Below are 60,948 nucleotides of genomic sequence, written 5' to 3'. Positions count from 1 at the left end.
TAATAGTTGCTTTTATTAAATTGGTTTAGACTTATGAATTACTTTCAAATACACACTAATTTATACAGTAGACATTTTACACACTGCGTTATTAAGCTTTGCATTTTCAAGTGCTTTCTACTATTTCTGGAAGTGTTGTCTGTTTAAAGGGCCCCAGCAGTGGACAGTGGAAATCTTTGGAGTAAAGTAGCGGGTTACACAGACCTTTTAGGCAATTCGATTGGTTGTGCATTCATTTCTTGGGGCTCCGTGATGTCCTTTTCTGTTTCATCCTACCTGCACTGAAATGACCAAGCCGATCATTTGTGGTGAGCCCATTAATGTGTGGTCACAGGTCAATCTTAACTCAATATGCAATGTTACCAAGATTTTTTTTTTTCCTGTTAACTCAAACTGTTGAAATATTTGACAGAACACTCCAAAAATTGTCAGAGAACAAACATATATAGTCTATTTTCTTGGAATTGTTTATTGGTAGTTATTCTGCTAAGCATGGAATCTAATTATAAAATAAAAATGCAATCATACTTTTAAACCATTGTCTTCTGGGCTCCTGTAATAGATCTGAAAACAAGTGTTGATTATTGGGCAGTGATGTGAACACATTTCCCAAATGGCTGGCTGCTTCTGGTTACCCTATTATTGCTAATTCCAGAACACCTAAGAACACACAAATGCTGGGTCAGAGCAAGGTCCATCGAGCCCAGTTGTCTGCACTCTGACCATGGTCAGTCTGGGTCACAAGTGCCTGTTAGATTCCCCCCCCCCCCAGTAATGACTCTCTATTTATATCCTACTCCCCAGGGATAAGCACTAACTTTCCCAAGTCTCCCTCGCTAATAACTGTTTATGGACTTTTGCTTGGAACATGTACAATCCTTTCTTGAACCTGACTTGACTATGTCCTCTGGCAACAGATTCCATAGCATGGTTCTAAGGCAAGCTTCTTTGCAAATTCTCTCATCTAACTTGCCAGTGCTTAAGGCTCTTCCGTTTTCCCTCATTGGGGTCTTTCTACTTTTTTGAATGCTGCACTTTTGGCTGTAATTTCTTCTTTTTAACCTTCAGTCTTTTTTTAATGCACGGAATACATGTTGCCTGGGCCTGTAGAATGATCATGTTAGTGTCCATGCCTCCTGCAAGTTTTTAACCTTGTGAATTACGCCTGTCAGGTTTTTTTTCCTAACAAATGTCCTTATTTTATGTCTCCCTTTTTATTAAATGCTACTGCAGTTTTCCTTAGTATTTGCCCCTCAATGATTTTGTCAAATGTTATTACATTATGATCAGTTGCCAAGCAGATCCACCACCTTTATCTCTTACACCAGGCCCTGTGTTTGAGAGTGGAGGTTCAGAAGCAGACCTGTCAGAATACATAAGGGTTTTGATAATGTATTCAGAAAGGAAATGGTGGATTTTGATGATTATACAGAACCATATTTTAGCAATGTTTTTGAATGTGAGCCAAGGAGGGCGGAATCAGGCAGTCCCAAGGTTCTAGGCCAAGCAGCTAGGGTGGATGATGGTGTTATTCAGAGAGAGGAAAATGTGGAAAGGGGACAGTTTGTGAGATCATCTGGATCACAGCAGCAGAGCGGTTGACATTTGCTCAGTCAACAAATGGAATGGAATTTGTTGACAGAAAAAGTGGTCAACGCTACTCGTGCAGGTGAGTTTTAAAAAGGTTTGGACAAGCTTCTGAAATACAGGTCCATAAATAATTATAAGCTAGTTCTTGGGTGTCTCCATGTCAGACTTCTGGGAGGGAGCAAAATGGAATGAACTTTTTTTTTCCTATTAGGATCTTTTAGGTTCTTCTAAGTGGTCTACGCTGGCTACTATCAGAAATAGAATGGTAAGCTCAATGGGTTATTAGTGGGTCTAGTGTTAGCCACCTACTTCATATGCATTTGACTCCCAATTCAATTGTGATGGAAAGAAAATGAAATTAAAGAAAACTTGGAAAAGTGCATAGGTGGCCATATTTAGATTGGATCCTCAAACTATTCCAAAATGATATTCAACTTTTAAGAAAACAGGACTTGAAAGCCTGTTTGGATTAACGTAACCTAATGTTCCTGTAGATAATTAAGTAGTCTGACAGCTTGTTGTGCATGCAACTTCTGTGTTAGGGTTGAATGAGGCTTTGGAAACATTGCTCTCTTTTTATCATATTAGCACATGGTAAGGATTTTTGTTTTGTAGACAATGGTATGTTTTCTTTAAGAGTGTGTAGCAGGAGCATAGGAAAAGCAATTAAACATTTGTCGTCTTTCTAGAACTGTGCACAATTCAAAAACAGTTTCTGGTCCTGTGGCCTACGCCCTGAGGATGCATGGATTTGCTCAAGCAGTCTGGCTCCAAGTTGATTCTTGTATCAGAATAGGAGGGAAGGGCTGGGTATTGAATAGTAACCAAACTATTTATTTATTTAGAGATTCTTATATACTGCGGTACATATAGATATACATCACCTCGGTTTACAGTAAACAAATTAGCAACAGGCTTTACATACAACAGGTTATACCGGAAGTAAACGAATAACAGCCACAGGCTTTACATAAATAACATAAATAGCAGACTAGTGTGGATTTCCTCTGCTGCTGAGAACTGGTACTACAGCTCTTTCTAGAAGATACTGGGCACAATCTGCTTTTGCTCCATGTTTTGCAATAACCTTCCTAACATTTTTTAAATTCTTTCTTTTGGTCTGTGGCTGCTTTGTATCCCTTGTACAGGGAATAGTCAAGTTTCTATGGTTTGCTACTGGGTTGTGGGTTGGTTTTTGGGTTTTTTTTTTTTGGGGGGGGGGGGGGGGGGGGAGGAAGATGGCAACTATCAACCCCCATCCATGAAACATACTGCACCTGGATTATTTTATTGGATAAGTAATGAGACATTTTGACAGTTCCACGGTGCCCAACAGCAGCCATCGGAGGACACTGGCGTTCTACTGTGGTATCTTGAAAGAGAGAGCTATTCACTGTAACATGACAGAATATCTCATTGCTACAGGTAAACCATAAACACCTTGACAGCACAGCAAGGAGAGTAAAATAAGATCTGTGTGCATATGTTTACATGTTTTAAATATAAAATGACAAAGAACAAAATCAGCAAAAGTGTATCTGATGATGATTAATATTATGAATCTAATCTGCCCAGTAATTTTTTTTAAGGTAATACCTGCTGCTGGTCAGTGTAGGCTATGCCCAAGCCTTCTGGGAAGGGTAGTAGCAACTGCTGCTCCTTGCAGGCTACCCCACTATGTAACAGAAAAGTATCCCCTTTCTTCCTTTCCATTCCTATGTCTTTATACCATGCTCTTCTGAATTCCAGTACTGTACTTAATTTTCACCACCTTTTCTTGGTCTTTTATACATCCACCATCCTTTCCCCTTAAAATTTCCTGACAGTGCTACCCCTTGGCTGGTCATAGCATGACTAGTGTTGCAATTTCCTTTTCATTGGAAAAGACTTGAAGGTCTGTATCATCTGTTCTCTCTGCCATTGTAGGCATATTAAGCTCTCTTAAGACTCATCTTAAATGGCTTTCCATACAAACCCCCACCCCCTTTTAGTTGCTTTTTTTCCTAAACAGTTTGCCCGGGGAGGCCTCAGGAGGGTCTGCACAGGGGCATTATCACCTTTTTCCTGTTATGCCTATTGATGTATCCAACAGCCTTCTGCCCTTAGCAACCCCATTTGGCACAAAGGGAATATCAGCCCCAGTTCTCTCTTCCAGTTTGTGCATATCGGTCTTTCATTACCTACCACCAAACTCTTTTGGATAGCTGGCCTGCACTTGTTGGCATTGAATCCCAACTACCCAACCTTCAATCACTTTTGAATTTTTCTATTTTACCTCATTCTCTTTACTCCTTTAGGGGTAGAACTTAGCCTCATCTGCAAAAAGACAAATTTAACCTTCCAATCGTTCCATTTACCACCACCCCCTGACGGCTGTCAGTCAATTTATAATCCAGTCCTCCAACTTGGGGCCCACTCCCGGGTTTCTCCTTTAGGGTGGGACCCTAACAAAAGCATTGCTGAAATTCACTCTTCCTTGATCAAGTCTCTAGTCACCCAATTAAAAAAAAAAAAGCCAATCGCCGTGTTCAGGAGCTTTGCTAGCACCCCTCCTTAAGCTTCTCTCCCGCGGGCTCGCAGAACTACTGGAACCTCTTTAAAACAGATGATCTCCCAGGACCTACCCTTGACGGGCAAAGACCAACAAAGGGGGGGAAACACCGCACGAGAGCCGATTCGATCAGAGGAAAGCTCCTGCTTGGCGGCCTCACTGAGGCCCCGGTGCACGTGAGCATCTTACCAGACTCACACTTGCACCTCTTGCCCACCGCCCTCGCGGACCCTCCGGTTCTAAACTGAGAGGCGAGAAGAGCACAGCCCCTACAGCTATGGCTTTCAATCCGCTACAGCCGGGGGCGGGGAGGAAACCCCCCCGCGCCCCAGCATCGACCCAGTTCATCTATACGCTCGGCCACGGTTCCTCCCAGGAAAGGAGCTCTGCCGCCAGCGAGGGCCACCGTTACTGCCTCCCTCCGCCACCATCCCGCGCTAGAAAATGGCGTCCATTCCGGCGCCCCGGAATCCGCATCGCTCTAAAACCCTGCAGGGTTGGGCGGAGCGCGAGGCACGCTGATCGACAGCCTGGTCCGACCCGTGGCCCTCCCCCCTTCCTCCCTCCAAACGAGCAGGCCGCCCTCTCCCTCCCGCCGACGGCCAGACGGACCAATCTCCTTCTCCCGGCGGAACGTCAGCCCCGCCCTCTTTTTTTTCCCCCCACCCTTTCAAAACGACGCCGCACGTTTCAGTCTCTCGGACAGGGGTTGGGGGGGGGGCCCTCGACCAATGGCAAGCCGCCTAGGCCGCCGTCGGTCAGGAGAGCTCAGCCAACCGGCAGGGGCGAGCGCGGAAGGCGCCCCGCCCCCCGGCCGAGGCCGGCGCTGTGTTATGCCGCTATGCCTGGTGCGGGGCTCCCTCGTCCCCGGCCGTTTCCTGCCCTGATGCATGGTGGTCGGACGGAGGAATTGTTGGAAAATTTCGGAGGTTAGTATATAAATGTGTTTTACCCAGTATGCCTTATTTCCAACAGCCATCTCCAGAAGGGGAAAGCGCCTGTGGAGAGCGGCGCTCTCCCGTCAGCGGCCTGCTTCCCTTCCTCAGGCGGCGCTGCTGCTGCTGCTGCCGCCGCTCGCCTGCCTCCTTGCTCGGCTGCCGCTTTGTATATATATTTTTTTTTTTTTTAGAGTCGTCGCCTTCTTCGGGCCGCGCCCGCCGCCGGCGCGGCTCTCTCGCGGCCTCCCTCCGGCGCCCTCCCCTCCCCCCACCCCGCTGCGCGCTCGGGCCTGCAGGCGCTTCCGCTGGAGCGCTGGCTCTCGGAGTCCCCCGGCTGCTTCGTCCCTCGCCCTCCCTTCTTGCGCTCGGTGGCGACTGGTCTCCGCCTCCGGGCGCACCGAGGTCTCCGGCGGCCCGGAGCGGACATGGCCTGTTGGTGCTCTTGGGCTGCCTTTTTTTCCTTTCCATGCTAATAAATAAAACCTTTTGCAAAGCTTTAGCGCTGTGTCGTCTCTTTCTCATTTGGTGTTAATGGGAGGGGGAGGGGGGGGGGATGCTTATAACTCCTGAGCCCTGCCCATTCTCGGTCTGTGCTCGGGTTCTCCCGGGAGATTTCTTGAATATGGAAAGATGTTTCTTTTGTGGGTGTAAGATAATTAGCTTCAGTGATTTTGGAAAACCCTGTTCTAATTGCAAGGAATCGCATCTAGTCTTCTATTCCTGAAGCTAATTCCCTTACCTGGATTGTAATGAGAATGTGTTTATGTAGTGCTTTATATTCTAATACATTGATACATATAATTAGTGTGTCTGGCTACATGTATGTGACCATCCCTGGGGGTGTATTCTACCTAAAGTTTTCATGCCTAATGTAGGGGAAAGGGAAAAGTAGTGATGGCTTCACGTCTGTAGAATTCCTGCACTCTTTAGAAAAAAAAATAGCTGGATGTGTTTTGGCTCAGTGTGTCTCTTTTTTTTTTTTTTTTTTTCTTTTTTTTGTTAATCGTTAATATATGCAGGAAGACTTTGTCCATGAAGATTTACTCATATGCATAATTTTCCCAGAACTTACAGATTGGTGAACTGAGAGATATGAGAGAACTCGGCCACATTCACAGTTAATAGGTGGAGGAATAAGATTTGTCCTTGTTTGCCCTTGTTAGTATTTGTGATTTATTGTGCTGTCACCCACATTTAACAAACAAGCTTAATTGTGTAAAATAAAATTAATGTATAACATTTGTTTTATTCCGCTTGGGGGTGATCAGTATTTATTATAACAATGAGGATAGACAAATTAGTGGGGGGGGAGACTTGTTTTCCAACTCAGTTTCTCTTGTCTTTCTTTAGTATAAGCACTGAAATTCCCAGGCAAAATAAAAACATGAAAACAAGGGCCCAAGTCATACAAATGCATAACTTGCAACACTTGCTTTTATTCAGTGAGCTGCTTGTATAGTTAATGTAATTTAATCATATTTGAATATCTTTTAATAGCATAGTTTTGCACCCCATTTAAACTGTCATGTTGCTTGTACAGTATGCATTACAGGCAACTGATTTTTTTTATTTAATAGCATTTTTTTAAACTTCTTTGCTCAAACTGATGGGCATGACATTCTCTGATAAGTTATCCAAAAAAGAACCCAGGTGTGCAATAAGTTAGTCGTAAGCTTTGCATAATGAGAAGAAAATGAGTGAATATAGTATTCATACCCAGTTACATTTTTTTAACGTTTGCCTATCCAAATAGTCTTAATAGCAAGCAAAACAAGAGCCTAGGACTTGGGAATTTCTGTTCCATAAAGAATTAATATAGAAGTGAGAAATGTAATCTGAGTGCATTTTGTTTGCACATGTCTGTTATTAGCGGGCCTAGATGTTTGACTGGTAAATGAAAGATATGCATTTCTGTTCAAGGACTTTGTAACCTGATACCCAACTTGCCTGCAGCTAATATTTTGTGGTGGCAGTAAGCCCCGTGGATCACAGATTGGGTTTTCTGCTTGGATCATCAACATGCTTGCTGTCACTGAGATGTTTGACCTTGTTTAGGATTACCAGGCCTGCTTTTTAATTCATAAGCATAGTTATAAAAAGAAACCTCACCATCATTAGAAGAAACATTTTTTGTAGCAGACAGATTTTCAGGCTCCCTTCTAGAGGCCATCTCTATCCTTTCTTTGTGAGAATACACAAGTACTAAGAAATTCATGTGTTTGTGCAGATTTGATTACTTGCCTCTAACATCAAATGAATGACTGAAGCTAGCTTTGAAGCAGACAAGGATTATTGGATTAACTTAATCCATAAAATAGATTTACTCATCAAACACACATTATTTTTGTGATTTCAAGTAAAAGATATGAAATATACATCAGATGCCTCCTGAAAGCGATGAGTTTAACTTTTTTTTTTTTTTTTTTTTTAAACTGTTAGATCATTTAGTAGTTGCAGAAATTCTGGAAGCTGATTCCAGTCCTGTGAGTGAGAGAAGATGTGATCCCTTTATCGAGATGTGCCAGTATTGTTGATAGAACCTCTAATAAGTCTTTATTGATTGATCTTAAGCTCTTGAAGGTTTGTAAATACAAGGCATTGAATTAAGCCAGATAGGAACCATTGCATAAAGTAACTTATGTATGAATAACAATACCTTTATTTTACTTACCAAATTATCGAAAGCCAATGATGTTCAGCCAGTAGAGGTGAGCGATGCTTGCAAAGAGAGATTCCAGTTAACAAGCTGAGCTGCACTGTTCTGAACAATTTATAATGGTCTCGGTCTTAAAGCTGGGATTCCCAAGCATAGGGAATTACAATTGTATATTGAAGGGAATAGCAATACCTGGATACTTCTGGTGTGCCTCACTGCCTTTGTTTGAAGTCCTATATCAGAACCTCTTTTTATATATCAGTTCTCTGATTTGTTTAAATGTGTTGTATACCACACCAATCAGGGTTTCTCTGAGTAAGTGGTTAATAAGCCTGAATAAATAAATATAAAGATCCGTATTCCTTACCTGGGTGATCAGTCCAGTTCTTAACAGAACTGCTTTATTATTGGTACAGTTGAGGAATCTTGGTCCCTGGGCATTTTATCCCAATACCCAACATGAGTGTGTTCCTTTATTCTGCATAACAATGAATACTGAAACCAACATAGCTTTCAGAACCCAAAAAGGAAGACTTTATCCTTTTTCTCACTAAAGTTCTATTTTTATGGCAGCATATACACTGGAGTTAGCCGGTCTCTTGTGGATTCTTAGGCCTGATTCTTAGATGTTGGTAGTGGTTGATATCCCGTTCTTTCCTCCTCCTTAGCTTTCTCGCCTCTGGATCCATGGTTTTGTTCAATTTTGACATCATTCATACTTTATTAGGATTATATTCTAATTATTGATTGGATAGTATGATACACCAATAGGAGGTATAAAGTTTACTTGTAGTTATATTTTGTTACAAACATGTTTTTTTCTAGACTAGATTTGGTTAAGCTAGATACTTTGCAGTGGTGGTAATACTTTCATATATGATTTTTGAAGTTATTTTTGACTTACCAAGACCTCATTTCTGCCCTAAAGGTGCATAAGATAAATTACAGTTGCACCATTCTGATAAGCATATGTGCTAATTCAAGTTCATTTGCCTCCAACCATTATGCTTTCATTTTTGTGTTCAAGGATTCAGGTCTTTCGTACGTTTTCTGGGTCTTTGTTTCCTGCTGAACTTCTTGCATTAGTGTTCTCATTGCAGAGGATTTTTAGGGATTTAAGGAGGGCATCAGCATGCACATTGTGATGCTGGATTAGTTTATTATGTGTCTGAATGGGTTTACATTACTCATAGGACATCAGAAATGCACTGTATACAGCCTCCTCCAACATGAAGGTTCAAGAAGAGTTGATTTCAGAACATGGATAGTGCATGAGAAGAGTAAATGGAGAAATGTGACAGAAGATGATCATATGGTCTATCAAGTCTACTCAGCCACACCAATTGCTAAATTTATATTTATTCATTTTCAAAATTAGTTCACAAGCCAAATTTACTTAAAGAAATGGTCAAGTATTGTGCAATAAACAAATGTAAAAACAAATAAGTCCCAACTGAAGTCCCCATTCTATTCAACTGCTTAATTCTGGTCCCCGTATCTCAAAAAAGATATAGTTGCGATGGAGAAGGTACAGAGAAGAGAAACCAAAATGATAGGGGAGCTGTTCCATCCCCTTTATGAAGTGTGCACAGCTAAATTTAGGCTCTTAGAGGGGTCATTGAAATCCAAAACAGTCATGTTCCATGTGCAGGACCCCCAAAGCAGGCCATGCACCGGAGACTCGATGTGTCAAGGGTACAGGGAAGAAGGTTTTATGGTTACTAGGTACTGGGGATCGGGAGAGCCTATTCTGACAGGACGGGCTCCACCTTAACCAGAGCAAAAGCAGGCTGAGGGGGGATGTGATAGAGGTCTTTAAGATCATGAGAGGTCTTGAACGAGTAGATGTGAATCGGTTATTTACACTTTCGAATAATAGAAGGACTAGGGGGCATTCCATGAAGTTAGCAAGTAGCACATTTAAGACTAATCGGAGAAAATTCTTTTTCACTCAATACACAATAAAGCTCTGAAATTTGTTGCCAGAGGAGGTGGTTAGTGCAGTTAGTGTAGTAGGGTTCAAAAAAGGTTTGGATAAGTTCTTGGAGGAAAAGTCTATTAACAGCTATTAATCAAGTTTACTAAGGGAATAGCCACTACTATTAATTGCATCAGTAGCATGGGATCTTAGTGTTTGGGTAATTGCCAGGTTCTTGTGGCCTGGTTTGGCCTCTTTGGAAACAGGATGCTGGGCTTGATGGACCCTTGGTCTGACCCAGCATGGCAATTTCTTATGTTCTACAGTCCCTACTACTTTCGCAGAGGTCTCCTGTGCTTGTCTCATGCTTTCTTGATTTCAGGTACTGTTCTTATCTCCACCAGAAGCTGTTCCATGTATCCACTACCCTTTCTGTAAAGAAATATTTTCTTTGATTACTCCTGAGTTTACACCCTTCCACTAACATTTCCATTGAAAAAGGCCCTCCTCCCGTGCATTAAATACTTTGGATATATATAAGAACATAACAAATTTCCATGCTGGGTCAGACCAAGGGCCCATCAAGCCCGCATCCTGTTTCCAACAGAGGCCAAACCAGGCCACAAGAACCTGGCAATTACCCAAACACTAAGAAGATCCCTTGCTACTGATGCAATTAATTCTCCAACATTCCAATGCCCCTCTCCTCTGATGCAATTAATAGCAGTGGCTATTCCCTAACTAAAGTTGATTAATAGCTATTAATGGACTTCTCCTCCAAGAAGTTATCCAAACCTTTTTTTGAACCCAGCTGCACTAACCACATCCTCTGGCAACAAATTCCAGAGTTTTATTGTGTGTTGAGTGAAAAAGAATTTTCTCTGATTAGTCTTAAATGTGCTATTTGCTAACTTCATGGAATGCTCCCTATTCCTTCTATTATTTGAAAGTGTAAATAACTGAGTCACATCTACTCGTTCAAGGCCTCTCATGATCTTAAAGACCTCTATCATATCCTCCCTCAGCTGTCTCTTCTCCAAGCTGAACGGCCCCAACATCTTCAGCCTTTCCTCATAGGGGAGCTGTTCCATCCCCTTTATCATTTTGGTTGCCCTTCTCTGTATCCCACATTTTCTCTAGGATGTACATGCTTAGATGTTTGTCTGCCATGATAGGCTTGAGAACAAAGACCTCTGATCATTTTAGCCACCATCTGTTTACATTTCAAATGAGGTCTCGCCAGGGACTTATGTGGGGTAATATCACCTCCCTTTTTTCTGCTTATCATTCTTCCTATTCACGCAAGCATCTTTCTGGCTTTTGTAGCCACCTATCCACCTGCTTGGCCAACTTAAGACCATCAGATACTAAGACCATCAGATACAATCACATGTCGTCGTCCCCCCGAGATATTATTGTTGAATACTTAGAAGAATTTCACCTTCTGTACTGTACTGCTTTGAATTTTTGTGGCCCAAATACATAACTTTGCATGTTTTAGCATTAAATCTTAGCTGCTGGACTCTAGATCATTCCTCAAATTCTGCTAGATCCTGCCTCCTGTTTTCAACACTTTCCTGGGTGTCGATCGTGTTGCAGATTTCCTGGTCGTCCTTTCACAATATTGTTTAAGAAAAGAGCCAGTTCAAGGACTGATCCCTGTGGCACCCCATTAGTAATGCCCCTCTCCTCTGAGAGAAATCCATTTACCACTACCCTTTGTTGCCCCCCCCCCCCCCTTCACTTTCTAACCTGATCAGTCACTTTAGGACCTATATCAAGGGCACTCAGTTTAGTTACGATTTGCCTATTTAGAACTCTCAAATCAGAAGTCATGTTATTTTCCTGAAACTTATCTCCAACTGGAGTTGTACTACATACCGAGGGAGCCTCCAGTAATCCTCTCTGTGAGGTTCTTTGAGCTGTCGAGGGGTTATGAACACGTAACATGGATAAATTACATGGTAAATTCTCTGTACTAGTCATTTTTAAAACCAAATAAGCCAACTTGTAACGGACTGCCATGTTAACTGGTAGCCAGTGCAAGTCTCATGAGGTTGGAGACGTATGCGCTCTCTTCTTGAAACCTGTTATCATCCGAGCAGTGGAGTTTTGGAGCAATTGAAATGCGCGCAGAACGTATGCTGGCAGGCTGATGTATAAAGCATTGCAATAATCCAGGCTGGGGAGAATCACTGCTTAGATTACAGCTAGGAGATCTTCCTTTGCAAGCATCTTTTTTTAAAGGCCTTAGTAATTGTAACTTATAATATCCTGATTTAATCATAATAAGTTTTAGGCCTTTTGCTGTGTCGTGTAGTGTTAATCAGATGTGGCAGAGCTAAGGGAGATGACACTTGTCACCTGGTAAAGACATTGATGGGCTATTTGTTTGGGGTTAAGTTGAGAAATTCTGAAGACAAATTTGCACAAGAAATGCCAGCAAGAAGAATAAGCAGATAAATACATAAGAAAGGGGTTAAAGCACAGTGGCACATGGAAACCTTTATTTATAATCTTTCTTAACAGCACTATCAACCTTTCTAGGTGGCTCACAATAAATGTCCATAATTAAGAGTGATCTTTTGAAAAGTTTGTTTTTTGGTGCTATTTCTATTTATTTATTTTATTTATTAAAATTTCTATACCGGTATTTGGTGGGGACCGTCATATTGGTTTACATAATTACATAAAAAAGCATTTATACCAAAAAATCAAGGTTACAAAAAATATAACGACAATGCTAAAAAGTTAAAACTGCATTACAATTTTTTTATAATAATGGCCTAACAATCAGGCCGATACAGTAAAATGCGGCCGCGGTTACCCTGCTTCTAACCCGCTTTCTACTCACAATTTGGCCGCGTTAGCCCAACCCGCGATTCACTATCCCTTTTAACCCATCCTTACCGCTTTTTTAAATCAACGGGTAACCCTTTCTGCCCGCGGCATGTATATGAGATGTAAACGATCGGATTAGCTATTCCCCCCCATTCAGTAACGCGCGCCCCGACTATCGCCTTTTTAACCTCAGTTTAGCCGCGCGTTTAACCTGCTAATTGACCGCCTACCCCTACCCCTGTGTTAGAGGCAGGGGTAGGGGTAGACGGCAAACTTTCCCCCAAAAGAAAACCTAAAATCCCCTCCTCCCCGAAGCGACTGGACATGTAAAATATGTAAAACCTAAAATCCCTTCCTCCCGAAGCGACTCGACATGTAAAATATGTGAATAAGTGTAACCAACTTACTTTTTGTTTCTTTTTCAGCCCTTTCAGCCTTCTCTGCTGTCCTCCAGAGGGGGCAGCCGGCGGCAAAAGCAGCTTCCAGCGGTCCCCGCCGGCGAAGACGAACGCACGCCCGTAGTGCACGGGCGCTCAAGCCAGTGAAAGCACATGGACGGGCGTGCGTGACGTACGCCGTGACGTCATGCACGCCCGTTCATGTGCTTTCGCTGGCTTGAGCGCCCGTCAGTTTGGGCGCTCTAGCCAGCGAAGCGTACGCCGTGACGTCATGCGCTTCGCTGGCTAGAGCGCCCAAATTGACGGGCACTCAAGCCAATGAAAGCACATGAACGCCCGTGCACTACGGGCGTGCGTTCGTCCGTCTTCGCCGGCGGGGGCCGCTGGAAGCCGCTTTAGCCGCCGGCTGCCCCCTCCGGAGGACGGCAGAGAAGGCTGAAAGGGCTGAAAAAGAAACAAAAAGTATTTATTTATTTATTTTTGGTTTTTATATACCGGTCTTCTTGCATTAGATGCAAATCAAATCGGTTTACATTGAACAATTAAAACTTGCTTGAAAAAGCATTACATGTAACAAAGAACATCAAAAACATGAAAACCTGTTGGAACAATAATAAAACACAGAGTTTGAATTGTTCATCTTTACGAGATGCCTTACAGGAAAACAAAAAATGGATTAAAAAATTAAAATTAAATAACATATGGAAGTAACGAGAGAAAATAGAGCATGGGAGCACTGAGTGAAAATTATGAGAGAGGAAGAGGAGAGGGAGCACTGAGTGAAAATTATGAGAGAGGAGAGGGAGGGGGAAAAAAAGAACAGAGGGACCAGAAAGGTGGTTAAAAAAGGAAGGATTAGAGGGAGGAAATTATAAAAAGAAACAAACAAATCGAATTTGCCATGGTAAATCTACAGTAAGAAATCAGGGAAATGCTAGATTAAATAGATAAGTTTTTAGATTTTTCTTGAAGGATTGATGGCAGGGATCCTGTCTAAGGTCTGGAGGAAGTGAATTCCAATGAGGGGGAGCTGCCGTGGAAAAAGCTCTGTTACTTAGTGGTTTTTTGGCTTGAGGGACAAAAAGGGAGCCTTGATAAGCTTTTCTTATTGGTCTTTTTGATTTGTTGGTGCGAAACTGAATAGTAAGATCAATTGGGGCTAAATTGTTTAAGGATTAAGTAAGTTGGTTACACTTATTCACATATTTTACATGTCGAGTCGCTTCGGGAGGAGGGGATTTTAGGTTTTTAGGTTTTCTTTGGTTAAAGTTGGGATCCACTTCCTGATGCCTGTCATTTCACCCAAGATACTGTATAGGCGCTGTATAAAGCGCCTATACAGTAAAATGGATTTTGCTTCATGGACGCGTGTTGGACGCGGCTTGAATTTGCATGTGATTTTAATACAGTATCGAGCGGTAGGTGAGCCGGACTGTGCGTACGGCAAACGCAGGTGCGCCCGGCACTAATGTAGCTCTTCCTACCGCTCCTTACTGTATCGGCCTGAATGAGACTTGTAGACAGCAGCATTCAATACTGTGACTAACTCAACTTCATTTCACCTGAGCATTTAGGTTTGGTTTTTTTTTGAGTTAATTGATATTTTAACCTCTCCGTACTACCCTCAGATTTCTTTTTGGCCATCTGCATGTGTGGATGAAAGAACTGGGACAATTAATTTTGAAAAGATTTGCTAAGCCCTTTTCCTTTTCACAGGAGAGCATATCTGGGTGTTTCTGAGTCTTGGCCCCCTCATCTTGGAACCATCATAACAATATTTTGGGATTTTAAATCAAACATTTAAGGTAATCACTTTTTTTTTTTAATTATTGAATTGCACTGACCTGTTTGCAATTTCAGGATTGTAAAATGATACCAGTAGGTGAATTTTAAAAACCCGATGCGCCAAAACTGGGAGATACACAAATCTGTTGGGCTGACACCACGCTAAGCAAATTTTAAAAGCCTCCTGAGTAGGTGCGTATCTCCCTGTACACCCCAAATCTGTAACGGGGTAGATGCATCATGAGGAATGGAAAAAGGGGACTTGAAAAAATGGTCAAGAGTTTGGAAGCTGTGCTTTATAACTTAGTAAAATAGTAAATGACAGCAGATAAAGACCAAAGGTTCATCCAGTCTGCCCAGCAACCTGCCATTGGTTTAACCTCTGCTCTGTGCAGGTTACTCCATGCAGAAGTGTTACACTTAAAGTTAACATAGGTTACTCCATTTTTTTCATTTCCATTCTCTATCCATGCCCTTTTTAAATTGTATTACTGTTTTCATCTTCACCACTTCTTCCAGGAGGGCATTCCATGCATCCACTACCCTCTCTGTGAAGAAATGTTTCCTGATGTTGGTTCTGATTACCCCCCTCCTAGTTCTGCAGTTTCCTTTCCAGCAGAAAAGGCTTGTTTGTGCATCATTCATACCTTTCAGATATTTGAAGGCCTGTGTCTTATCTCCAGAACTAAAAAGTGTAAAATCACATATCTGTTGCACAAAATTCCATTAGCCGCTTACATATTAGGACAAAATTAGCAGCTGTTAAACCAGAAACCAAAGAGTAATCGTTTCAGATATCTTGACGATTGCCAGTTAATGTCCTAAAGCAACAGAGAAATCTGTATGCATGATTGCATAAACAGAGGTCTAGCAGCAGGAAAAAGGAGGTAATAATGCCCTTGTATAGGTTACTAGAGGGGCTCCATGCTGAGTGCGTGTCTGGAGGCTATGCCTTTGGAAGAACATTGAACTGCTTCCATGCTCTCCAAGAGAGGCTATTGAAATAGTACAGAACCTGCAGCATATTCCCTAGAGAGGTTTACTTGCTGGAGGAGCGCAGGAAAGGAGAGGCTATGATAGAAGCGTTCATGTCTTTTAGCAGGCTTCAATAAAATACCGGAAAATGGAATTATTGCATAAAAAGAAATTCAACGATAAGGGTCCTGATATGAAGGAGGAGGTTCAGAGAAAACTTGAGGAAATGCCTCTTTACCGAGAGTGTAGTGGATGACTGGATGCTGGCAGGTCTGCTCTTAGTATCTCTCACTTCCTCGTATTTTTGTAAATCTTAGCTCATATTTCTGCGTGTCCTTACTAAATGATGAAGTGCTTCCTTTGCAGGTGCACAATGTTATTAGCCCAGATAAATCGAGACTCCCAGGGAATGGCAGAGTTTCCCGGAGGAGGCGGTGAAGCTCAGCACGTCACTCTCTGTCTCACGGAGACTGTGGCTGTGGCAGGTGAGATTTCATTTTGTCCTACCTTTTTAAATCCAGTGTATTGATACTGTTTACTAGCTTTGTGAAAGCATTAAACATCTCAGATATTCTGTGGCTGGATGTGCCACAGGTAGAATTTAACAAGCTTGCACTTTTTAGATCTCATTGTTGTGCTTGATGAATCATAATGACACTAATTCTGAAGTGAAATTACTGTTTGTTTAAACTCCCGAGTTATTCTTACCACATAAAGCATGATCAGATTTCACTGGATTGAATCCACTGTTTTATTGTATAGTTCTTTGCAGTCTCATAATGTGCGAAACACTTAAACTCATTCATAACGTCCATGTAATTTCTGAGTTTCATTAATACCATATTTGTTTTCCTAGGCAATTGTAAGGATATGCTATCATACTTTGATTTGTAAGCTGAAATCTGAATCGGTTTGCCTGATCGGTCTAGGTGCCTTAGGTTTATATGGATGTTAGTGACTGCTTAAGATCTTGATACTGGTTGATAAATTATGCAATGCCTTTTTTTTTTCTTTAGATGGTGACAATTTAGAAACCATGGAAGGCGTAAGTCTGCAAGCAGTCACGCTTACAGATGGCACTACAGCTTACATACAGCACAGCTCCAAAGGTTTGTAGGTCACTGAAAATAAGGACCATAAGCAGAAAGTTGTTTAACACTGGCAGACTCCTCATGATATAGGGCATTGTAGGCCTGATGCTATATTGAATGTTGGCAGAACATCTCGTGGATTGAAGGCACATTTTAGAAAATCCTTTTTATGTTAGTAGCAGAGGAAAAGCTCTCTGGTGGCCCTTCTTACTTGGCAGCACCGCAGGTATCATGAGAAAGCTGACACACTGCCAGTCTGAGCTTGGCTCTAGCTGTTATTGGCAGGCCTTTGTCATCATATGCTAACATAGTAATGATGACAGATAAAGACCAAATGGTCCATCCAGTCTGCCCAGCTATTTGTTTATGGTAGTAGCTGCCATGCCGTGCAAGTTATCCCCATGCATTCTGTTAAGGGTGGTAACTGCCACTCCCTGCAGGTTGTCCCCATCCGTCCTGTTAAGGATAGTAACCGCTGCTGTGTGCAGGTTCCCCACATGTACTCTGTCAAGGGAGGTAAATGCCATTCCATGCAGGTTACCCCCAAGCCTTTTGTTAGGGTGGTAACTGCCGTCCCATGCTTGTTAGGGGTAATAGCCGCTGCTCTATGTAGTTTCTCTCATGTATTCTGATAAGGGGTAACTGCTGCTCCATGCAGGTTGCTCCCAAGTATTCTGTTAAGGGTGATAATTGCCACTCCATGCTTTCTGTTAAGGATATTAACTGCCTCTCCATGCACATTGACCCCATGTATTCTCTTAAGGATATTAATAGCTGCTCCATACAGGTTACTCCCATGTATTCTGTTAAGGGAGGTAACTGTCGTTCTATGCAAGATACCCCCATGCTTTTTGTTAGAGGTCATAACTGTCGCTCAGTGCAGGTTACTCCCATGTATTCCTTTAAGGGTAGTTGTACCGCTCCATGCAGGTTACCCCAGTGCCTTTTGTTAGGGGTAGTAACTGCTGCTCCATGCAGGTTATCCCCCATGCCTTCTGTTAAGGGTAGTAAAGTAGAGTTGCTTATCTGTAACAGATGTTCTCTAGGACAGTAGGATGTTAGTCCTCACATGTGGGTGATATCATCAGATGGAGCCCGGCACGGAAATCGTTTGTCAAAGTTTCTAAAAAATTTGACTGGCACACTGAGCATGCCCAGCATGCCAATATTCACGCGTCCACACGGGGTCCCTCTTCAGTCTCGTAACATAGAATTCACAAGCCAAAGAATTAGAAAAAAAAACCAACTGTGGGGTAGCAAGCATGTTTCCTGAGGACTAACATCCTACTGTCCTAGGAGAACACCTGTTACAGGTAAGCAACTCTGCTTTCTCCTAGGACAAGCAGGATAGTAGTCCTCACATATGGGTGGATACCAAGCTACAGGCTGCTCCCAGATACCACAATGACCAATAGCCTCGAATTGGTGCCAATGGGCACAAGGAACTACGGCGCTGTTATTAACAGAGGGAGGCAGCCTGAACCCTAACACTGGGCCCTAGGTAGGGAGAGTTGGGTTTAAGGCTGGAAGAGATTGCAAAGGAGAGATTGGCTGAAGCTACTGTCGTGCCAACCATCCTTGTCCAAGTAGTAGTGGGCAGCAAACATGTGTAAGGAACTCCACGCCCGCAAGTGCGCTACCAACGCCGCCATAGCTCTCACAGAATGAGCCTTGAGATGGCCTCCAAGCTGAAGACCCGCTTGTGCATAGCAGAAGCAGATACAGTCCGTCAGCCAGTTAGAGTTTGCTTGCCCACCGCAATTCCCAATCTATTCTTGTCAAAAGATATGAAGAGTTGTATGGACTGCCTGTGGCCTGCTGTGCAATTTAAATAGAAAGCTAAGGCCCTCTTGCAATCCAAACTGTGCAGAGCGTATTCACCCTGGTGTGAATGAGGCCTCTGAAAGAAGGTGGGCAGAATGATTGACTGATTGAGATGAAAATCAATCACCACCTTAGACAGGAACTTAGGTTGGTTCTGCGTATGCATCCTATCATGAAAAGATTTCATGTGAGGTGGATACCCAACCAAAGCCTGAAGCTCACCAACCATGCATGCCGAAGTGACCGCCACCAGGAAGAGAATCTTCCAGGTGAGGAACTTCAGATCGCAAGAGCGCAGAGGCTTGAGCCACACCAATACTACGTTGTGGTCCCAGGACACAAAGGGAGGCTGGAGGGGAGGCTTCAGCTGAAGCAGACCCTGCACAGAGATGTATATACTAGCAACACCCTGATGGTAAGCGTTGATGGCACTCAGGTGTACCTTGACTGAATTGGTTTTCATCCTAGCCTCCAAGAGGTGGCATAGATAGTCTAGCAACTTTGAGTGGGACTGGCGAATGGCTCCAAGCCATGACCCTTGCACCAGATGGAGAACCTCTTCCAATTCAGCCTGTATGACTTCTTGGCGGAAGGCTTCCTGGAAGCAACCAGCAATCAGAGAGGGACCACTGGACTAGCCTCTCAACATCCAGGCCGTCAAAGCTAATGCCTTGAGTTTCGGATGGTGCAGCTTGCCCTGATCCTGGGTAATCAGATCAGGGGGAGGTCCCCAGACTGATCGGGTCTCTGATCGACAGGTCCCTCAGGAGTGGGAGCCAGACCTGTCTTGGCCAATAAGGAGCCACCAGGATCATGGTCCCCTTGTCCTGCTGAGGCTTCAAGAGAGTCTTCATTACAAGCGAAAGCGGAGGATACGCATACAGAAGGTCCTTGCCGCAAAGGCATCAAAAGCTGGTAGTCCATCTGCCCTGAACAGGGAGCAGAAGTGGCTCACTTTGCTGTTGCAATGGGAGGCAAAGAGGTCCATGTCCGGGGTCCTCACATGCAGAATATCTGGTCCGCTACTGTTGAATCCAGTGCCCACTCGTGCGGTCAGAACACTCAACTCGGGCAGTCCGCAACTACATTCTCTGTCCCTGCTAGATACACTGCTCATAGGAGTATGCCTTGCGACAGAGCCCAGGCCCATATCTGCACCACCTCTTGACAGAGGAGGAATGAACCAGTCCGTCCGTCCCCCCCCAATTTGTTTATATACCACATTGCCACCTGATGGTCTGTCTGGATCAGAATCGCTTTGTGGGATGAGCAATCCCGAAATGCCCAAAGAGGGTAGCAGATCACCCGAAGCTCCAGGAAGTTGAACTGGCATTGAGATTCTTGACTGGCTATCCAGATGTGCCCCTCAACCCAGGGGGGATGCATCGGTGGTCAGTACAACCTGGTGCAGGGGAACTTGAAATGGGACCCCTTGCTCCAGATTGGACATGTCCTCCCACCAAGACAGAGAGACCTGGAGAGGCTGAGTAATGCAGATACGCGCATTGAGGTCTTGGGTCACCTGCGTCCACAGAGACCGCAACGTCCATTGCGCTCTGTGCATGCACAGATAGGCCAGGGGGGTAACAAGGATAGATGCTTCCATGTGACCCAAAAGACATGGCAGAAGGCGAACCAAAACCTGCCGGCGTCGGCAGACCAAACTTGTAAGGGACGGTAGGGTGAGTGCTCTATCATGGGGCAGAAATGCCCTGGCTTGAACTGTGTCCAATCTGGCCCCAATGAATCCTAGGCACAGCGTTAAGATGAGATGGGACTTGGGGTAATTTGATAATAAACCCCAGAGACTGTAGCACTGCAATGGTCAGATTGAGAGCGCGTAGTGCACCCTGCTGAGTGGCACTCTTGACTAGCCAGTCGTAGAGGTAGGGGAACAAGTGCACTCCCACAACTGCCAGGCACTTGGTGAAAACATGAGAGGCTGAATGACAACACTCTGTACTGGTGCTGGAGTAGATGGGTCAGACTTTTTGTGCCCAAAAAGCTTTGCCATCTTACCCAGTCGGGCGCAACAGCCTTTGGGGGTCATTTGATCGCAGAGAGCATTCCCCTGGATGTCATGCAATGCCCCCAGGCTAAGGATATAAACCTCCTGCAGATCAGTGTTGGACATGGTCCGCAGGCACTGGGGACATCATGGAAAACCGAACGACGCCATAAACAGCCAGTGATTGGTCGTTGGCCGGCGGCCACTGAGAAGCGACACACCAGTTATTGACCGCAAAAAGGGGAAAAATTCAACCTACCGTGCCATAGGAAGGACACCGAGAGGGACCCAGCGCAGAAACTGCCGAAAACCGCTGGAGAGACTTTGGAGAAAACAAATGAAAGAGAGCAGAGCTCCACTACCGCGAGGCAAACACTTCACAGATAAAGACGGATAGTGATATGCTGGGCATGCTCGTCAAAGTTGTGTGCTAGTCAAAGTTTCCATGCCGGGCTCCATCTGATGTCACGCACATGTGAGGACTACCATTTATTTTATTTGTATTTATTTATTTATAAAATTTTATATACCGTCGTTTAGAGAAGTTCCATCACAACAGTTTAGTGTCATAAAAAATAAGCATAAAACAATACCATAAACGCCAATCAAACTTAAAAGGAACAATTCTTAACTATGAGATACACTTCACATCATAAAAGACATAAAAGCATATTTGTAAAAATAATTAAATATAACAAGGCATCAAATGTGAAAAATAAATAGTTAAAAAAAACTGAGAAAAAGGCAGGACACTAAAACCTAATACTAAACATAAAGTTGTAACTGGATACACCATCTACTTCTGCTGGTTGAATTCCTCATAGGCTTTACAAAAAAGCCAAGCTTTTACGTCTTTTTTAAAGATTTTATCAGTCTGCTGCAGTCTGATATTTTCAGGAAGTTCATTCCATATCTTTGTCCTACGAGAGAGATTGCCTATTTCTGACCTGCATTAATTGAGCCGATTTAACTGAAGGAATGGATAGGAGAGCTCTGTTACTTGTTTGGGGGGGGGGGGGGGGCTATGTAATCTGATAGCGGCATTAAGCCATTCAGTGCCTTCACCATCCTGCTTGTCCTAGGAGAACTGCCGCTCCATGCAGGTTACCCCCCATGTTTCTGTTAAGGGCAGTAACTGCCGCTCCATGCAGGTTACCCCCCATGTTTCTGTTAAGGGCAGTAACTGCCGCTCCATGCAGGTTACCCCCCCATGTTTCTGTTAAGGGCAGTAACTGCCGCTCCATGCAGGTTACCCCCCCATGTTTCTGTTAAGGGCAGTAACTGCCGCTCCATGCAGGTTACCCCCCATGTTTCTGTTAAGGGCAGTAACTGCCGCTCCATGCAGGTTACCCCCCCATGTTTCTGTTAAGGGCAGTAACTGCCGCTCCATGCAGGTTACCCCCCCATGTTTCTGTTAAGGGCAGTAACTGCCGCTCCATGCAGGTTACCCCCCATGTTTCTGTTAAGGGCAGTAACTGCCGCTCCATGCAGGTTACCCCCCATGTTTCTGTTAAGGGCAGTAACTGCCGCTCCATTCAGGTTACCCCCCATGTTTCTGTTAAGGGCAGTAACTGCCGCTCCATGCAGGTTACCCCCCATGTTTCTGTTAAGGGCAGTAACTGCTGCTCCGGGCAGGTTTATGCAGAAATGTTGCGCCAGCCCCTTTCTTTTTTAACTTCGCTCTGGCACCCTGCCGTTTGAATGGAAATATGTGTGTTTTTCTGCATTGGCTACATTACTGGACATATTGAGCAGTTCAGTTATGATTTTTGTCCTCAATAGCATCCCTTGGTTCAAACGTTTAAAACTGTGCTTGCTTGTTTGTACTTGCTGATGGATTCCAGATGGCAAATTAATGGAAGGTCAGGTCATTCAGTTAGAAGATGGTTCCGCTGCCTATGTCCAACACGTCTCCATGCCCAAAAGTGGTAAGTGACTTTTCTGTCATTCGGAATTCACTTTCTTATGTCAAAGGTTCAGCTGATGTGAAATGTTTTGTCTTAAAAAGAAACAAACTCTCTGTTTTATTATTGTGTTGTCTGCTCCTCTGTAAGCAATGCTGCTCTTGGAAACCGTTTCAGCTGTCTGTGTTGAATGTTGTGTTTAATTTCCCTTTCAGCAGCCGACAGTCTGCATCTGGAGGATGGGCAAGCAGTTCAGCTGGAGGACGGGACCACAGCTTTTATTCACCATACTTCAAAAGGTGACCCATTATTTGAAATGCAACACTTTGTATTTATTAACAGAAAAAAAAGACAAGAAACTAGCACTCAGAACTAGCTACAGAAATCCACATGAAGCAAGGGGCCCAGATGCACCAGCATGCAATGCAGATTAAGCCACAAAAAAAAAAGGGCCAGCATGCCAGGATAGAAAGGGGTCAGGACTGAAACATTGCATTGCATCATAAAGTAAATATTACCCCTTTTCTGACGTAGGGTGTTGGCTTATTTGTTTCGGTGCATGCATAATATCCTCGCCATTCCCTATTTTCTATCTTCAGTTTGATGGCAGGTTTGTCGGAACTTCTGCTGGACGCATAGTAATGTATTTGAAAATAATATTTTAAGTCTATCAAAGTCAGCCTGGTTCAGGAGTTGCAAGCCCATGTTAGGGCCATTATGTCACAATGACTTTTGAGAATTTGCTGTTTAAGGGTGCGCGCACACACATTTTTAGCATATATACTATATTTATTTTTATTTTATTTAAATCTTTTCTATACCGTCGTTAAGATAGATACCGTCACAACGGTTTACAGTAAGACACACAAAATAATGTTGCTAAAATATATCAATTTACATAGGTGCCATAATGGTTTGGTAACAGTTTTGTAAACACTGCGCTTATTGCGTGGTGCACAAAAAATTTGCCTCGATAGTGTGTGTGTGTGTGTGTGTGTGTGTGTGTGTGTGTGTGTGTGTGTGTATGTGTATATATATATGTATATGTATGTGTATATATATATGTATATGTATGTATATATATATATATATATATATATATGCTATTCAAATGCATGCTAACCCAACAGGTACAGAGTCTGCACTATATCCCCCTGACAGTTAAATAATTTCTAGATAGTACACAAATTAGCACATAAGCACTAAACTGTGCATGCACCGGAAAGGCCTTTGTAAGGGTCATTTGGAACGATGTGTCACAGCATGTTATTCGCCATTAGTGGATATTTACAGAGACACCCAATTGTTTTTTGGGAATGGGTCCATATGCGACCTATGTATGAGAAACTTCTGAGACACAGTGCTCCAACAAATTGAGAAAATCTCTTTGGAGCGTAATAGCTCTAAGGCTTGTTTGACGATTAATTTTGATATATTGTTGTGATACTTGGGAAATGTGTGCATGTGCAGTATGAGTGAATGAGGGTGTGGTTTAGGTTTTAAACCTGGCACAAGGAGTATCTTGTGGTTTATAACATATTGTGTGTAGTGTTCTTTTTGCGATTTGGTACACATGCCTGATTTTAGACATTTAGTTACAGAAGAAATAAAAAGTTCCTGTTCGTACCCCAGATCAGTCCAGACAAGTGGGTTTATGCCTCCCCCACCAGCAGATGGAGGCAGAGAACTAAAAACTCTGAGGCACTGCTACATAACTGAGGGTGCCACCTGCAGTCCCTCAGTATTTCTCTGTCTCCAGCAGATGGTAGAGGTGCAGATCTGCAGATGAGATAAAAGAAAGAAAGAAGGGACAGAAGAAGAGAAGTTAGACGCTTCCTGAAGTGTTAGGTTCCTTCGTGGGCCATCCCTCAGGTTGAGCCGGGTGAGCGGGGGGGTTGGCAATCCCTGATCAGCTTTAGCCTGCAGCAGATCCAGGGGTCCTGGCTTCCTCTTATCCCCTGAAGGCTCCTTCCTAGAGGTGTTGTCAGTAGCAGGGAAGTTTTCCTTTTTTTGCTTGAATTTCCTCCTTTGCTGTGGCTGCTGTTTCTTTAAAGAAAAAAAACCCAGAAGTGTTACAATTTTCTTTCAGCAGCAACTGCTCGGGCTGTTTCTCGTTTGAACATCGGGGCAAGCCCGGGCTGGGGAAGGGAGCAGGTTCCTCCTCTGCTTGCGGCTTCAGGCTGCTTGGGGAGCCGGAGGCTGCATTGGGCAGTGTTCCCCTCCTCTCCCATGTGCCATGATCACGCGACCTCTGTCCCTCTGTAGCAGGCCTGGCTTTCCCAGCTTGTCAGGCCGATGGCCTGGCTTGGGGACAGCTGAATGCAGCAGCGCTGTGCCACGAGTCGTTTCTGGAGGGGAGGGGCTCTCCGGGTGGGAACGAGGCTGGTAGGAGAACCACAGGTCCCCAAGGCCCTGTCAGGATCAATACTGGGAGTCTAAGCAGCCTGTCAGGGAGGAGAGGGGCTACAGCTCGGAAGGTGGCAGGAGCCCAGGGTCTCCCCTCCCCCATCTCCAGCGATCCTTTCGGAGAGAGGGGGGGGGCTGGGGCTGGGGAGGAGATGCAAGTTCTGGGCCGGACAGGGGAATTTGTCTTGATTATACAGGAAAAGCACTGGCTATAAAAGGGCATTTCTGTCAGCTGTCTCAAGCTGGTGCAAAGGGACTGAGGGGCTCCTTGGCCAAGGGAAGAGGGGACCTGATTCGCTGGTTGAGCCTGGACCCATCCTGAGGGGCCTGGCGGCTGAGATGATTCAGACTTGGATGATCCGGAAGATGGTGATGGGGTTGGTCCGTGTGAATCAGGATGACCCAGCAGGTCTTACGGTGGATGTCGATTAGGACGGGGATAAGGACATGGCTGATTTGGAAGAGCTCCCAACAACAGAGGGCGATGACCCTCGGGTGGTTCATTTGTTCCGAAAGAGGCTTCAACTCCTCCTTATTTCCCATGTTCAGAAGGAACTGGGTATTAAGGTGGTCCAGGAGGCGTCTGACAATGAAGGGGTGGATCTGGTGTGGGTTGGACTCTGGGGCCCACCGAAATCCTTTCTTCTCCCTAAAAGGATCAAGAAGTTGGTGAAGCAGGAATGGGACTTCTCGGAGGCGAGCCCCAAGGTGACTAAAGCCATAGCAAAACTGTATCCCCTCACTGAAGAGATCCTGCAGCTGCTGGTATTGCTGAAGGTGCAGGCTTCGGTCTCTGCGGTCACTAACAAGTCGACTATTCTGGTTGTGGGTTTGGCAGCGTTAAAGAACGCGCAGGACTGTAAGCTAGAGACTCATCGGAAGAGCGATCTGTGGAAGTCTGATGCAGAGGGCCTGGTTATACTGCGTCCAGAGGTCTCAGCAGACGCTGGGGTTAATGGTCAGTCAACTCAGGTGGAGGCCGGGATTGCATATGAGGCTGACACGCTTTATGACTTCAGCTGGACTTCGGCCAGGAACATGGCCACAGCAGTTTCAGTGCGACGTCTGCTGTGGTTGCAGAATTGGTCAGCTGATATGCGGTCCAAGTCTCAGCTCTGTAGCCTTCCCTTTAAAGGAAGGAAAATTGTTGTTCGGAGAGGACTTGAAACAATTGATGAAGGCTTTGGGGGAGTCTGAAGAGAATAAGCTGCCGGAGGATAAGATGACAGTCAGGAAGTCTTTTCCGCTTAGTTCTAGGTTTCCAGAGGTGCGGCGGTTTTCATCCTAATTAGGGTTCTGCATTGTCTCTTCGCAGCAGAACCGGGGGTCCGGTAGGCGCCCATAGGCTTCCCTGAGAGGACTTCGATCAGGGGCCAGCGGCGGTTAGGTTTCACAATGAAGCCAGGCTGGTCCACTCCCTCGAGATGGCAGTGGAAGGCTGTCTATTCTAGTTTTAAGAAGAGTGCACCAGGATTACCTCAGACCAATGGGTCCTAGAGGTAATAAGGGATGGCTATGCTTTAGAATTTTTTCGCCCCTTCATGGAAACTTTCGTGATGTCTCATTGCAGTGTCCGAGGCAAGCAAGCGGCGATTCAGGACACGATGTGTCGCCTTCAGTTGCTGGCATGATAGTACCGGTGGCAGCCAGGGAGCGCAGTCGCGGGAGGTACTCGATTTTACTGTGTTGTGCCAAAAAAAAAGGAAGGAGCTTTTTGTCCCATCCTTGATCTGCAAAAGGTGACATGTGATTCTGTGAGTTCCCCGTTTTTCCATATGGAAATGTTGTGGATGGTGATGGCGGCAGTTTGTCGAGTGGAATTTTACGGCCTCGATGGACTTGACGGAAGCCTATCTGCCATACTCATGTGGGAAGAACATCAAAGTTTCTTCGTCTCATGGTTCTGGGGGAACTTTTTTTTTTTCCAGTTTCGGGCCCTCCCATTCAGTTTGGCGACTGCACCTCGCACTTTCACAAAGGTGATGTGGTGGTGGCGGCAGCAGCTCCCCACAGGGAAGGGATCCTAATTCATGCTTATCCGAGGGAAGTCGGAGAAGTGCCGGTAATCTGTGCGCATGGTTGCGGTCCTTGAGCTGGGTGGTGAATTTGGCAAAGAGCTGCCTGAGCCCTACCCAGATGCTGGACTACTTGGGGACAAAGTTCGATTCTCAGCTCGGCAGAGCGTTCTCACCTCGGAGAGGATTCGGAAGTTACAATCCCTGGTGGTGTGGATTTTGCAGTGCCCAGGATTTGGGATTATCTTTAGGTCCTGGGTTCAATGGCATCTATGTTGAATTTGGTGCCATGGGCTGTTGCCCACATGCGCCCTCTGCAGGGGGTGTTTGTCACGCTGGAATCCCTTGTCAGAGGAACACTATTAATTAGATTTACTGTCTTGGGTATATTTCTTTATATATGAATTTAGCACGCTCTTCTCCATGTGTTCACAAAGACCTAAAATTTACCAGCTGCCTGTGTGCACGCTATTCCAAGGGCTCAGTTATCAACAAGCCCTGTGGATAAAGCAGGATGGTGGCATGCAAGAGATGACATGGTAAACATTTTACCCTTGTCATCACATGGAAAAGGAAAACAAAAAAGTCACCACCCTCCACTTGAGTTCTTCTTACTGAGGCTTGCATTTGTTGACATAATGAAAATGTCTTTTCAAACAAAAGGTTGACCCATGGCGAGTGGTTTGAAAATCCTGCATGCTTTACTGTTGTAAAGTGCATTTACGCGTGGAAATGCTTTTGAAAAATCTGTTGGGAGGACAGGCACAGAACGGCTAAAGCTCAACGCCTTGCTTTGCAGCCCAGTGTGGCTCCAACTCATTTTCCAGCGGAGAGCCCTTTCTGCACAAAGATACAGGAAGATGGGGGCTTGGTTCTGCCTCGATGGCGTCTGACATGCTCTTGTCTTTGTATTTCTCTCTTCATGCACAGATACTTCATCCCTCTGCTCTTTTGGTGCTTGTGTCTGATCAGTGAAAAAGCTATTAATGCTTGAGCACGGGTCTGGTTTTTTCCCCTCCTTTCCTTTGTTTTGCTGCAGGCGTCTTTCCTTGTTCTTTGACTTTTTTTTTTTTTTCCACGTGTCCCCGCCCCCCCCTCTATGAGTAATATTTCATGCCTGATTGAAAGGAACTCGGGCCTTCAGGCTGACTTTTTCCGTGCGGTTTGGTTGCTTGGGGAAGATGTTGGGGGATGCATTGTATTTCTCATTCTGGGTCTTCTCTGTCATTGTGAAATTGCATCTTTAGTGTGGGGGAGAAGTCCCATTTTATACCTAACTCCTTTTCCTCTGTCGTTTACCGGATAGTGCCTATGCATTGAAACTTGCGTGTGTTTAAATAACAGTTTAATGTACATGCTAAAAGCCAGCGTAATAGCCTGTGCACTAAATTTGTTTATGCACACCAACCCCGAAAAGTGCAGTATGCAAACATTTCATATTGAAATCGCCTGTGCTGGCCTCCCTTTTTATTTTGGACCTGTTTAGCAGAGCTGGTTTCTACTCCCTCCTTCAAGAATTGCCTCGCCCTGAGAAAGCTGTACCCCCTCTATCAAGACCTTGAGCCCCCTTCAGCTAGCAGCTGATCAACCCTTGAAAGATGGGTTATTTCCCCCATCCCTTCCTCTGGGAATGCTGTCTTCCCATCCCAAATATTTGCAGGTAGAAGGGACACAGGAGTGCTGCCAGCACTGCTGCAGACTTTCTGAATGCTACCACTAGGTGGCACTTCCCACTAGTGCAGCCCATATCACAGACTATTTAACATGCAACAAAAAAGAAACCGGGTGCCATGCACTGAAGCCCTAGCATGCCTGCCCCGTAGGTCCCCAGTAACGTGCTTGATGAAATGCTGCCCAGCAGGGTCATTCAGAAGTTTGCAGCCGTGCCGGCAGGAGGGCTTACATGTCCCTCCAACCATTTTAGATTGGGGCTGTGGTAGGTCAGCATTTGTGCAGGGGTGGGGGTGGTTTTGATACAAGGTGAATTAGGGGCCTTGGATGTATAGTAGGGGATGGGCTTTCTTGTTAGGAGTTGGGGAGGATGAAACTCCCCCCAGTACCTAACTCAGAGTGAAAGGGCTGGTAAGCAGCATGCACTGTAAAACTGTAACACCTGATCTATGGTAGGTATAGAAATGGCCTGGTGTGCTGTCCTCTACACACTGTTTCCATGCATCCTCTAAAACCTAATTAGAGTTCGACATTCCTTCATTCGAACATCACTGGGGACCCTGTATCATAGCATGCTGGGTTTGTGCGCTCAGTAACCTTAGCAGTAACACAGTCAGGGTTTCCCAAACCTGTTCCAGTGACTCCACAGCCAGTCTGGTTTCCAGGATATTCTCCGTGAATATGCAAGAGATGGCATATACTGGATAACATGTGTGGCAGTATCACTGAGGATATCCTGAAAACCCGACTGACTTTGAGGTCACTAGAACGTTTTGGGAAATCCTGTATGAAGCTTTACTGTTCAAGTTCCTCTTAGTTTCTACAAAGAGGACGGAATTTGCAGTTTATGTAAATCTCTGGTTTTATTCCTCCTAAGTGAGCCTCTTACTACATGTGTGTGGTCACCTGCTCAAGAACGTCACAGCACAAGAACATGCTTCTGGACCTTCTCGGTTCCCTATATACAGTAATGATGGTTTCCATACAGAAAGCTGGCACCAGTGCACTGAGTAATTTCTTGTACTGAAAGTGTCTTAGCCAGAGTGGACCTTAGGAAAGATCGTGCCCTGTATGAGATCCCAAAATGTCAAAAAGCCTCTGCCATGTGCCCTGTTGGCCCCCAATCATGTTTGTGCCACGAACCTAGGACCCTCACCTCCCATCAGCATTGAGTCCTGAGCTGTTTTTATTGGACTAGTCAGAAGACACTCACTTTATATGTAACTTAATCCCATGGAAAAGAAAGGGGATTGTAATAATTCTTCTGAGTGAGGGGCAGTCCTGTGCAGATTATGGACTCCCCAGCCTTACATCCCCCACTGTGGCTGTGAAAGGGCCGATGTCTTTGCTGTCTTCCTGCCCGAGCAAACTTGTTCAGGGACAGGATGATGAAAGTCTAATGCTGCTTCTTGATTTTCGATGGGTGGCTGCTAAACCCCTGTTTCCAAACCTAACTTGGTCATAGTATTGCCCAGTGGTACGAGAACAGTCTTGTGGTACCCTTACGCGAACCTCCAGGAAGCGTACAGTGGTAACAAGTTACTTTCCAGATGGCAACAGAGAATGTCCTGTAATTCTCCCAGTTATTCCTGCATGGAAGTGTTTTGGGCATGTTGATTGATGTCGGTCTTCTGTTTGTAGCAATGCAGTGCTTTATATTTCCTTCGTAACCTGACTGTAAATGTGGTCTCTCAGACAGCTATGATCAGAACGCATTGCAGGCAGTGCAGCTGGAGGATGGCACCACTGCCTACATTCACCATACAGTTCAAGTCCCACAGGCAGATACCATCTTGGCTATTCAAGCTGATGGCACAGTGGCAGGACTTCACACGGGAGATGCGACAATCGACCCAGACACCATCAGTGCATTGGAGCAATATGCAGCCAAGGTAGAGGTGGCCCTTTCCTGCTTAATGCATGTTGTCGTCATGTAATTACAAGGTGCACATGCTCTTCTCCAAGTACGCAGAACTTGCCAGCTGTTCACGTCCCCTCTTACAAAGCCTGTGAGAGAATTGCCAAAGCAAAGGACCCCTCTGTTAGTGAATACCTGGGGCAGAATATGATGTTCTAAAATGTGGTTTGAATTGATGATTGCGCTTCCTGTTTTGGAACTGTAGAGAGGGAAAAACAAACCAAATAAAAACAAAAGGGAACAAACCATGAATATGCCTGGATTTGGAGTGCTTTGCATTTTTTCCCCCAACTGTAAATAACCTTACGCATTTCAGATTGAGGTAATTATGAAAAGTTTAGATGCCAGGTCTAAGATTCTCCTTCTGACATTTAATTCCCTTTGGTCCTATGGCAGGTAAAAAAAAAAAGAGAAAATTGTTCTAAAGAGGCAGGTGGTTTCCGTTTTATAGTTAAACTACATTTTTATACTGAGGAGCTCAGCTTTGTCTTGAACTCGAGCACAATATAGAAGGTCCAGTTTGCAAATTAAGAGGCTGCCGTACTAAGCCGCATTGCAGATTGTGGAGCTAGGCTATTAATGACCCATTTGCATGATGCAAATTGTCTTTGCATGCATTTTCTTGCATTTAAAGTTTGCCCAAAATTGTACATTTTACTGCAGAAAACCTTAACTACGCCTCCCAGAGGTGGAGTTCAGTTTCCTGTGAAATGCAATTTTGCATCTTTTAATGCATGAAAATTAACTCTTGGCGTGTGTGTAAATTCTTGGCTGATTACCACCTTGTGCAGGAAACAAAATTGTAAAAATGTCATTGTCAGTTCACCTGAGCAGGAGTTGGACTCTTACGAGTTTTGTAAAATAAAACTGCTTTTATGTGCTTCCTAACACTTACGGTTTGTTTGCAGCAATAAAGAGCTGAAAGTATTCAGTCAGCTAGCCAGCCATTCATTTGTTCCTCTCTTAAATGAACACATGGTTTATGCTGCAGGTTGGAACAGGCAAGCTGTGGAGGGCTTTGTGCAATTCCTAAAGCCAAAACATGCTGAGAAATGTGAATCATTAGCACGACAATTGACTGTATTTGCCTGTGCTGCCAAAATGAACCCAAAATACACTTGAGATTATAACCTGTAGTAAAATACAATATGGACTGTATGCTCATTTTACAAATAACAGTGTGTACTATACAAGTTATGGTTTTCTTCCAAATGATATGATACGGCTTGTATGAGAGCCAAAATGTTAACTCAAAACCTAGCATATGAGGGCAGATGTTCATCCAGTCTGCCTAGACTACCAACTGTTGCTTGCTATAGAACCCAGTAGATCTTAGGCCTTTCTTCACTGCTTTGTGGTTAGGAAAGAATAAACACAGATTCCTTGTAATAAAACTCTGCTGCTGTTATTGCCGCTCTCATTTCCATTCATCCCCCACCCTCTCTGTGAAGTACTATTTTCGGATGTTATCCCCCATGGTGCATCATATCCTGACCTCTTGTTCTAGAATTCCTGTCCACTGGAAAAGGTTGGCATCTTGTGTGCTAAACTTTGGTAGTATCAGAATATCTCCTTTATATCTTCTCTCTCCACCTTTCCTCTCTTCTAGGCCATACTTGCTAGGTCTTTGTCTCCTCATACGGCTTTTGATGCAGACCTTGCACCATTTTGGTAGCATTTCTCTGGATTACCTCCACTCTTTATACCTTTTTAGAGTTATGGCCTCTAGAATTGGACTCGTGTTGAATTTTATATTCTTAATGATAGTTTCCTCTGCCCGTGACATTCAGTATTTGTGGACACAGTGATGCCCTTATTGGTGACTAAAATATGTAATTCTTTTGTCAGGTGTCCATTGATGGGAATGAAGGTGTTGGTGGTGCAGGAATGATGGGCGAAAGTGAACATGAGAAAAAAATGCAGGTATGTACATGTAGGCTATGTCTGGTTTTCCTCTAGTGTAGCCTGGACCGTGTGTCGAATAAGGTTAAGGTGATCACATCCAACCAATCACTTGGCTTAATTTTTTTTAGTCAGAATAAGATTCAGGAATAAGTGGGGATTGTAGTTTCTTGCATTTCCTGCTGCTGGTTCATAAATTGCTTCGCAGGCTCTAGGATCTTTTTCCCTTCCCCCGTTTTATAAGCTTGAAGTACAGCTGTAAGAGGATCAGTTGCAGACTGTGTGGACTGATACAGAGTCAAAGAACTAAAAAATGCAAGCACTCAATCCAAAACCACGAGAGACACAACAGAAAAGGACGGATAAAATGTGACCTTTTTCCCCAGGTCAGAAGAGAATACTGGGCAAACCTGGCCACATTAAAAATGGGGGCACTTTGTTTTATTCATTTTGTCATGTTTCACTGAGCCAAGGCCACTTTTTATGCTTCAGAGGCATTCCTGAATCTTCTGTGAATGCTTTCAGTAAATACCTCGTATGAGATGAGCATAGAAAAAGAGTTTTGATCTGAAAATAGGTTTTAGGTTGGACATAGCCTTTTCAGGCCAAAGTAGCATGGGATAACACTTGAAAGCTACTGTACTTCTTGTAAAATCATGCAAACAAGGTAAAATGCAAAGATGAGGATAGAAGGTACTTGGGACTTTGTGCTCAGTATTAGAGTATGAGCTGCTTCAGCAACACACCAGAGATGATGGCGAGGGCAACACGTGGGAATAGGGTTTGGATATACCCACACATTCATCACTTCTAGCATGCCATTGTCCGTTTTCCAGAAGTAACAACTGCTTGCATTTGAGGGAGCCTAAATGGGAATTGGGGAAGGCTTGCAAGGGCAATCTGTTGGCCCTGGGATGGATTATTTTAGAAATGTTCCAAAGTGTTTAAGCCCAATCTTTTTTTTAAAAGAATGGCACGTCTTCATATCCAAGAGCAGCCTCACGATAAGCAAAGCTCTCAATCAGACTCGGAGCAAATACATGGACAGTAATAAATGGCACTGGTATAAGGACAGTGAATGATGTTTTGGTGGCAAAGTGATTTAAAAATAATGGCTAGAGAAAAGTGCATCCTGTCATCGGAGTATAATCCGAAAATTAACTGGAGAGGGGGTAGGAGTTTGTGTCAGAAATATTTGTAAATTGAGGATGTATCAGCATCAGTATGTGGATAATGTTTGCAGCGAGATATCGGAGTAACTTCTCTGCATCAGTGTTCATTACTGTATGTACAAATTGATGTTCAACCTTTCCAATAAAACTTTTGACCCATATTTACATTGCAAGCTTGCAAAAAACTGAATTTTTCTATATTTATTCTTGCCTCTGTATGAAGCATTGGGGTGTGTGTATGGTCGTAGATATATACTGTATACAATCTGCATGTTCTTGAACCGAAAAAGAAACAGATGTTTGCTGCAGAACCCAGAGCACTCCCCCATAAATCATATGGTTGTTTTCATTTATATAACAAAATCTAATTTGTAACTATTTTATTTGTGTGGACTTGGTTTCACCCCAAACTTTCTTTATTTTGCCACTATAGATATATTGGGAATTCTTAGCATAAATGTTATCAAATCTATTGAGCAGCAGAGCTTTTACCTGGAAAAACTGTTGGGTGTGATGAGTTCTTTGAGCCCCTTCTAGGAAGGCATCGCCTGTGTGTTACCTCTGACCCCTTACAAACACGCACATCAGAATTGTTTCAGAAAATGCTAGTGGCTGCAGCGGTGACAAGTTATAGATCTTCTTTTAGGCTTTGAGATTTTATAATGGATTCTGCCTCAGTTTAACTTCATTTTCACTCTCTTTCTCTTCCTAATATTTTAATAGCATAATTATTTTCTTTTCTCCTTTCGACCTCATTCTCTCCCACGACTTTCAAGTTAACTCTCTTTTTACAGCCTCTGTTTGTTTTTACTAGGTGATAGTCTGACTATTAAGTATAATACGAAGTATCTGATGAATGAGATTGTTGAAATTGGACTTTGCTACAGTTGGGTTTGATCTGCATTTGAAGAAAACTGTACATCTCTGCTAAAGCACCGTGTTTGCATTACCATAGATTGTTCTCCAAGGACATGGGCCAAGAGTAACTGCTAAAGCCCAGCAAACTGGAGAGAAAGCCTTTCGCTGCGATTATGATGGCTGTGGAAAGTTGTATACAACCGCTCATCATCTGAAGGTAAGGGAAGGCAGAAATAAGAAAAACCGTGCATGCTTCAGGGTTTTCCACCTCTCCTAGGGAAAGCACAGTGGGAGGCAATCATGTGAAATTGAGTTCCCTGTACGTACCCGGATCAGTCCAGACAATGGGTTATGTTCCCCTTCCAGCAGATGGAGACAGAGAAAACGTCGAAGGGTGCTCCCATATAAGCTAGTGCACCCTCTGTCATCCTTCAGTATTCTTCTGACTCCAGCAGATGAGAGTGGCTGAACTCTAGTTCCCCACTAAGACTTCTGAAAAGCTAAATTTAGTGCTCTTTTCTCTATTTCTTAGCTTCCTTCCTATCTTAAGATGGATCAAGGTTAACAGAGGATAGTAAAAAAAAAAAAAAAGACAGGGAAAGCTCAGACTCTTGTCTAGGGCCCAGCAATCTAACTTGCAGGAAGAGCTGTTTTTCAGTCTCCATTGCTGTATTTGCTTTGTGGGGGTAAGATTTTGTACCTTTCTTACTTGCAGGTTAGATTTGGGATGTCTGGGTACTTTACCTTAGATAAAATTCTCCGCTTCTGAAAGTGCTGACCTTGCCATCCACTGAGAGTTTGTGAGCTGCATAACTGGCGTTTGGCTGTAGATCACTACTCAGCCACTTACAGCTTTGGTCCTCTCAGCATTAGTGGATTGGGCATCCCAAGGGAACCATTTTATGGGCCCTTAGAGTTTCCCAGATATCATAAACTGTATATTAAAAACTAATTGCAAAGACTGGTTTTAATCCTATTCCCTAAACCTAGTTCCCATTTAAAATACTACAGAAGCAGATGCAGAAAGCTATTGCCTAGCAAATGTACATTGTATGGGGGAACATTTACATTGACTTTACCACCACTAGTAATGTAATTGGGAGGAAGACAGTATCACAAGATCAGTCACGTTATCTTTTTGGGGATAATTTTAAGATTGGCTGCATAAGGGCAAAGTCTGCAGGTACCTTTTCCCCATAGATTTTGCGCTGATTTTCAAAACAAAAGCATGTACATACTTTCAGTTAAAGTTATCCCAGGAAAACTATCCACATACATTTATACCTGCTAATTTTTTACAGGTAAATTTTCCAAGAAAATGTAAGTGGATAATTTTAGAACAGCCCATGTAGGGCTGTTCTGCATGTAGAAAGTAGCTGTACTTCGGCCCGCATAAGTCCACTTTGAAATTAGCAGCTGTAAGCGGTTTCCTGCACAGCAAAGGAGGGCACAGTGACCCCTGCTTGGGAGCAGATGTACGGGCACATGTTTATATTTGCATGCATGCTTTTGAAAACTGATTTGGGTTTACCCCCGTCACAATTAATGGCGCGCAGCTTCTGCAGAATGCTGGTGCTGGCGTTCTATTAGTAAGCATGCTAAACGCCAGCATGGGCAGGCTTGCACTGGCTCCCTACATCAAGAATAAAATACAAAACTGCGACTACAGTATGTGATTTACTTGATTGGAATTCATTATTAGGGACTGATGTGCTTTTGGAGGTGCCAAGTGTTCGTCAAGTGCATCTACTTGAGATCAGACAATATACTTTTTCAGTTGCTGCATCAGACTTGTGGAACAATCTGCCATATATATTGAGGTCCATTTCCTGTTTAGAATCTTGTAAGACCCCAGCTAAAAACCTTCATCTTTGAGGAAGCTCATTTTAAACGATACATCTGAACAGTTTTTACAGGCCATATCAGCTTCGGCGTGATTTGATGATCTGTTGATGGAACGTGTTTTGATGTTATTAATTTAAGATATATGTCTTGTTGATAGGTTTGCCAATTTTTTGAGGTAAGCCACCTAGGGCATCTTGGGAAAGGTTTCTGGGGACAGTCACACATGCAGTGCAGAAGGATGCAAGGGTTCCCAATGAGATTCTCGAGATTCTCTCCTCAATTCCTTCAGTAGGGGGATGCTTGTCCCAATATTTTGGGGTATGGGTCATCTCCACTGATCTGTTTTGGTGATAAAACGGCTATAAGTTAGAGTTTACGCACCACTTAAGATGTCTTGAAAAATGCTTGTTCATCAAAATGATAAACTGTCATTGGTTGAAAAGATCGTGTAGCTAGAAGTATCCAATCAAAAAACTAGCAGTGAACATGTTATACCCTGCTCAAAACTGAACACAGTATTCATTGATGAAATTGATGCATGGCACCTTTTGTCATAGGTACATGAAAGATCACATACCGGAGATCGGCCGTACCAGTGTGAACATCCTGGTTGTGGTAAAGCATTTGCCACAGGTGAGAATATTGTGTTCCCAAGTGCTTTGAATAAGCTTCCTGTCGTTCTTTGTGTGTGTGTGTGTGTGTCTCTCTCTCCTGTGACCTAGCATGGTCTTTTGGAGATCTCTGAGGAAAGATGCAAACTTTTCTGTGATTAACATGCCACATGCTATGGGGGTTAGGACAATGCTAGCATGGGTAGAAGACAGAGCTGGGGGACCCGCTGAGCCCACGCCCATCACCTCCAGTCACTGCTTTGCTACCTAGGCTGGCTGCAGTGGAACATTGGCTTGTGACGTGTGTTGTACAGAGCTGTGGTTAAAGCCAAATATAAGGAGTCGGACAGTGCTGTGTGGTGGGGATCCTAAGCTAGGCCCTCTTTCGTTACATGTTTGCCTTTTGGAGAGAGTCATTTGACCTCTGTTTGGGGTCCTGGTGATGGTGTGATGGCGACAGAGGTTGATGAAAAGATTTGATGGTTCCTGTGGGAGAGCGTCACCATCGGGAATATTCTGGGGGTCCTGAATTCCAGGGTTTGGAGTATCACTCAGCCTTTGTGTATGTTATAACTAATGGGAGGATTGTTTTATGTATATTGTGTGCTTTACCATTTGCCCCTTTAAATAGGAATGTTTGTTTGTGACCCATATAATCTAGCGTGAAATGTTTTGCTGGGAGTTGACCAGCAGGAGCCATGAGGGCTCTGGGGTGCCTCTCTTTACAGAGGGGGCACCGCAGGGGCTTTTCTCCCTCAAGGGAGAAGAGTGCCCCCCACCCTGGGGGAAATTCCCAGGAGATCAGGATGTGGTCCTGAGTTTTAAGGAGGAGAATTTGGAACCCCACAGTCAGTGTTACAGTCCCAGTGCAGTTAAAGCTTCGGAGGCTGGGGATCCCTTGCTGGGGAGCATTCTGGGGACATCACAGGAGGGGATAGTAGGTTGCCGCATGCTGGTGAGAAGAGTTATACTGCAGCTAGTAGGTCAGTGATGAATGTGACTGTGTTTGATGGCAGCTCAAAGGGGAATGTGAATACTATATTCTGGCTCGCCTGAACATCTTCCCTGCCGCATGAGAGACAATGCCATGGGCCAAATATCTCCCAACAGGAATCCCCGTTTCTGGTTTTCTCTGTTGTCAGAGAGCAGTTCTGGTATTTTTTCTGTGAAATACGGATTTGGAGGAAGAAAGTTTTTTGTTGTTGGTGCTGATGCTGCTACAACCCTGCTGTGAAAACCTGTGAACCTAGATTCAGTTGGTGCCTTTTAAGATTTTTGACTGCTAAGGATCCCTAGCATGCACAATAAGTTACGTTGTTTAAAGATACATTTTTATTTATTATTTTATTTAAGGAGTTTTATAAACCGTCATTCGGAAACGTTAAAATAACGCCATCATAACTGTTTACATCTGGAGCGAGACCCTCTTTCAACCAAGGTGGAGAAGGGGGATGCTTAATTTACTGGAGTTAGGGGCAAGGAAGAAAGGGGGTTCAGCAAGGGGAAAGACATTTGAAGAAAGCTTTTTTTTTTCTTTCCAGCTGGACAAAATTCATTTTGTGCCTCTGAGCCAGTTCCTGGTGCTCTGCTCCCAAACCAGCATCGGACCCTCTGTCATTTTACTGTGCTCCATCAGGATTCTGTAATGGGCAGATTTGCACTTCTGATATGCATTTGTTTTGTGTCTTGCTTAAGGCTATGGATTAAAAAGCCATGTCAGAACCCATACTGGAGAAAAGCCATACCGCTGCTCAGAGGAGAACTGTACCAAGTCCTTCAAGACGTCGGGGGACCTGCAGAAACACATCCGAACTCACACAGGTACGCAAGGCAGCTTTCCTGCCACCTTGTTAAAATCCATTTCAAAGAGAGCAGGCCTGCGGGAGAGTTTTTTTTTTTAATATCCAAGCTGGTTTACAAACAGCACAGCGGTTACGTAAGAGAACCGCTTGTTGAAAAAAAAAAACCCCAATATGTACTCAAGTTAAAGGCAGCTCTGAGTTGTATTCCCTTCTTTGTTTGCAAGGTTACTTTGCAGTAGTGATTAAACAGGACCTGCAGGTAACCATGACAACGAAGCACTACATTAACACATGCTTAACGAACTCCCAGCCTTGGCAGGCAACCCGGTAGGAACTGATTTTGGGAGATATCAAAAGTCTTAGTTCCCAGGCATTGTGGGAAGGAGAGGTCCAGAACATGATACACAGTGCCTCGGGGCGCCTTGTCCTGTCTCTTACTTACCTCCCTTGTTGCAGCTGTGGGCCACAGGCACAGATGAACAGAACAAACCAAGGACTGAGCTCGAAGGGAAACTAGCCAGAGCTCTCACGCTGTCATTCAGATGGACTGCAGAAGGCAGACTTGTTCACCTGATTGCTTTTCTTTAAGTAACGGCTAAGAACTGACCCCAGAAGCTTCTCAGGGGCAAATTACCTGACCCATTTGTGGCTTCCTTGATCCGTCTTCCTCCTCCCTTCTTGGTACAGGCTGCTGGAATGAAACCCATTTTCTGTCCTTTCCATTCACAAAGGTCTGTGTGTGTGCGTGGAGAAATTCCACGGGGTACGTTTGCACGAGACAGAGCCGACTATTCCCCCTGGCTCGCCTGAACATCTTCCCTGCCGCATGCGAGGCAATGCCATGGGCCAAATGTCTCCCGACAGGAATCCTTTCTGCTTGCACTCCGTTTCTGGGTTTCTCTGTTGTCAGGAGGACACGGTCCACTTTTCAAAAGTGTTTGCCTCCTGCAGAGAACAAGTAACGGACCCAAGTTTTCTGGACCCAGATTCTTTCACTGCGCAGGACAGTCAGTCTCTACAGAAAGACAGACATGAGTAGTCACCTTCTCAGGGTTTGAGCCTCCAGTTGTCACTGCCAAGGGAGGAAAGGGCAAAATATTCCTCCTCAAACAAAATATGGTGTTGCCTCGACTACAGTAGTGACAAAGAGAAACTGAGCTGACAGCAACTATTCATGTTTCTTTAGTTAATCCCAGCTTTAACCAGTTGTAGTGAGGAGATTTTTATCTGGGAAAGGGTCATCTGCAAAAATTGTTTTAAAGCAAACAAGCGAGTCTTTTACATGACACTATTAACCTCCTCATATATGCAATATTTAAATATGAACAGATGATTTCAGCAGGCCAAGCTCCAAAAATGTATAGATCTTTCCCCAGGTTCGTTCTTCAAAAAACTTTATGCCATGACAGTAATGCATACAAGTGATTGAATTTTATCACTCTAGGTCCTGGTGTTTGCAGTGGCTGTGAGGTAGATATTCATAGCCTATACGGCCAGATAACATTTATCCAGCAAAGTTATAAGGATATTCAGCAGCACGATAATGCCACTGAATATCCGTGTATAGGTCTATTGAGCAGGTCTAACTTAGATGGAAAACTTATCCGGCTAAGTAGTGCTGCCCCGAGCCACTCACTGCCCGCCCCACGTTAGCTAGATAGCCGAATAACAGGGTCATAACAACCACATTGCAACGATAACATTTAAATGAGGGAAAGGGGAGGGGTTTGTGTAGGGTTAGGAAATAAATTTTTCCGGTACCGCTGCAGGCGATTAATGTTTAACGCAACAGCGCCAAAAATAACTACACCTTTTACGGTGGCGCTATGGGGGCAAATAGTGTGTGCCGCACTGCAACTGCGGTGGGCGAAAACATGTACTATCATCCCCCCGCCCCTTTTCTAGCTGTGGCTCATCAATCCACTACATTTATAGCAGAATGATAAATCCTACAGTAAGGGACTTATCTGGCTTTGTAGCGGCCCCTGAACATAACCAGATATTCAGCGGCCGCTAGATAGCCAAATAAGCCCTGTTTTCTGGCTATATGGAGTTTGAATATCGGGCCCAATATGTCTCAACCATTGAAATGAATCTGTTTGTCTCTTGTTTCTTTTTCTCAGGTGAGAGACCCTTTAAATGTCCTGTTGAGGGCTGTGGCAGGTCATTCACAACATCTAATATTCGAAAAGTTCACATCAGGACCCACACCGGGGAAAGACCATACTACTGTACAGAGCCCGGCTGCGGAAGGGCATTTGCTAGTGCAACAAATTATAAGAACCATGTGCGGATACACACAGGTACTCCACCAGTAGTTCACAGGTTTGCTTTTAACAGGCTGTAGAACACATTTGTTCTGCAAAAAAAAATACTTTTGATATTTTCCCTAAATGTTTTCTTAGAAGAGCTTGGTCTATTTGTACAAGAAGTGCTCGGACAGGACAGCAGGAGCCTGGCGCTATGTCTATAAATTGTGCAGGGGACCAATCATAACCCAGCAATTCAGATTCCACTTCAGATGCTAACGAAGCTGCAAGTTCCTGAAACTGAATTGCAGGATTGGGGAGGGGTCAAAGTCCTTTCTTCTTCCCAGATTTTTGGAGCTCTTGCTGTGATTGTGAACGTAGTACGTTGGACTCCATGTGCTGGCAAATCTCAGAGTTATGAACCAGGTCTGCAATAGCAATTCATAGTTTTTCAGCCCATTCCTACTGTACGCTCGGGGCCAGACACACTAAGTTTTGGTTTGTTTTGGGGGTTTTTTGTCCCCCCTCCATAGAGACAGAATGGGAGAAAAGGTTTAGTGACTCATCCCATTAACCTCATGGGAGGGCAATATTCAGCCACTGAGTGGCTTGGCTAGTTCGCAGGATTATAGCCGGATAAGTCTCTAAATATGCCAGTTTTTCCATTTAGAAGGAGACCTTTTCGGCTTCTGAATATTGGCCTCATGATGTTTGGCTTTGAAGTAAGCATTAATCATTTCAGAAGATTTTTAGGGCTGGAAAACCAGACTTGATCCTGGGGGGAGGGGTGTATGGGGCACAAGGTAAATCTGCTCAAGCAGAGATTCTTCTCCCCCATCCCCACCAGAGGTTGGGGAGGGGTCAGTTATCCATCCCTAATCCCCCACCCTTCAAAGAAGTTCAAGAGCAGGAGAGAGGATTCCTCACTCCCCCACAGGAGGTTAAGCAGCAGGCAGAAACAAAGTGGTGGCCAGTGCCTTAGATGCTGCCCCTTTCAGGGACTGGATGTTTTGGTAGCTCCCATGGCTACACTCAGCCCATGTCTATTTTTTTCCCCCCATTTGTTTTTTGGGGGTGATGCCCCTTTAAGAAACAGCAGCCACAAGAGAGCAAGGCTCTACCAACGCCCAGGTTTATTTTTATCTGGCAGCTGGATGGGACCAAGAGCAGGAAAAGCAGCAGCAGTGGAGAGGTCGGGGGGGGGGGGGGGGGAGGGCCATTGGCAGCTGCAAACCCGGACATGTTGGCAGGGTTGGGGTGTGCCATAGAGATCAGCTGTACAGGAGGAGGAGAGACAGCATCAGGCCATAGAGTTTGTCATGAAAGCATTGTGAACAGCTCCTGCTGCATTCAGCCCCACCCACCAGCTTCCCCGACGTGATGTCAGGGGCAAGACTATTGTGCAGGTGTGGGACCCAGGACGATTTCCCTGATTGCACTATCCCCCCCAAAGGATGGCCTACTTAGTTCAGGCCAAGGGCCTAGCAGAGCCAAATCCACGCAATGAGGTGAGGCTGACCCACTCCCTGGTCCCAGTCATCAGGGATTGGTTGACTTTTTTTTTTTTTGTTTTGTTTTTTTTTAACAAGGAGTGGATCAAGATCACAATCGGACCAGCGAGTTCTAAGTGTGATAGGACAAGGCTACGCTTTAGAATTTGCTCAGCCCCTAAGAAACCTATTCATGGTATCTCCCTGCATTTTGCCAATGAAGAAACTGATTGTTCAGGAGACCTTCCAGAGACTGAGAATGCTGGGGGCCGTCCTCCAGGGAATGGGACATTATTCCATTTATTTTGTGGTGTGAAAAAAGGAAGGATCCTTGCATCCAATTCTGGACTTGAGAGCCACTTTCACCTTCAAAGTTCCACATTTCCAGATGGAGACTCTCGGGGCTGTCATAGCGGCAGTGAGCAGCAGGGAGTTCTTGGCTTCCCTGGATTTGAATCTGCACATTGGTATCCGCCGGGATCATCAGCGATACCTCAGATTCATGATTCTCTGAGAACATTTTCAGTTTTACACTCTTCTGTTCGTCTAGCCACTGCTCCGAGGACTTTCACCAAAGTGATGGTGGTAGCGGCAGCCCTCAGAAAGGAGGGGGTGCTAGTTCATCCATATCGGGACGACTGGCTCATCCAAGCAAAGTCGGAGGAACTTTTCAGACAGGCGGTAAAAGTGGTCTTGCACCGCTTGAGAACCTTAGGCTAGGTTGTGAATCTGGCCAAGAGCCACCTTTTTCCTTCACATGTTCTGGAGTTCTTGGGCACGCACTTCGATACCGTGTGGGCAAGGCCTTTCTCACGGAGGAGCGGATCGCCAAGCTGCAGGTGCAAGTTTGGAACCTGTTGGACACCCAAGTGCCCAGGGTCTGGGATTACTTGCAGGTCCTCTGTTCCATTGCCACAACCTTGGTGCTCGTCCTGTGGGTGTTTGCTCATATAAGACCTCTACAGAAAGCGTTACTATCCCAGTGGGATCCGATGTTTCATCTTCTACTGCTGCTTACAGAGTTTGCCAGGCCCGGTCTTTGGTGGTGGCTTGGCCGGGACCATTTGGGGCATGGGATGGACCTAACGGTACTTCAGTGGATGGTAGTGACTACCGATGCCAGTCTCACTGGTTGGGGGGCTGTCTGTTAGTCCAAGTCTGTAAAGGGCCAGTGGTCGGTGGAGGAAGCAACTTGGTTCATCAAACGCCTATTGACAAAGGGTGGTGTGGTTGGCTCTGGAGAAGTTTCTTCCCCCTTCTGCACAACCGGGCAGTCAAAGTCCTGTCAGACAATGTGAGAATGGTGGCCTACATCAACTATCAGGGAGGAACCAAGAGTCGGCTGGTTGCTCTTGAAATGGAGATGCTGATGTCCTGGGTGGAGCAGCAATTGGCCTTAATTGTCAGACCTCACTATGTGCGATGCTGCTATGTGCAAGTGGATTTTCTCAGCCAGCAACTATTGGATCCCACAGAATGGGAGCTAATGGAGGATGGGACATGCCTTATATGGATCTGATGGCAACTCTGAGGAATGCCAAGGCACTGCGTTTCTTCAGTAGCAGAAGAGAGCACAGAGCGAAGGGGGTTGATGCCCTGGTGCTTCCTTGGCAACACGACCTTCTGATCTACTTCTGGTGGGCAAGGTTGAAGGAGAATAGAGGTCCACCCAGGAAAGGTGATTCACGTGGCTCCAGAGTGCCACAAAGACCTTGCTTTGTGGATCTGGTCACTCTAGCAGTGGACAGCCCCCTGAGGCGGGGCCATCTGCTAAATCTTGTACAGCAGGGCTCTGTATTTTCAGATCAAGCGGATTGCTTTTGTCTAGTAGCTTGGCTTTTGAAAGGAGGCAATAGAGGAAGAAAGGCTATCTGGAGGATGTTCTTATTTCTACTCTGCTGCGAGCTCACAAGATTGCTACTTCCTTGGCATATGTCCGGGTTTGGAGGGTCTTTGAGTCTTGGTGTATGGAGCAGGGAGTTTTTTCTCAGAGAGCCTCAGTGGTGTAGATTCTGGCCTTTTTGCAGAGAGGCTTGATGAAAGCTTTATCCTTTAATTCCCTGAGAGTGCAGGTGTCAGCCTTGAGCTGCTTGTGGGGCAAGATTCATGGAGCAACTCTGGCTGCGCATCAGGATGTGGTGCATTTCCTTTGCAGGGCGAAGCATTTGCACCCCCCCCCCCTGTTCATAAGTTGTGTCCTTCATGGAGCTTTAACTTGATCCTCAGAGGCATGTGTGAGGTGCCATTTCAGCCTCTTAAGAGGGCCACCCTAAAAGATCTATCTTTGAAGGTGGTTTTCTTGGTAGTGGTTTTTTTAGCCAAAAGGGTGTCTGAGCTTCAAGCCCTGTCATGCAGGGAAGCTTTTCTGCAGATTTCGGATTTTCACTCAGGACAGTTCTGTTTTTTTTTCTGCTGAAGGTAGTTTCAGCGTTCCACTTAAGTCAGTCAGAGGAGCTTCCAGCCTTTACAGATCTGGAGATGGATACTTCTCATGCAAGAGAATTGAAATGCCGGGCTTTGTTGTGGTATCTAGAGGTCACTAACAGTTTCCGATTGTTGGATCACCTTTTTGTGCTATAGAGTGGTGCAGAAAAGGATCAGAAAGCATCAAAGGCCACGATAGCGCGTTGGTTGAAGGAGGCTATTGGGTCCGCTTATATCTGTCGCGATCATCCTGTCGCGGAGGGGTTAAGGGCTCATTCTACCCGTTCACAGGCGACCTCCTGGGCAGAGTGTCAACTGATTTTGCCACAAGGGATTTGCATTGCAGCTACTTGGAAGTCTTTATGTACCTTTTGCCAGACACTACCGATTGGACGTCCAGGCCCCAGACATCGACAATTTTGGTAGAAGTGTACTTCAAGTGGGACTCTCGCAGTCCCATCCAGGTTAGGGAAGCTTTGGTACATCCCAGGCGTCTGGACTTAAGAACATAAGAAAATGCCATACTGGGTCAGACCAAGGGTCCATCAAGCCCAGCATCCTGTTTCCAACAGTGGCCAATCCAGGCCATAAGAACCTGGCAAGTACCCAAAAACTAAGTCTATTCCATGTAACCATTGCTAATGGCAGTGGCTATTCTCTAAGTGAACTTAATAGCAGGTAATGGACTTCTCCTCCAAGAACTTATCCAATCCTTTTTTAAACACAGCTATACTAACTGCACGAACCACATTCTCTGGCAACAAATTCCAGAGTTTAATTGTGCGTTGAGTAAAAAAGAACTTTCTCCGATTAGTTTTAAATGTGCCCCATGCTAACTTCATGGAGTGACCCCTAGTCTTTCTACTATCCGAAAGAGTAAATAACCGATTCACATCTACCCGTTCTAGACCTCTCATAATTTTAAACACCTCTGTCATATCCCCCCTCAGTCGTCTCTTCTCCAAGCTGAAAAGTCCTAACCTCTTTAGTCTTTCCTCATAGGGGAGTTGTTCCATTCCCCTTATCATTTTGGTAGCCCTTCTCTGTACCTTCTCCATCGCAATTATATCTTTTTTGAGATGCGGCGACCAGAATTGTACACAGTATTCAAGGTGCGGTCTCACCATGGAGCGATACAGAGGCATTATGACATTTTCCGTTTTATTCATCATTCCTTTTCTAATAATTCCCAACATTCTGTTTGCTTTTTTGACTGCCGCAGCACACTGAACCGACGATTTCAATGTGTTATCCACTATGACACCTAGATCTCTTTCTTGGGTTGTAGCACCTAATATGGAACCCAACATCATGTAATTATAGCATGGGTTATTTTTCCCTATATGCATCACCTTGCACTTATCCACATTAAATTTCATCTGCCATTTGGATGCCCAATTTTCCAGTCTCACAAGGTCTTCCTGCAATTTATCACAATCTGCTTGTGATTTAACTACTCTGAACAATTTTGTGTCATCTGCAAATTTGATTATCTCACTCGTCGTATTTCTTTCCAGATCATTTATAAATATATTGAACAGTAAGGGTCCCAATACAGATCCCTGAGGCACTCCACTGTCCACTCCCTTCCACTGAGAAAATTGCCCATTTAATCCTACTCTCTGTTTCCTGTCTTTTAGCCAGTTTGCAATCCAAGAAAGGACATCGCCACCTATACCATGACTTTTTACTTTTCCTAGAAGACTCTCATGAGGAACTTTGTCAAACACCTTCTGAAAATCCAAGTACACTACATCTACCAGTTCACCTTTATCCACATGTTTATTAACTCCTTCAAAAAAGTGAAGCAGATTTGTGAGGCAAGATTTGCCTTGGGTAACGCCATGCTGACTTTGTTCCATTAAACCATGTCTTTCTATATGTTCTGTGATTTTGATGCTTAGAACACTTTCCACTATTTTTCATGGCACTGAAGTCAGGCTAACCGGTCTGTAGTTTCCCGGATCGCCCCTGGAGCCCTTTTTAAATATTGGGGTTACATTTGCTATCCTCCAGTCTTCAGGTACAATGGATGATTTTAATGATAAGTTACAAATTTTTACTAATAGGTCTGAAATTTCATTTTTTAGTTCCTTCAGAACTCTGGGGTGTATACCATCCGGTCCAGGTGATTTACTACTCTTCAGTTTGTCAATCAGGCCTACCACATCTTCTAGGTTCACCGTGATTTGATTCAGTCCATCTGAATCATTACCCATGAAAACCTTCTCCATTACGGGTACCTCCCCAACATCCTCTTCAGTAAACACCGAAGCAAAGAAATCATTTAATCTTTCCGCGATGGCCTTATCTTCTCTAAGTGCCCCTTTAACCCCTCGATCATCTAACGGTCCAACTGACTCCCTCACAGACTGATCTAGGTACATACAGGGAAAGGAAAATTGGTTCTTACCTGCTAATTTTCGTTCCTGTAGTACTACAGATCAGTCCATAGACCCATCCAGTAGGGGAAAGGAGTTTGAGAGTCTGCACGATCTGTCTATTTTAATAGTTCTGATTAATTCTGAAAAATGGCACAGGTTTCTCATTAGTCTTTAAGGGCATGTTCGACATTTAATTATAGTCCTTAATTACGAATTTCCTTCTCCTCTGCTCGTTCCGGGGAATATAGTAGAGTTAATTGGCTAGATTTTTTTTTTTGTTAAATATTTTCTGCTTGGGTACTGATTAATACTGAAGAGATGCAGGTGGCACACCAGGTTAAGAGGCGGTGTCTGTAAAGCTTTCTCTGTCTCCACCTGCTGGATGGGAGGCAAAACCCAGGAGTCTGGACTGATCTATGGTAATACAGGAATGAAAACTAGCAGGTAAGAACCAATTTTCCATTATAGCACTCTGGACATTTTACCCAAAAAAGTTATTTCAGAACCAAGAATATTTCTCAGAATACGTAAGATGTATATATTGGGTTTTGCTACCTAGACCTGCAGTAGGATCCAGTGCGAGAGCATTCCCTTCCTAAGAGGTCCAAGGTCATGCTTCTGTCCTGTGGGACCATCTGGGAAAGAAAAGAGAAAAAACACAGATGCACAATATGATACGTGCAGTACCCGTTTCTGGGGTTTTTTGGGTTTTGTTTTGTTTTTAATTATTTTCTTGGTAAAATCAATATACCTGTATATAATTACCAGTGTTCCACAGCCAGAATTGCTCATATTACCTGAGAAGGTTCTGATCTCATTGTATCCTTGTGGCTTATTAGGGGAGAAGCCTTATGTATGTACTGTCCCCGGCTGTGACAAACGGTTTACAGAATACTCGAGTTTATACAAGCACCACGTCGTCCATACTCATTCCAAGCCGTACAACTGCAACCACTGTGGGAAAACGTACAAGCAGATTTCCACGCTAGCTATGCACAAGCGGACGGCGCACAACGACACCGAGCCCATTGAGGAAGAGCAGGAAGCTTTCTTTGATCCTCAACCAGGTCTGTGCTTGCTCCTCTGTTCCTTTCTGTAGAGAGACTCTCTGTGAAGTGTCCCTCAGGGAATTTTTTGTGTTTAAAGTAATGAAACTCCTGTAAACACTTGCAATCTCTTGCAAAGAGGCTGTAGGACATGGGTTTCAGATATGTTTTAATTGGTGAAAAAAAAATTAATTCTATGCCTACTCTTTTTTTTAAATCTGGGGAATACTTTGAGTTTCTTCATGGCTCTGTGATCTTAATATTCATTACTGTTAGGTCCTTTCACGTTCCTTCTCTTGTCCTGATTTTGGTTCGAAGGTAAAATTACAGTGCAAACCTACTGTAGTCAGTAAATTTTAGTTTCGTTTTAATTTTAATCATTTGTGAACTGTCATACTAAACAAAAATAGGTCAACCAAAGCAATGTGCAGTCAATAAAATTACACCAACAACCATTCAATAGGAAATAGAAACAAAAGAGAATAGAGCAATTCAAATCTGGACTAAAGAAAACTATAAAAGCAATAATCGCAACAAGAAAAAAATCTAAGTTATAACTAAAGAAGCCCCAAAAACATCAAAAGATCTTATCTAATGCCCTTATCTTTTTTTCTTTTTAGAAAAGCTCAAGAGAACATTTTCTCTATTCTGTACCAGAATGATGAGCAAATCATCCGATAAATGCTGCTTATAAAATGTCTGTGTATGTTGCTGTTATCGCGTTCTGTTAGAATGCAATTGTGAATGTATTCATTTACATTTAAACTTAAGATTGTGGAACAAAACCTAGCCTGTGGGTATTTTAATAGCCTGTATTGCTCATCAGGTTTTCTCAGTAGCAAGAGCTTTATGTGCCGTTTGAAATGCATTCAGAGGGCAAGTTTCAGTAGCCCACGTAGCTGCACTTTTTTACCCACAGAGTAAATTTTCAGAGGGAAACCTTGCAGGCCCTTTACCTATTGGGAAACCAGGTGCCTGGATTTAAAAATCAAAGCGTGCACATGGTTTCCAGCTCCCCCAGGAGTATATTTACAGGGACTGCACTCCCCCAGGAGTATATTTACAGGGACTGCACAGTTTTCAGCCAGAAAAATCATGCCCAGGAATTCCCTAGTTATCTTGACAAATACCTTTTGAAAATTTGCCTCTAAAAGTAAACTGGACTTTAAGGAATGATTTTTCCTTAGAGAGCTGACAAGCAAATACAGAGTTGGGGAAAAATCACCATTTTATTTCGGTTAATCATTTACAAAGATAGCACATTATTATCTCACTGTGTACATAATGGCACAATTCTATAATCTAGTGGGATGCAGAGTCACTTTAATGACCGGTTCTTTTTTGTACTATAAGTAAACTGTAATAGACTGTTTTGTTGGCAGTGAACACAGACAGCAGGTTAATGTTTAATACAAATTACACAATACTGCATTGCTATTTATTTTTTGCATTTTTATGATCTATTGAAGGAAATATTTTTCAAGTGCTAAAATCAGTTATTGCCATTCTTTTCTCTTTACAAGTTTCTCTTTTACAACAATCCATACAGTTTATTTTATTTTGCATTTCTTTATATTCCATTTTGTGGCACTTCAAAGCAGATTTACATTCAAGTACTGTAGGTATTTTATTGTATTTATAGATTTCCTAAAACTCCAAAACCATTTTGATGAGCCAAATTTATTTATTTTTTTAATTCTGAGTTTTTTGCATTAAGTGCTGAGAACATGTAAAATCTCTTCTGTTTTTGTAACATATCATTAGGGTCAGATGAAGATGTACTCAAAGTGCCGCATATAACCTACGTGACCGGCGTAGATGAAGAAGATGGCATTCCATCCCAGGTTTCCACAGCATTGGGCCAGCAGGTAGCACTGATAACCCAGGATGGGACCCAGCATGTAAGCATTCTCCACTTTATTTACATAAGATACCGTAGTTCCAATTCCCCCAGTCCTTCTATATATATTTTTTTTTTCTTTGTTTATGCATTCTTTGTGGTTCCTCAGACTTCATTCAAGTATTCTGTAAACCTGTGCCATATTACCTGTAATCTGAAAATGAATAATAATGGCTTGTAAACAGGCATTGTCGTGCGAGTCAGAACATTGAATTCATGCAAAGTGCCAAGCGTCAATAGGAGCAGATCATTTCACATTTCCAAACTGGCTTGCGTTTCAGGTCAATATATCTCAAGCTGACATGCATGCGATTGGCAACACCATCACGATGGTAACGCAGGATGGCACCACCATCACAGTGCCTGCCCATGATGCTGTTATATCTTCAGCAGGGACACATTCTGTAGCAATGGTTACTGCAGAAGGCACAGAAGGGCAGCAGGTAAAATATGCTCCTGCATTTTGATTCAAAAGTACTTTTTCCACTTATAAATATGTTTTACTTTGGATGAGATATGGAACATCTAACATGGACATTAGCTGACATCTTCTTTCTTTAAAACCTTGCAAAAGGTGCAGAATGGTCCCATAACCTGTTAGATGGAAATTTGTAGGTTACATGAGGTCACACTGTCAGCTTCTCATACGTTTGCTTTTTATTTTGTGTGTTTTTCAGGGGAAAATGGAAAGGACAGATACAATATTCTGCCATCCAGTAATTGAGGGTTATTTGAGTTGTATTTATTTAAGTCTGAAATGCATGCCTGTGCAAGGATTGGCTATATTATGCATTGCTAGTTTTAGTGCCATTTGTGCAAAAGGAACCACTTAGGCTGCAGCACACCCATAAGACGTTTTCAGTAACTGTGCAGACCACAGGGAGGAAAGCAGTGAGTTCTGAGGAGCTGGCAGGGAAAGTCAGGTAAGGATGGCAGTTTCTGGAGCTCCCATCCACATCACTATCTCTTCGGAGCCATGGGGGAGGTGCATGGACATTGTCCTCTAAGAATACAGGCTTTGGAGGCTCAGACTGCAGAAATCTTCATTATGATAACCAGATACCCGAGTTTCTTCCTAGATTTAGAGTCTCTATAATGATTGTTTTGCTCATACCATAAACGTGGTATGTTGCAAGAGGGAGGAATGAGAGAAGGGGATATGTAAGGCGGGTGAGAGAGTGAAACACACACAGAAATATCTCATTCCACCATGAATCCATCCTTCACCCTCCCTGCCCCTTGCTTCCCTAGGTGAGAGGTATGGGGATAGGGGGGAGGCAGGGCTAAAGTTTCTTGGGGTGTGCTAGGGTTGCTAACTTTTGAGAAACCTAGAAATATTATTACTGACACACTGTCTGCCACACCCCTGGGAACTCTGCACCCATGCCTACCCCCTTCCCCAGTATTTCAAATAACCAAAAGGATCATACATGATCCCTTCTCAACACACAACTCAGAAAGGCTCTCTTCCACTCCCAACCCACCCTGGATTCAGTAAACTGAGGAAGACCTCCCCAGCTGGCCTTATTGATGTTTGAAATGTCCAGTGTGGCCATCCTCTTGATGGTTTAGAGAATCCAATAAAATCTGCAGGAAACGCCCACTTGTGCAAAGGTCCTTGCCCATCTCGCCTCGGTATTGGCCCTTGTGGACGGTTAGGTGTACATGAATTTCTTGTATTTTCAGATTATTAATTGATCCTACTTTGCTTGAAGGTTGCCATTGTGGCACAAGACTTGGCGGCTTTCCACACAGCAACCTCAGAATCAGGGCATCAGCAACATGGGCATCACCTAGTCACCACGGAAACTAGGCCCGTGACATTACTAGCCACATCGAATGGAACTCAGATCGCAGTGCAAGTAAGTGCACCGCCTTCCCTAACAGTGGAAAACAGATTGCTTTCATTTGATGACTGTCTTTCATTGTCGCCTACTTTTCCTACTGATCTCTGAATATTTTGATTCCTGAAAATACATGTAAGGATGTATAAAAATCTAATTTTAGAACACACTAAAGCCCTAAGTGGAAATATTACCCTAAATCAGGCTACATGGGCAAAGAAAGACAACTTTTCTCATACTGGCAATAATCCTAGAGATTCTGAGAACATTTTATGCAGGTACAGGCAACATCTCAAGATGCTCTTGGAAGTGTTTTAATCAGGTGAGTACTGTTTCTGTATCCTTAGGCCACATTTTCTTGGTCTCTGATTACATCTCTTGGTACTTGATGATCTCTCTCCATACGTTGTGTGGAATAGTTGCTTAGTACTGACGCTTTCACTAGTAATGCTGGGGTTTGGTTTTTTTTTCATGTTCTCCTTTGTCTGGTTTTCTAGCATCAAGCATTTTATTGGCTGCTCTGAGAATTAATAATTACACTCAGATTTATGTGAAAAATGTGCATAAGAATGACATTAACTGTAAGCGTAAAGTAAGAAGTTAGCAGTGAGTTGGTGTGGAGCTTGGTTGCCTCCCCCCACCATGCTCACCCAACCAGATATCATTAGGGCAATCAGCGGGATAACTTGCCCCAGGTATTCAGTGGGATAAATGTTCTGCTGACCATCCCTGATTAAAGTTATCCAATAACTTTTGGTCAGCTGATTAGGTTTGCCTTGCGTGGCTGGATGACCTACCCCTCAAGCGGATGTCTTCAAAAGATATCCAGTTAACTGGTACTGTTATGCTTTAAAAAAAAAAAAGTTGATTGCGGGCCTTCTGGCCCGATTCCTACACTTGTCCCTCCTACCCATAAATTTTAAAGGCTGGCTGAGCCTCCAGCCAAACCCCTCTGATGGAAAATGTAGAAATGAAAGTGGCATTATTGGCACCAGCCTTTCCTAGTAAATGCAACTAAAAATAAAGCCAGCTCAGCCCCAACTGAATAAATAATGAAAATGAAATGGTTGAAACCTTTTTGCTGAAAAACATATTCAGTAGTTTTATTGACAGCATTGATCAGTGCTTCTCAAACCAGTCCTCGGGGCACCCCTAGCCATTCAGGTTTTCAGGCTATTCATAATGAATATGCATGAGAGAAATGTGTGTGAGCACTGTCTCCATTGTATGCAGATCTATCTCATGCATATTCATGGTGGCTATCCTGAAAACTGGGTTGAGAAGCACTGGCATAGTTTAAAGAAAATAGAGCAGGCAGTCTAGTCATGATCACATTAACAAGATACACAAAACTATTTGTCTTCTATGAAAGAACTACGTTGAGAACATTAATATGCTTAAATCCCTGAAAGGAATTCCCTGGAAGAAAGCAGGATTTAAAAGTCTTTAATGTGTCCGCAAGGGTATTGAACATTTAATGATCAATACCCTTGCGGACATTTTAATGTTCAATACTTAGGAACAGGCTAGGACAGCTCTTATTGGGGATTTGCATTTAAGTGAAATTGGTTAAAAGAAAACTAACAAAGTAGTTGTGCAGAGATGGTGCCTTTTAGGAAGGCTAATAAATGTTTTAACAATGCAGTTTTTGGGCGCTGCTAAGATTTCTTCCCAGGCAATGTTCTGCAAATGAAGCTGGAGTGCTTAATACAGAGGAGAAAAGTGCAGGCTGGCAATGCTAACTGCAGGACCATTGCATTTTGTGTACATAAGATTAAAGATATTTATGGATGTGTTAACAATTTTACGCCTCTGTGGTATCCATGTGCTACAAGTGCACCAAGAAATGGACACTGAAACTGAACATGTTTATTTAAAAAAGAACTGTGTGTGCTATGAAAAATGTTAGCATGGAGGAAACCCGCCCTAAGCATAATACACATGCACTATGCAGCGTGCACAGTTAATACATAGGCACTTTCACCATGCTAACTGGCCTAGAGTGATAGGACTAGTTAGCCCAGAATAATTCCTGACCCCCAACCACATTTAATTGTTCATAATAAGTCAAATAACATTTTCAAAAGTATACAATTCGCTTTTGTGATGACTTGATACATGTTTTGAAAATGTTTCAGCTTGCGGAGCAGCAGTCCTTGGAAGAAGCCATCAGGATAGCCTCCAGAATACAACAGGGTGAAACCCCAGGGATTGATGATTAACCCCTAGCAGCATCTGTGGAACAATGCAGTGCACTGGTGTTTTATTGACTGTCGGGGGAAGGTCCTGTCAGTTACAGAAAGACTTCAGAGTTTTCCGCTCAGTGATGTTGTGTACAAGCGTTATGCAAGAACAAGGAATGATTATGATCTTAGCTTTTGTGCACATGACTCTTAACATAGGAAAACTACAATTGAAGTCATCCAGTGTATTTCCTTGGATTTTACATTGGGACTATCCGCACGCCAAATCTCCTAGAACCGGCCAGAGCCGGCACAAGATGACCCGCCAGAAGATATGAAATGACGTTTAATATTAATTTGTGAAATAATGAAGATGTGGAATTCTGGAAGAGAAGTTCCTGCAACCATCGTTTCCCTTGGAGACAGTAAAGGTGTGCAAAGCCTTTTCACAGCTTAGCCTTTACACTAGGATTTGTTTGCTACGGTGATATCCTGTTTTATCTCCTGTGCTCCTTCCCCCTTTTTGCTCACTGTAAATACAGTGTTGATGCTGAAATGCTAATTATATTTTATCTTTACATTGGATTATGTAAAAAATGAGATGCTTCGGTTCTTTAATATTAAAGGAATTAAATCTGCTGGGGATTTGTTCTTATTTTTTTTTTTTGTATATGAAATTTTTTATTGATCACATTAATCAGGCAACATGTCAAAAGAATACAATGAGATCAATACCATTTGCCAGATTTGTTCTTATTAAGTACATCATAAAGTTGTCCTTTTCAAATCATGATGTAATCAAAGTGTAACAGGACTATGCTGTGTAACCTTACTGGCAATGTGACGTGTCCAACCTGAGAACAAATCGTTTACGTCCTGACCTTTTATACATTGTCACCATTACAGGGTTTCCAAATTGACAGTCTGAGGGTGCTGGCAATACAGTGAGAGGTCTTATCTAACTCATAAAGGCCTCATCTTGTAGTGTAAATGCATTGTTAGTCATCTCTCAAATGTTTGGGAATATGGGCATGAATCCTGTGCTCTGATCTATAACAGATATAGACCATGAATGCTTGCTTCAGTGACAGCACTTAACGTAGTATTCCTCGAATACTGTGCACTGTAGAATCAGTAGACCTAGGGGCTAATTAAGACTACTACTGTAGCTAAGATTATTTGCTTGAGAAAGGCAAACTGTCCAAGCTGATTGGACCTATTCCAGTAAATAAAACAGCAAGATAGTCTGTGAGTTCAATTAGACTCTATTTATTGAGCATTGCAGAATTCAGGAAACCAGGTAGAAAGAGGTAATAATTCTGAGAAATCTTGGATCAATGTAGAAATGCTAAGAATTGTAAAATACTGCAGCTATATATAGAAATAGGAGGGTTGGGCCAGCTCACTGGCAATGCTGCCTTAGGGGAAGACCTGGGTTTACTGCCCAGTTACCATTTCTACGCCTCTGGTCAACTGAGGCTGGGGGAGCAGCAGAATGTGGGAGGAAGGTGCTGCTGTCACTTGTGGGCCAGAATTTAGAGTTCACGTTAGTCATGTTCTGGAGGGAGCTGAGGTTTGTGGGCCCTGAACAAGGATTGTCACCGTAATGGCTGGGCTAAGTTGGGAGGTGAATATAAAAATAGTAGAAACTGTTTCTGGTGGAGTTAAATCCCAAAGGAGCAAAAGGAAACTGCTGAGCCAAAAAAAAAAAAAAAAAAAGGTCAACCTACATGCCCAATGAATCAGCTGAAAAAACATTCTTTTGTAGCATTTAAACATACCTAAAATGCAAAGAAATGGAAACCGGGTGAGGAAAGAAAAAGCCAGCCATAGACCCGATCTGGCTGTGTTTTGGCACCTACAAAGGGAAATGCCATGCAATAGTAAAGCAGTTTTGAATTGAGCTTTTCATATCCTGTTGGGATCCAGTGCTGTCACTTAATGCTTTCCACAGACAGTACAGGACTGCTGCTCGTGGTTCTATTTGGAGCTTTCTTGGGAGTCCTTGCTGCCTGAATGCTATGGGTTGCTTTTCTCTCTCACCAGTACTTCTGTTTTAGGCAAGTTCTTGAGATAAATTCTATTTCATTTTCATGAGAGGCTTCTAAAAAAAACAAACAAACAAACCCCTAAAAAGTCATGGGATAGGAGGCGATGACCTTTTGTGGATTGCAAACTGATTAAAAGACAGGAAACAGAGTGGGATTAAATGGTCAATTTTCACAGTGGAAAAAGGTAAACAGTGGAGTGCCTCAGGGATCTGTACTTGGACTGGTGCTTTTTAATATATTTGTAAATGATCTGGAAAGAAATATGACAAGGGATGTGTTCAAATTTGCAGATGATACAAAATTATTCAGAGTAGTTAAATCACAAGCAGATTGTGGTAAATTGCAGGAGGACCTTGCGAGACTGGAAGATTGGGCATCTAAATGGCAGATGAAATTTAATGTGAAGGTGATGCATAAAGGGGAAAATAACCCTTGCTGTAGTTACACAATGTTAGGTTCCATATTAGGAGCTACCACCCAGGAAAAGAGAACTAGGCATCATAGTGGATAGTACCTTGAAATCGTCGGTTCAGTGTGCCTTGGCAATCAGAAAAGCAAACAATGTTAGGAATTATTAGGAAGGGAATGGCAAATTAATATGAAGGATGTCATAATGCCTCTATCACTCCATGGTGAGACCGCACCTTGAATACTGTGTGTAGTTCTGGTCACCGCATCTCAAAAAAGATAAGTTACAATGGAGAAAGTGCTGGGAAGGGTGACCAAAATGATATGGGTCATGGAATGGCTCCCCTATGAGGAAAGGCTAAGGAAGTTAGGGCTGTTCAGTTTGGAGAAGAGACAACTGAGGGGGGATATGATAGGTCTACAAAATCATGAAAGGACTTGAACAAGTTAATGTAAATTGGTTATTTACTTTCTCAGATAATAGGACTAGGCGGCACATCATGAAGTCAGCAAGTAGCTCATTTAAAACAAATCAAAGAAAATTATTTTTCACTCAGCGCATTGTTAAGCTCTAGAAATCATCGCCAGAGGATGTGGTTACAGCAGTTAGTATAACTGGGTTTAAAAAAGGTTTGGGTAAGTTCCTAGAGGATAAATCCATAAGTTGCTATTAATAAGGAATAATAGCTTGAGATTGATTTAATGCTTGGGTACTGCCAGGTTCTTATGGCCTGGATTAGCCTCTGTTGGAAACAGAATGCTGGGCTTGATGGACCCTCGGTCTGACCCAGGATGGCATGTTCTTATGTCAGCTTTGTTTTCCAGCTAATTAATTTGGTGTATATAGTAACCCTTCTAGTTCTGTGTATAAACTTTAAATATTAGATTTTTCTTAGAATTTCTACATCGAGTGAGGCATAATTAGCATATTCCAAAAGATTTGTATATATTATGACCTCTTCTACCTTCTTCCCCTTTTTAGTCTTGGTTGCCAGATTCTGTGATTTATAGAATCCATTTGTTCTTATTTTCTGAATGGTTTTATAAAGTTCACCGTACATAAACTCTGGAGCCCTCTCATAGCGTTAAGTCATTGCATTTCATTGCCATAGGGGTCTCTGCCTTGTCTTATTCCTATGTGCTACCATCAATCAATCAGGTCGATAAAGTAACGTTGAGTTGAAGATTCCCCGTCTGTAACGTGCTGGGAGCGCACAATACAGACGAGTAAGGCCATCCAGCGATACAGTCTCCAGTTTCACGCGTCCCTAGCGCTTCCTAAAATAAACACATAACCCTTTCCGCACCCAGCATGTAAATGAACGAAAAAGCTGTATAATGAAGGAATTAGCTATTCCCCTCCGATACTGTAACGGGCGCTGATACTACCTCCTCCGTAACCCGCTGTTCTGCCGCAGCCTTAACGTGCTAGTTTACCGCCTCCCCCTAGTAGGAGTTAGTGTAAGGAGAGACAGAAGGTCATGAAGCACCAAGCAGTGCAATCGGAAACCAGAAAGATGCTGCAGGAAGATAAAGAAATGGAATCAACTGAAGCCACCCACCTGATTAACAAGACTTTCTGAGTGCACTTCGGCATGTTGCTGGTATATATTAGATCTTAGGAGCTCCAGAAGGAAGCTTTCTTTGGTACAAAGCAAACATCCCGAAGAGCATTAGCAGTACATTTGAGACTGAGATCGTACTCAACAAACCCTGACTTGTGAATGAGGTCCCCGCCTATCATGGCAACTCTGACCCCCAGAGGCACCCACTGCCCTGAAATACCTTCTTTTAACCCACCTCTCACAGAAAACCAGCTCGGCTTAATAGCTCAATGACAAGGCAAAACCAAAGCGACAAAAGTAACTTACTTTTCCGCGGCAGCGGGGCCGGGGGGGGGCTTCGACCGGGCGGGCGGGTAGGTGAAAAAAAACCAAACTTTTCTGAGCCATCAGTAGCTCCCCCGACGAAGACAAAAAGATGGCCGCCTGCACGGGGAAAGCGTGCAATTGGCCGCTGAAGACACCTCAGCGGCCAATTGCACGCTTTCCCCGTGCAGGCGGCCATCTTTTTGTCTTCGTCGGGGGAGCTACTGATGGCTCAGAAAAGTTTGGTTTTTTTTCACCTACCCGCCCGCCCGGTCGAAGCCCCCCCCCCCCCGGCCCCGCTGCCGCGGAAAAGTAAGTTACTTTTGTCGCTTTGGTTTTGCCTTGTCATTGAGCTATTAAGCCGAGCTGGTTTTCTGTGAGAGGTGGGTTAAAAGAAGGTATTTCAGGGCAGTGGGTGCCTCTGGGGGTCAGAGTTGCCATGATAGGCGGGGACCTCATTCACAAGTCTTTTGTCGCTTTGGTTTTTTTTGCTGCGCCGCTGTCACCTACCCGCCCGATCGAACACCACCCCCCCCCCCCCCCCCGATCCCGATCCCGATCCCGCTGCAGTGAGACACAGCGGCAAAGCAAAAAAACCAAAGGCAGGAAGTAAGTCACTTCGCTGCCTCCCTCCTCCCGGTGCCTGTCATTTCAAATGTCATTTGAAATGACAGGTACCAGCGCACCCAGGTTACTGTATAGGCGCTGTATTAAGCGCCTATACAGTAAAATGGGTTGCGCGGGCATAACCCTTCCCTAACGCTTCACAGACGCGGCATGCATTTGCATGCGATTAGAAGAGAGTATCAGGCGCTAGGTCTAGAGGACTGTGGGTGCGGGGGGGAAGGGTGTGCCTGACACTGCCGCACTGCTTCTACCGCGGCCTTACAGTATCGAGCTGTATGTGTTGGATTCCCTAAAGCTTTAATTAAAAGAATCTTTTTATTGTGCAATATGCCGTGATCAGCACTATTAGCTTATTTGGACACGCTGATCCCACTACTACATTGGGAGTTATTCTAGCACGGCCAAAACGTGCATCCAACCGTGCGTCAAGCAGTGTGCTAGGCTGAGCGCACTATATTGCATCAGCCTGTATAAATTGCTGCTTCATGAAACTAGCTAATCCTGATGAGGGAGGGAACTATTTTAGATGTAGTCCTTAATGAATCCAAAACCTACTGCAAAGGATAATGGTAGTGGGGCCACTTAGCAATAGTGATCATAAGGCAATCAGGTTTGACATAATAGATGGATGGAGGATACTAAGCAAAACTATTGCAGTAGCATTTAACTTAAAACTAAATCCTGCCCTGAAGAGCTTACAGGGTCTGAGTGCCAGGAGCAACAGAAGATAAAGTGACTTGCCCAAAGTCATAAACAGTTAGTGGGGGGAAACGCATAAACTTTTTGTTGACAGTGTTTCACAGTACAAAATATAAAGAGCACCTTTAAATACTTCATAAATCATGCCCTGGGCGCTCTAATTCGTAGGTGCATAGAGAGTGCTGAACCCGGCATGCGGCTTTCGATAAACACTCTCAGGGGAAGGGAGTCTATTTAGGCAGGGCCTAGTGCTGAAGATGAATTCTGTACTGTTCCTTCAGAGCTTCCGGCGTTTGCCTGGAAAGCTGACTTGAAAGGTGGCCATCCAGTAAGGTCCTTCTCTGAGTTTTTTTTACTTCCTGGAAGAAAAACATCTTTCAAAGAAGCCTTGTAGGAAGGATATTTACATTTCAGCATTCAGGCCAGCCCTTTCAAGCAAGCGCTGTGTCTAGACTGACAAATACAGCTTAGAACAAAAATAATCTGTCCTAGTGCACTTTGTCATTGCTTTCACTAATATTTTCTGATTACACAAGAAAAAAAAAAGGATGTTACTCTTTACATCTTTTAGTTGCTAATTATATTAAAATCAAAAACACAATGTGCCAGACAGGTTTTGTTTTGGTTTTTTTCAATGACTAATTTACATGATACTTGATTTTTTGTTTAAACTACAGTGATATAGAAACATAGAAACATAGAAATGACGGCAGAAGAAGACCAACCGGTCCATCCAGTCTGCCCAGCAAGCTTCACACATTTGTTCTCATACTTAACTGTTTCTCTTGGCTCTTAGTAACCTTATGTTCTAATTCCCTTTTCACCCCCACCATTAATGTAGAGAGCAGTGCTGGAGCTGCTTCCAAGTGAAATATTAAGTTTGATTAGTTGGGTAAGCGGCAGCATAGCTCTCTGCCATGAAGCAGAGGGCAATGCTGGAAATGTGTGAAGTATCAGTTTTTCTTTTCCCCTGTCATTGAAGCAAGGAGTCATGCCGGACATGCACCGAAAGTGAAGAATGCCTTGAAAGTCACATTAACTATCATCAAATATTGAAAAGCCTAATAATTGGTAATACCTATAAGCCCATGAACCC

General features: G+C 43.8%; 1 protein-coding gene across 1 annotated transcript; it reads left to right on the top strand.

The window, feature by feature from the left end:
- Nucleotides 1–4,852: 4,852 nt before the first annotated feature.
- ZNF143 (zinc finger protein 143) lies at nt 4,853–54,838 on the top strand. The gene is made up of 17 exons (XM_029582836.1): nt 4,853–5,070; nt 14,609–14,697; nt 16,019–16,137; nt 16,669–16,761; nt 22,420–22,503; nt 22,695–22,778; nt 30,267–30,463; nt 32,338–32,412; nt 34,519–34,638; nt 36,824–36,899; nt 38,573–38,698; nt 40,803–40,982; nt 48,066–48,293; nt 50,037–50,173; nt 50,454–50,615; nt 51,888–52,034; nt 54,155–54,838. Exons 3-17 carry the CDS (start codon nt 16,026–16,028, stop codon nt 54,236–54,238), a joined length of 1,905 nt encoding a protein of 634 aa, XP_029438696.1. The 5' UTR covers nt 4,853–5,070; nt 14,609–14,697; nt 16,019–16,025; the 3' UTR covers nt 54,239–54,838.
- Nucleotides 54,839–60,948: the final 6,110 nt, after the last annotated feature.

The sequence above is a fragment of the Rhinatrema bivittatum genome, chromosome 17 (genome assembly GCF_901001135.1).
Source record: "Rhinatrema bivittatum chromosome 17, aRhiBiv1.1, whole genome shotgun sequence".
Taxonomy (NCBI): Eukaryota; Metazoa; Chordata; class Amphibia; order Gymnophiona; family Rhinatrematidae; genus Rhinatrema; species Rhinatrema bivittatum.
The sequence above is the reverse complement of the archived record's forward strand: the minus strand, read 5'-3'. Positions and strand labels throughout refer to the sequence as shown.

Coding starts and splice junctions, on each gene's coding strand:
- ZNF143 (XM_029582836.1), top strand. CDS start 16,026: ATGTTATTAGCCCAGATAAATCGAGACTCCCAGGGAATGGCAGAGTTT. Junction 16,762..22,419: donor CATACAGCACAGCTCCAAAG/GTTTGTAGGTCA, acceptor GATGGATTCCAG/ATGGCAAATTAATGGAAGGT. Junction 30,464..32,337: donor TGGAGCAATATGCAGCCAAG/GTAGAGGTGGCC, acceptor TTCTTTTGTCAG/GTGTCCATTGATGGGAATGA.